Source organism: Ambystoma mexicanum, chromosome 11 (assembly GCF_040938575.1).
Source record: "Ambystoma mexicanum isolate Mex_15411 chromosome 11, UKY_AmexF1_1, whole genome shotgun sequence".
In the NCBI taxonomy this organism is placed as follows: domain Eukaryota; kingdom Metazoa; phylum Chordata; class Amphibia; order Caudata; family Ambystomatidae; genus Ambystoma; species Ambystoma mexicanum.
Genome location: NC_090934.1, coordinates 362424055 through 362496143, shown reverse-complemented (window position 1 = coordinate 362496143; position 72089 = coordinate 362424055).

Here is a 72089-nt window from a genome sequence, read left to right as displayed (position 1 = left end):
CTCCTGCCATAAACCATCTGCCTGGGTGAAGGGGGTTACATTGTTCAGAGCTCCTGTATTCTGTAGGGGGCTCCCCTTAATTCAATTATCAGAGAGATGGTATATCCTTAGTGTGGCCAGCAAAAGGCAGATAGGCCTGGGAACACAGTTGTGACTCAAGTTTCACTCCTGATGGGGGTAGCTGTCAAGCAAAATCAAGTTCCTTAAGCCAGACTTTCAGCTAACTGTCATGTTTTTTTGTTGCTTTTTAAATTAACTTGCAATTTTACACATGCAGCTAGAATGCTGATTCTAAGTGCAAAACTATGACATTTCAACAGTTACAAAGGCATGTGACACCAAACATAGGTCACTCATTTAATCTAAACATTTTCGATTTTAGTGTCTTTAAATCCAGTGCAACTTAAACTGCTGACTCCATAGCAGTTTTGTTATAAGCATTGTTTTGGGCTCTTCATTTCCCAGATTTTGTAGGCACACACACTCCATTCTACCAAATGTCTGCTGGTGTCCAGTGAGTTTTTAGATGTGTTGCAATGTTTAAAATAGACATTTTGAGCCTGCCTTCAGAGAAACACAGGGTGGTTTTAAAGCGCTTTGAAGCTAACCGGCGCTACTGTTTTTCCTTTGGCAACCCATTTCCCTCATGGCAACCCGGCCTATCATTCTCGCACTGGTGGGTGGCAAGTGAGGCAACCATTTTGGTGTGCGCACAAACTGCGCAGCTTTCCTGGATTTCGGCGCACATGTGGGTTTTCCGCCATCTTGAATTTTCTAAGCCCACAGCACCAAATGTTGCAGCATGATAGCTTAAACGTGGGTCAGGACACCCAACATTGGTCATTAGCTTTTAACACATTATAGGTGCCCTACAGCAAGGAACTCCATCCAAATACACAAACAGCAAAACTATACTGTGAAACCAACTCCAGCATGCGTTATTAGCCTATGAAAAGTTAAAACACCTTTGGTGATTATTAATGTCTGAAAGTAAGGTAAATCTCTTTATTTTTATTACAATTTTGAATTTAAACTAAAAATACACAGAGGGATATTTGATTAACACTGTAATATTTCTTTCATGTACATTATGGCCAATTTATGGATGTGAGACGTAGGTACTGTTGGTGCAATTCTTCATGTAGGATAACAGAACATGCTAAAAAGAAGGTTTACACATGTCAAACTAACCGGGCAAGTCACTGTTTTTTTCCCCTTGAGTACAGGATTTGAGGATAGTTATTTTTGAAATGTGATGACAAAAATATTGTATATCTATTGGAAGTCAGGGAAACGGGATCCTGAAGAAGGGTCAAAAAGATCCAAACCATGTAAAAAAAGAGTGACCACTGTCCCTGACAAGTTTGAACACAGTTTATAGTTTATTAAGTATTACATCTCTGATTTATTTATCTTGCATGGATTTAAACAAATAATCATTGTAAAGTACACACTTGCTGTAATTAAGTGTGAATTCATTGGAGGTTCTTTTTTGGTATGTTCATAGTAAATGTACAATATATCATTGCCCACTTTGCTTAAATGCAGGTCATTTAGTAGAATGTATTTTGAATATTATTGGTGAATATTCTTTGATATGAACTTGAGATTTGAGCATTCCCTTGGAGAGTGTGATGCATTGCCCAACTCAGTGCTGGAGTTGATTTGTCAGGAATAGTTCAAATATAAAAATAGCACAAAATGTAAATTGTAACTTCAAATCTGAGCGTTTAATCATGGACCCAGCAAAGGTCATTTGTAACCACCTGGGAATTGTCACAGCAGAATGGCCTATATTACACACATACAGAGAATTGAAATCATTGTTTCCAGCATTAGCGGTGGTGGCTTTCAAAACTCAGAAAAAAACCTTAAAGACAAGTATGTATACAGACAATGTTTTCTTTTAGGCTGTGTCTTTATCCCTTCACAGAGAATAATAGTTCCCTGGACGTTGCTTGAACTTTCATTGGATATTTCAGCTCTTACAAGATGAGGTTTATTTGGTGCACGGCATGTCTCCTAAGTCCCTTTTATCCTACGCCAGAATAAAAACTTAATGTACATTTAAAAAATATTGTAGAGCACTGACAGAGAGTTTCAAACCCCACTCACAAGGATGCTCCCATTTCACAAAGTCGACCAGTCTGAGAATCTGGTTGAAAGCACTATCACATATTTTAAACAAGCAGTGTGTTTCAATTTAGGCAATTTTAATCCATTGCCCCTGATAGTTTACATTTAAATAAAAAATAAGCAGAGCTGTTGTGGAAGCATTCTAACCCTGTTCTCATGGCTGCTTTTTTCCAAGAATAATGTTCAAACTTGTACACTATGTACTGAATGCCATCTTGGGAATGGCATTAAGTGCCTACACTACAGGACAGCAGATATAGCAACATGCTGGAGATAGCTAAACCTCACTTTGATAGGCAAATATGAAGGTGAGACTGAGGTACTGTTGGTGCAGTTCTTCACTTAGGATGACAGAGCAGGTTAAAACGGTTTAAGAATTTCTAACGCGGCAAGTTAGCTGTTTATTGACTTGAATGTCGGTTTTCAGGCTACTTATTCTTAATATTTAGTAACAAGAATATTTTATATGCATGGGAAGTCAGGGAAATGGTCCACTAAATAAGGGCCTAAAAATAGATCTAAAACACACAGAAGATGTGTGTGTTTTAGATCTAGATGTGTGTGCCCCTCTCAAAGATGAGCCGGACCACCGAAAGTAGCTGAAGACCTTCCTTTTCTCCTCTGCTTCCTCTCTCTCTCTTCCCTGCTTACCTACCTGTCTCCTGCACCGACTGCTTGCTTGGCTGCTCTCAGAGTCTACTGGGTGCCAGGTTCCTTCATGATCAGTCTCTCCTGCACTGCCTCCGGGTCTACCACGGACTTAGAGGCTGTAACTGTTACGGCAGCCCCTGCCTCCTTGCACTTACCCAGAGCCGAGCTGACCAGGCTACACCTACTCAGAGCTTTGCGGCCCTGTTTGCACTTCCCCCTTCCTAGGCACAACCGCTCTCCCTTCCCCTTGCACTTTATGTGGTTACACTTGCACGATCTGAATGACAACAGGCCTAATAAGATTGTTTGTCTTATCATCCCTCTGTCTTGCTTCCCTTGTCTTGTTGCGCCTAGAAACACCTGTGTACAGGCGCGTGATAAATGAGATATATCATAACACTGTTCCTGACATGTTTCAACACTGTTTGGAATATGTTTATAGTTTATTAAGTACTATCTCTCTCTCTTTGATTAATGTATCTTGAATGAATTTAAACAAATACGAATTCTAAAGTACATGTTTATCGTAATTAATTATAGTATACCAAGTGGAGATAGTGAAGAGATGCAATTATCTTTCTTTCAGGCATTTCGAAGGTGGGGAAGATATGCATACATGTGTGGGAGGTAGCTTGTCAAGATGCATGGTATACTATTATGGTCAAGGACATGTCTGATAGAAATGCTGTGATAAGTACTGTAGCGCATTACACCCCTTAGATTATATTATGTTATCTATATGCTGTCCTACATTCTAAATGCGTAACCTGCTATGAAGAGTAATGTCTGCTCTAATGTCAGATAACAATTCACTGATGATAAGTGCATTGACAATTCTATTCAAAATGCTTAACTTTCATATTTTAATTACCTTATAACAAATTACACCTCCTTACAATCAAAAAATAAGACTTTGACTGTGCCATGGATCTGTAAAGTGCTTATCGGTGCAGTGATGTAGTATTCTTTCTTTGTTTTGGTAATGTAAATAGTAATAGTCTGTTGACTATACTGCAAACATGGCTCAATATCCCTGAGGTAGTCCATTGCCAGATTCCATTTGTTGCTGTGTGGAAGAATGGATGTCTCAGGAAGTCTCAGGTAACTGAGGGATGTTTTATGTTTGTCCTCCTAAGGACAACGCCGGTAGATGATAAATCACATTTCTCTCCTGGTTAGTGTTTATCGTTAAACGCATGATGAAAAATTAGCATTAGTTACAGCAAATACAGTACAGCACAACATCCTAAAATGCACAGTGCGAAGTACGCTTGACGCCTGTGGGAATACCACACGCCACACAGTGTCTGCTTTGCTCTGCCTGCTCTTCACCTGTGAGGCACAGGAGGCCCTCATGGGTTGAAGACCGAGCACCTTCCTTCTTCTGAACTCTCTCTGCAGCACCTTCTTTTAACTCAGTGATAAATGGTGGTCCAGCATATTACAGTGCACAGGGATCAGAATGAATACTGCACTACTGTGAGTATACTGAACCCAGCGTAGAAGGAAGTTAGCCCGGTTGAGAGAATATTTTATGGCAATGACCAATGTAGACAAAGAGGGCAGACATTCTAGCTGTTGGTGCATCTGGATGTGCTGAATTAGTTTGTGAGCAGTATATTGTAAGCCTGGCTTTGAACACTGTCAATGTCTGCTGTAAGGAGACATGGCATTACACAGACTTTTAGTGGAGCTAAGGGTAACGTAGCATTAACCCTAAAGAAGCACTAGTGGCTGCAAAACACAAGCGATTTTGTGCGATCTTTTTCTGCAGAAAACACCAAACCATTCCCTCAACACTGTTATGCTGGGTTTATTAATGCCAAAACATTGTGGAATGTGCACTTTTCTACTGCAAACTACACTTTGAACGACCGACGCCATTTCACTGAGTGGGAAGCCAATTGGTTTGGCCACAGAAGGAGTGGAAGTGAGGAAAGCTAACCAGGGAGATTAACAGGCAAAGGCACAGGACAGAGAAGAGCAACATGCCATCTGCTGGCTGAGATGCTTATGCAATGGCAAATGCAGCACTGTATGCCAAAATGTGATGCTAGGATTGCAGGTGTTTCACTCCGGTGTACTGTCCCTTGATTGCAAATCAGCATCACATATGTTTCATTGATCACCTGCTGTTTTTTCTTCTTCATTTCAATAGAGTTTTTCCGCTTTTTAATTACGTGAAGCCCAGGTGTCAGTCTGCAGTTATTCATCTTAGAGTAGCCCACACATCCGGTGCGGTGAGGGCAAACAGAATGATTTCTCTCATGTGTAGCCAGATCCCAAATACCTTTGACAGAGCAGATTGCTAAAGCGCGGCATAACCCTCTAATTATGGTGTGCACGTGCGGAACATCATTCTAATTCACGAGGAACAGCTTTTCCGTGTGAAATTCACACGCAAGTCAGTTGCTAGCATTCTCCCAGGCCCCATTACATGTTTCCACCACTGTAGCGGCAGCCGCACGTGGTTTACACTGGAAGCTGAGAGGAGCTGTGAATGTAAGATGAACCTCTCTTCGCCGAATCTGTATTTGTCTCAGACATAATTCTGAAAGTGGGAGAAGCATGACAAGTTGCCAGCGCGTCTTACTCGCAATACAGTTATCAAACAACTTTAAATGCAGGTTTTTACAGCATTCTTCTCCTGTATATCCTTGTGACTATGTGAGACTGACAGGAAGCTCGTGACACAGAAAATATAGTTTAACAACTTTATTAAACCACACGTTGCGTTAAGTGAACACCGATAGGTGCAGGGGATTGTATAGGAAACAAAAGAGGGTGACCCTTTGTTGGCGTGTGCTAAACAGACAGTGAAAAGGATGAGACTAATCAAAACGGTGAGGGTTATTTTGTGTTTCTCCTGGGTTTTTCAGTAACACCGTGACAGAGGTACAAGCTTCTGAGTCAGTTACAGTCTCCCATGTTCTTGCTGGTATGGGAGGTTGGAGGGCGTCTACACTACACGCATGCTTTAGTGCCAAAGGGGACAGCTATACTTAAGGTTCCTGGATGAAGAACGAAAGCAAGGTGCATAGGCGTCCCCTAAACAAACATTAGCAAAGCCAACCTTTCGGCATTTTTATAGGCATGAGATGGGCGTTTGTCAAGCACTGCCATAATGCTACTACCTAGCCATAAGATGGAAAGAGCTGGAAAAAGGTGCGATCACCTAGGCATTGGATAGCAGTGCCTGGCACATGCCTATCTAATATTTATTCACAAGCCTAAACTATTGCCTTTGTCAAGGCTTGATTTGAACAGGACTTCAGTGTAACTAACATATACATCAAGATATAATTCAAGTGGCTGAAGGTACTCTAGCTCATAGAGATCCCAGGAAGATGTGTTTTAGGTGGGGTGGAGCAGTTACTGGGTGGGAAAGGCCACCGGGTTTATCATGACCATGGACAGACAATGGATGGGAAAATAACCAAGCAACACAAGCAAGCTATGATCCCACCTTACTTGACATCTCCCTCCTAGATGAATGTAATAACGTTGGCTTTTAGATGGCGCTTAAGCACCACATGATAGCCAAAACTAAAGAAAAAAAGTAGAAATCTCGTGCGGATTCCCCTAGAATAAGGTGGAGAGTCTCTGGTAACCACTGCCCAGCTCACTTCCTTGGCTCAATCCCAGTCACAGGGATATGGCGCCCAGAATGCACACATCATGCTCCGAAATTCATTCAGAGTCCCAGGGATGTTGCACCCAGCATGTTTCTTGGTACATCTTCTTTCTTCTTTATGCAAAATCTGTCAACCTCTGGACCACAGGGTGCCTTTCTGTGCTCGTTTGTGTCACTGACATCTACCAGCAGGTATTCATCACTTTACCTATCTTAGAAGATACCTTCGTATCTTTCCCTTTGCCAGGTATAACCCTTAGCTTACCATAAAGTATTCCATCACCGAATCAGTTATCAGGCCGAAGCTACTCCTTTGCACAAGCCTGGTTTCTCCCGCCTGGGCCCACACTTTCATCTTCACAGGTACGTGGTACCCTCACGTAGTGTCTGGCCTATTTAGAGTCTGAGCTGTAGCACTCAGTAGTCGGTAGGTTTTCTCTCTCCCATCAGATCTGGTACCTGCACTTATATGGGCCATAGCTCTCAGCAGGCTTTCATTTCTCTCAGACCTTGGTCTAGACTTTGCCACTGTCAGGCATGGATTCCCCAGTGAGTTCTCATATCCCCTTCATCCTATCTAAGTATGGCATCATACGGTGCTTGGGCTACTGCCTCCCAGCATGCTCGCAGTTATCTGCTGGTCGCTGTCAGTGTCTGGGTAATTATAGCCCTATCAGGCTTTTGGGTTTCACTCTAGGACTCTGAGCGCCCCCCATTTGAGGTTTTCCCAGGGTCTGTGTCTCATCCAAACCCCTCAGTCTCTCAGCGGCTGTCTATCTCCCAGGTTCAGGCTCTCCCCCACTTCTTCAGTAAAGTATGCAGAACTGTTTTCAACATATGAGGGGTCTGGTGCCCTGGTCCATGCAATCTCTTTAGACCCCACTGCCTCTACTGGCCTCACCTCTGGTTCTGTGTTCACAGCTCTATCACATGTGTCGGCACTCTTGCTCGCCTTTGCCCAGAGTGAGGAGACAGAACCCCGTGTACACTGCCTGGTCCAGGCGTCTGCTCCCTGATTGTCTGGTGTCACATGGTGTTCTGTATATAGCAAGCCTTTTAGTTCACAACTCAGTGGGTTGGGCATTAACAAGGGTGATGGCCTTTAAAATGCATGTAATGGCTTTTTTAGAGAGTTAGTTTGGCGAAGGAGTTTAAGACCAGGGCATTTCAAATTACTGGGGCTTGCTTTTTTACCTTTTGCTTTGGAATTTCAAATTGGGGTTTCCAGCATGGTTTGAAGTCACGCATAACTCTAAAAAGAGCTATTATGGCTCAGCAGAGGGAACCTAGACTTGGTTCCTATGCAGACGTGCTGTCTGTCGTTCTTTAATGACATCTACATTGATAAAGGCGTGCACCGGCCCACTCATACTCATGGGTTTGATTTGTTAACACAACAAACAAAAAAAGCCCATAGGAAGGAACTGAGAGGTACCTTGAAACTACCCCAAATACATTGTTTATCAGCCCGTAGAGCCTTGAAGTGCAAATATCGGAATTGGACACGGGCAAGAAAAGTGCATTTATTTCAAGGGGACAGTGAGGCTTTTATGACTGCGATTCAGAATAAAAATTCAGTGCAGATATGGGCCTTGCTTACCAAAACATCAACTCACACACAATCAAGTAGTCAACTGAATGGGGTACCAGAAGCACAATGGATGGCCCATTTTGCTCACTTATTATACGCAGATGAAAACTTCAGGGACTACAGATACGAAAGACAGTCTGGGAAAGGGTGGCACCTAGAGCGCTCAACAGAATTAATTGAGGAGCTTATATGTAAATCCTCAGCCTCTCGTGCAGCAAGGCCTGATGGGTTGTCTAATTTCATGTTTAAGGAAAATCCAAAACAATGGGCCTGCATCCTCAACAATGTATTCCAACAAATTCTTTTGTCTAGACAGCTGCCGGACTCATGGCGTACTTCCTGATAGTGGCGATCTTTAAAAAGGCCATCGCGGGGCCCCTAATAGCTATCGTCCGATTGCGTTATTGGACGCCCCGGGCAAGATCTTCTTAAGGCTAGTCCTGAGAGATTTTTCCTTGTGGACACGCTCATGTGAACATAGAGATCCAAACCCGACAGGTTTTGTTGCTGTTCTCGGAAGGCAGTTAACCTTATGACACTGAATGCTCTTAAAGATCATTCACAAACTGTTAAACAGCCTCTATATTTTCCTTCGTCGATTTGCATTCAGCATTCGACTCAGTGTCTAGAGTGAAGCTCATGTCGAAATTGTTGAAAGCCAGGTGCCCTGCAACCCTGTGTGACATTATTCAAGCCTTACACTCGGACACAACTATAAAAATTAGGCTTTCATTGGCAGGCCTGTTGTCAGCGGCTATTGCAACATTTAGAGGGCTGAAGCAGGGATGTGTCCTTGCTTCCGCCCTCTTTAATTTCTTTATTCACGATGTAATGCGTGCCTTCTCTCAGGCCTGTTCAGACTCATCAAAGCTCAATGGTTTGGTTGTCAGAGCATTGTGGTATGCTAACGACCTAGTTCTGGTTTCCAAGACTCCCATGGGCCTTCAGTCCTTACCCTCTGTTCTAAGCACCTACCAGCAGGAGAATGAACTAGTCAGTAACTTGAAAAAAAACGGTGTCAGTTGAGATTGTTCCAAATTACATATATTTAGGTCTCGTTTTTGATGGACAGCCTCATGCTGACTCTCAGCTGAAAAACATTGTGCATAAATTGGATTTTTTATTTATTTATTTAATTTGGCGGGCATTGAGGTGCTGTTACAGGAATGAATTGGTTTTAGTTATGTAATTGTTATTTTTTTTTTGTCTTAGTTGCGTATTTATAACGCACTTAAACACCCAGAGGTTTCTAAGCACGGACCCGGGGATAGAACCTGAGTTGCTCTGTGTCGTCTTGCTTCCAAGGCGCGCACATTGCCGCTGAGCTATCCTCCCAGGAATCAGCTATATCGCAAACACGGCTCATTCTATCTAAATTTGGCAAATTTTCCATCTACCCAGTGGTAACATATTGGCGGCAGAAAGTCATGCCTACCATTTTATATGGTTTAGAGACCAAAAATATTATACGGGCATCCTTTCTGAACAAATTAGAGGTGAAATGTTGGATGGGTGTCCTCCATATTCCACAATGTGTACCCGGGCCCTGGTTGCGTCATGAGCTGGGTCTCACTTCTCTGCTAGCTAGTGTATCAGTGGCGTCTCTGTGCCCTGTATCGAAAATGTATAGTGAACATCGGAAACGTCACCATTCTAGCTTGCCTCTTGAAGTATATGCTTTCCTCTTTCCATGTTTTTGTGCGTACTTGGTCCGTTGTTGAAGCGTTGGCTAAGGCTGACGTCACAGTTGACACCCTGGTGAATAATCCAGATAGAGCAAAAGATAAAGTTTACAGGTGGGATTGGATTGAGACTAGATCTAAATGCCTTACATTTAAGGTTTTCAAGTCTCATGGATTTCATCCGAAAAGTCTTAATGAAGTGGGAGCGTATTTGTGCAGAGCACCGTCTCCACAATTTAGAACTGTAATTCAGCGTCGTCGCTTTAATCTCTATTCCACATGAGACATTCTTGCTAGAAGAAAACTCATTGAGTCTAAAAAGAACTATTGCAGATTTTGCTGTGATGTAAATATAAGGGAAACGTTGAAACACATCATTGTGGACTGTCCTGCTCACATAGACTTGCAAAGAAGTTCTTTTAATCAGCGTTTGACTTACTTTGGCCTAATGTCTCCTGAAAATCGCTGGCCAACAATATTGGAAACCAAAGTAATGAGTATTCGAATTGCAACTTTTAATTTCCTAAATGTATTGAACTTGGACAGGGTCAATGATTCAGAGTTTGAATAATGACTTACTGTACTGTATTGTTATTGTAGCATATTACTATAGGTTTCAATCGGAAGGTGTCATCGGGGCCCTTCTGGCCAAATTTATTTATTTAATCAAATTGTTTCAGTCGAATGGTAATATATGTTTTGGTTTATTAAGTTGATCTATTTTCTTTTTATGTTATTAATCTTCCTGAATGTAATTATGCTATTTTCTGTGTGATTGTATTACTTATGTTTGTGTATGTGTAACTTAAGCATTCGATTTCTTTACTATTTTTATCCACTTAATAATTTTCTCACAAATGTTGTCTTTTCTCATATATGTTCCATTGACCCTGTTGTTTTTGTAAAAATGTTGTAAATTTGTAAATTTTAAAGAATGTAATGTAAAACTGTTTTGAAAAAGTTGAGTTTTCTCAGCTAAATAAAAAAAAAAGAATTGTATGTCAGTGCTTTGTTTATACAAGACCTGCAAATGAATATTGAAGGGGGCAGGGTTTCACATGTGCAGTTCTGGCTGAGTGAAGGGGAGATATTAACAGTAGATAAGGAAATCATGGGGTTGTCTTTTCCTTTCCCACTGTCTGGTGTACCTTGTCATTGGCCTCCTAAGATTGGAGCCAGTTGTTGCATTTAAAGCAGTGGCAAGGTGCCCTGCTGGACGTCGGAGTTGTAGCGAGGTCACCTAATGTCGACCCCTGGCAAAGGGTAATGGGATCTCTGGCACTCTAGCTGTGCTGGAGATTAGGTGAATGTAAATCCTCTTGATGTCTTAGTGGTGAGTTCCAACCTTTTACCCTGGCTCATCCCATCTGGGCTATCAGCAAGGAGGCACAATGGTATGACCTGGTGAAGGGGATCAGGCAAATTCTCGAACTACAACGTTCAGCGGTATCACTCTTAGAAGGTTGATTTCTGTAGACAGGATTCATTTTCTATAATCAGCCCAAAGCAGCACCATCAATTGTGAGGGATTATGGAAGTAAAAAAATAAAACATCTGGATAGAAACAGGTTACACCCTGTGTTCAATGATAATCTACACAACACGCATCACCAATCAATCTGGGTTCTGTAGGCACCACTCACTCCTCTCCTACATGGCCAAGGGTTGTCTAAACATGGACATCTACTGTGTTCACCCTCACTAAGAACCCTGGGAAGTTAATAGCAATTTAAGATCTGGGCAAGGGAATGAAAGGTATAGGTTATAAAATGTGCTCCATTGGCATCATCCCTTGCCTGCTGGTGGCATCCTACCCCGCACCTTTGCCGCATCGGTTCATCAAAGGATTTTGTTATAGAAGCAATGCACAAATAGATGGTGCCTTTCACATTTGGGAGAGCCCACCTGGAAACGTCAAGGATCCCAAGCAAATGCCACTTTAAAGATGAATTTACCTACTAACGGTAGAGATCCCTTGATGATTTGTAATTGTGCACAGCATTTTCACTGGAAAAAATTACCTGGTGCCCATGTAGATTGATCCAATGCATTTGTGTACCACAGCAGCATTTGACACAGTACATATTCTGTGTAAAATATTTGTGATCAGAAGCCTAGTGTTGTTGTTACTTGGATTCCTGAGGAATATCTGCCTTGGGCTTTGTGCTGCTGATATCAGGATGTAATGCTGGTGCACCAGTTTACCTATTGGTATATTGTGCCTTTGCTTCATTATGGGGTGTTGCCTTAATCTAGGGTTTGAATCTGGACATGCGTTTTATTGTGTAGATGGTCTAGCGGCAATGATACTAATTCAGTTATCATGATAATGTATAATGAATTAAGGCAGCCAATGCCTCTCCAGAAACCCAAGGTCAGTCTTCATTTTTGAATTACAATTCCTATGATCCCACATCATTGACTATGCTGGCTAGGGCTGATGGGAGTTGTAGTCCAAAACATCAGTCAGAAGAGGCAAAGGTTGCAGACCCATGATTTAAGGTCTTGCAAAGGGTGCCTAACTATTGTGGCTGAGTTGTTTGCAAACTGCTGGTGTAAGCCTAGGGAGATTTTGGCCAAGGAACACAAGAAAATCCTTGTCCCATCTGAGCAATGGCCATAGGTTTTCAGCCGAACAAGGATATGGTTCAGGTATATGCTGTTGGCCACCCATAGGTTGCAAAGGACTTTGAAGCTAGGTAATTTGGCCAAAGCTTCAAAATCGTCTATTATTGTATGGGGCAAGTGTGAAGTGAATGTTCATAGATGTTCATTTTCAAGAATTGGAAGTACCCTCAACTGGGCTGCCTGGGTATTGTCCAGGAGGTACCAGTGCAACAGCAGCAGCTTCTAAACAAGAATGTGTGAGGGCGATAAGGAATTAAAGGGGCTTGGGTCATCCACCTCCAAGTATTGCATTGGCGCGAGCACTGCATTCAGAAAGGCTGTAGGAAGTTAAGTATATCTTAATTGGTTGGAGGGCACAAGTAGAGTGCATATTAGAAGCCATTTACACCTGTGTGATTCAGTAGAGTAAATTGGGGAAACAGGCGAAACCGACTCTGTGGAGTGGTCAGGCTAGAAAGCAGGTTGGAGAGGGGGGAGAAGAGAGTGAACGTGCAGGAAGGAAGATGTCTGAGTGTATTCAACACTCTCAAGAGGTTTAGATAGAAAAGGGAGAAGGGAGATAGGTTGGAAGTTGTATGGCAACGATGAATCAAGGGCAGACTTTCTGAGTATAGGAATGATGACAACATGCTTGTAGGAAGAGGGAACAATAGTGGAGGCTAGAGAGAGATTGATAAGTGATGTGGGGTAAAGGACCAGAAATGAATAGATAGAAGGAATCAGCGAAGAAGGGATAGGATAAAGAGGGGAAGCAGTAGGATGAGTCTGAGACAAACATTTTTAAACATCAAAGTCAGGTAGGAGAGTGAAAGAAGACAAAGAAGGATAAGTAGGACATGTCGGGCAGATGAAAGAGAAGGAGAAGTAAGAGAAAGAAGGGCAAAACAAGTAGATGGAGAGAGGGGACAAGAAAAAGGTGGCAGGATAGGGGCAGATAAAACAAACCGCAAAGATGAGACTTTAGAAGTAAATAAGTCAGCAAAATTTGTGGACAAAAGAGAAGAGAAAAGAGCGAAGTCAGGAGTGTGAGGATAAGAAATAGTGTTGAGTAGTTGGAAAAGATGAAATATATAGAGGCCGATTCATGGAATTATTGTGCGCCGCGTAAGTGTGCGAAAGCGCGCGAATCCAGCGCGAAAATCACAGCACAAGCGTGCAAAAGCTGCACACATCGATTCATGGAAGTCCGTGCGCGTGTAAATCCTGGGATGTGCATTAAAGTCCTGCGTGGCGCACGCGGGCGCACACGTCATCAAACAGCGTGCGCTACGCACACAGCAAAAGCGCACATAGTGCGGCGCACACAACAAAAGAAGGTGGAACACGGGGCGTAACACACAGAATGGGGAACAACGCATGAAAATGTGGGCGTTACGGGGGAAGTACAGGAGGTAAATGAGCGGAACGCCCACACGCACGCCTACAACACGTATTCATGGAATCGAACTGGGGAAACGCATGCGCCAAAAAAGATGCGCTAATCTGGAAACACGTACGCCAGCAGGAAGCAGGCGTACGCGGAACCGCACAGCAGAAAAGTGCACGCAAACAACAAACAAGCTCAGATGCTATGATGAATATACTATTCCTCGCAGCAGTGGTCGTGGGACACCGCAGGAGGAGGAGGATAGCCAGGCCCAGAATTTTTACACCCAGGACCAGTCTTTTTGGGATGCCTGATGACCAGGTGTATGGGAGGTACAGGTTCCCACCACACATAATTCTTGACCTGGTGAGTGAGTGGGAGGATGACCTCACATCACCCACCCTGTGCTCCCAAGCACTGAGCCCCTTGGAAAAGGTGCTCAATGTACTGCACTTCTTGGCCACTGGTTCATTTCAGCGGACAAGTGCCGTAGTGGGGGGGGGTGTCACAGGCCACGCAGTCACGCTGCCTACACCAGGTGCTGGCCATCATGACTGCACGCTCGTCAGTCCGCAGGCACATATACATGCCCAGAACAACTGCAGAAAGGCAGGCTGCCCTCCAGGACTTTTATGGGGTGGCACACTTCCCCAAAGTGCTAGGTGCCATTGATTGCACCCATGTGGCTCTACGTCCTCCCGGGCAACTGAGCACATCTATATAAACTGCAAGCACTGGCTTCCCATCAACATGCAGGTAGTATGTGATGCCAAGGGAATCATCACCTCAGTATATGCCAACTATCCAGGGTCCACCCATGACAGTTTCATTTTCAGAATGTCACCCCTAAACCGGGACCTAGAAGCTGGGCGGCATGGTGATACATGGCTTCTTGGTGAGTATAAATGCCTCTGCACATGCATGCATGTCAGATACTGAGTAATGTCACAACCCCACTAATGATACCCATCATCACCTCCCCAAGGGGACAGTGCCTACCTTCTGAGCACCCACATGATGACGCCAATTCAGAACCCCACCACACCACCCGAGGTAAAATACAACACAGCCCATATTGCAACCGGGGCACAGCGGAGCGCACATTCAGAGTGCTCAAGTCACGCTTTCGCTCCCTTGTCCGCTCTGGTGGGCAGCTGCTATATGCACCCCCAGTAGTGTGCAGGATCATAGTGGCAGCATGTGTCCAGCACAACGTTGCAACACGCCGGAGCCTGCGGGTGGACATGGTGGTGCCCCCACATCCCCAACCACATGCATGGCCGCTACGCATGGGAGGGGAAAGGGCACGTGGTGAGGCAGCCCGTACGCAGCTGGTGGCTAATTACTTCACCTAAAATCACACCCCTGTGGAGTGCACACAGCCCTGGCACATACCAGCTGACAATCAATGATGATGACAAAAGGGACAGTCAACTGTCACAACCATCCCAGCCTGAGATTGGTAACCTGGAAGTGTCACATTGTGTGCATCCCTACCTACTGAAAGACAACCAATGCTGTGTCGCAAAAAGGCACACATTTATGCTGCATGAATGACTACCCCCTTGCAAATTACAACATGAAAATAGTGCCATGTCACCCAACCCCTCCACATCTCAGCTACCCAACACACCATGGCATGTCATGCAATGGGAAACCAAACAAATGAATGCACAACACATGACACAAGTTTCACAAAGTGAACTGTCCCAAATGGAAACAGGTCACAGACAATATGCTCCCAGTAATCAATAACCAACAGCACACATGAACAAATACTTACCAGCAACACAATACCGCAACACAGGATGAAACAGGGCCAAAATATGACAGTACAAAATCAAAGTAGTGCAAGTCTTACAACCTGAATAAGCCAGCACATCGACCCCTTCCAACTGCAGAGGGTTGCTGTCAGGCAAATGTGTCAGCGTACTGCATACAACATGAACTGCATCTGCAAAGGAAACAGCCTTGTGAAGACTTGAAGAAGGTACCTGTGAATAAGGAGGAAGACATGGATGCACAAGCACATATCAATACACCATGCAGTGTTCAATACAACAACAATCCCCACTAGGGATGTCCACACAGTTTTGACCACAGACTGCCCACACAGCTCATGGGAGCCCAATGTCACTGTGTAAGTCACTGTCACTTGGTCACACCCTTGGCAAGCCCATGGAAAGGGGAAGCAGGAGGGGTTTGTGTGTCAGGAACCCAAGCATCTAACCCAAACACAGGACAAGCCTGCATGTACCCAGCTGGAATACACAGTGGATGCCCACAGGAGCCACACAAGGCAACACACTGTACACTGTAAAAAAAAACAAAAGAAAAAAACAAATCAAAAATGGCCATGTGTGGGCCAAGGGGGGGAGGCCACCCAGGAGGTTCGAGGACAGGATGCACACCAACACCCACCTGCGTGGATGTTGCGAGAAAAAAAAATACCACCATGGGCTCGTGGCCTGCACCGCTACGACAATGTGGGAGAATGTCTGTCGCTCTCTTCACCCTCTGCTGCTACATCAGGAGGTGGCGGTGCTATGGGAGGCAGCCCATGCAAAACCCTGGTATGGTCCTCCATGGCAGCAAGCATGTGGGTGTGGAAGGTCTTGTTCTGGAGGATGATAGTATGGAGATCCACATGCAGCACCTCACGGTTTGCCTGCATTTCTGCACGCATGGCCTCGCATGATGCCCGGCTCTCCTCACGAGTTGCCTGCAGCTCAGCTGAGAGCGAACGTGTGAGCTGCTCCAGCTGCTGTTCTGCCCTAAAATTTCAGGAAGCCTCAAGTTCTACCAGATTCTCCCTGAGGAAATGGAGTTCTAACCTCAGGCGTTCCCTGTGGCCCTGTGACTCTACAGGTATGGCTTCGTGCAGAGTCTCCAGTGCCGCCCGTAGGTCCCTGTTGGATGCCAACATGTCCTCCCTGTGTGATTGGCAAATGGACTCTGTTGCCTGCTGTTGGAGCTCTATCTGCCTTTCAGGGTGGAGAATGGAAGTTGCCACCCTCTCCATTGCCTGAGCCATCATTTCAACCGATGCTCCCTGTTGTGCTGCTATACCGCACATGGAGTTTTCCCATACAGTATTGCCTGGTGGCGCACAGCCACTGTGTCGGCGGGCACCACACCTGGTTGGGGCAAGGCGATCTGCACCTTGCTGTGCTTGCACTGCCTGAGGCTGCAGGACTGCATTCCCCCTCTGATCTGCTGGCCCAGGAACAGGATCAGATGTTGTGGAGTGTGACCCTGCATCCGTAACTGCCAAAGGCGGAGTTACCAACACTGACATCCCCATAGAGGGGTCTACCCCTGGTGCAGGTGGGTTGGACAGGACAGAATCCCTGCCAGAAACACTCTCCTGCGACAGCACATAAGTCTCATCATCCGATTCAGCACCTGAATCATAGAGGTCTGGGGAGGTGCACCCAGAGACACCCCTGGACAGTATGGTTGCAGGAGGATTGGGTTTTCACCCACCACCACACCACGTCCTCCACTGGTGCCCGTTCGTGCCTGAGATTCCTCCTGGGTCTGCACCATCTCCTCCACCTCTACAGCATCAAGTGCGTCATCACCTGCAAAAACATGAAAGAAAACAAATGAAAACAGGCATGAGCACCATAGCACACACATAGGCCTGACAAGCCAGAGATCCAGTACATGAACAGAACATGTCCCACATGACCATAACCTTGGCATGCATGCACTCTCAATGATTTGGAAGGGGAGGCCAAAAGCAGACACTGAGGACTCCAAGATGGAAAATGAACACATGTGCTGCATGCTGGATAGCACTGTCATCACATATTAGCTTGTGAGTGGCATGGTCAATCCACATACATGGCACATGCCAGCACATAGATGGCACGTAGCATAGCCATGGTACATTTGACAAGTACAGCCATATGTGAGTGAATGAGTACTGTCACCCATCCATGTGAGATGTACATGATTAGATGAAAAATGCAAAATAGTGTGACAAAATATGCATGTTGCACACAATGCAACACATCCAGTGTGCAATAATACATTGATGGCAGGCAGATGGATACATCAATGGTTGGTCACTTCAACATGACAGAACACAACAGTCATGTTCAACATTCAAACAGGGCCCAAAAAGTAATGTGAGCAGGCCCTTACTCAATCAGCCTGAATGGTCAAATCATTCCCATAACAAGGTAATAAATGTGGGCCAATGTGGGTTGTAATCTATGACAGAAGCATGTCACATATGTGGCATTAGGGCAGAAAAATGTGTTGCAAAAATGGGAGGATTGAAACAATCAGGCTGAATGAACACTGAAAAATCAGAACAATGTTGTTGCAAGATGACAGTTCAAGGGCAACTGCAGTAATGTGGCGCTAATTGGCTACTGTGGTCAGAAGGGATACTGTCATACCCAAACCCAAGGCTGGTGAATGGTTTGGAGGAAGCATATGGGTGACCCATACCACTCAGGAGAACACACCCTCACCTGGCACTCAATCATTACACATCACCCAAGAAACATACACATGGATTACACACACTTGCATGGGCACTCACCGGACAATGCATCATAATCTGGTAGGTCTCCCACGCCTTGGATCTGTTCCTCTGTGATGAAGGTTCCAGCAGCAGACTCATGTTCAGTGAGTTGGTCGTCCTCTGGTGGAGACCCACTGCCAGTCATCAGAGTAGAGGCATGATTGGAAGCCAGCTTGTGCTTTGCTCTGCGTTTCAGGTCATTCCACCGCTTGTAGCAATCATCAGCTGTGCGCCTCACAAATCCAAGGGCACTAATGTGGTCCGCGATGGTCTGCCAGTGGGCCCTACGTTGAGCAGGAGTAGTCTTACAGCCTGCAGTCACCAACATTTTGTGGCTATGTGCTGACACATAGGCCACAAGTGCATCAAGTTTGGCGTCATTGAAGCTAGGCTTCCTTGACGTGCCGGAGTGTGTAGCCGTATCTGGGGTTTCAGCCTGTAGTGCAAGAGCACCCTTCTTCTTCTTCTTGTAAGGTGGTGCGGATCCTGAGTGGTTTACACCGCTCAGGTCAGTAGGGGCAGAAGCGCAGGTGAACTGGGTACTAGACGCCTGTAAAGGCACAATGACCATAGGTCTTGGTGCAGGCATTGGCTGCAGGGTGATGTCAGCAGATGGACCTGGACCGATACTGTCCCAGCTGGGAGACTCGGAGCTGGGGTGGATTGAGCTGCAGCTGCCCCTGCCCTGCCTACTTGGTGCAGCAGATGACATTGCTGCCCCAGATCCACGTGGCCTGGTGACAGCAACTTTCACCGGCACACGTGGATTAGACTTGCTGACCTGGAAGTCAGCCTGGGAGTCATCCTGTGCCGGTTCAGGTGACAAAATGGGCCGGTCCAACAAGAGCTGAGCTGGGATGGTGTCAGCTACGTTTCCCACAACCATTGGGGGGTGGCATAGGTGTCCCCGATTGATCCTCCACACACGGGGCTCTAGGGGCACCCTGCAAATCCTGGCCAAGTCCCCTACCGCGCCCACCATGCCCACCTTTTGGAGGTCGGCCACCTTTGCCTCCCTTACTGCTTGGTCGCCTCCCAACCATGGAACTGATGTTGTGGTGCGTATGGGAGTTGGAGTAAACAATTGTCCTGGGCAATTGAGGTGAAAGGGGTAGGTTACTAGATGGAATTCATACCCTAGTGCTCTAGCAAGGCTGGATGTGTCCCCTGGGGGAAGATGACCGGTCATGCAACGCACAGGCACCCCAAAAACAAAAGTACACATGCACGCAACCCCTGGTAGACCTTGTGCGTGGAAAAATGAACCCGCACTACGCTGTGGCACCCAGAAACACAAAAATAAGCATACGCGTGTTACACGCAGCCTGGGGTACGCGACAGATGGGGGCAACCACAGTTGGAAAATACGTGCGCGACTCACCGTCTGCCTTGAAAAAGAACATGAAAAAGACGCGCAAAGTCACTTACGCGCTTATGCGCTAAGGCCCTTTCCTCCAATAGCACGGGTGACATGCAGTTTTCTCACGTGCTGAATCACAATGCACCCGTGTTGTGGGGAACGCCCGCGCGCATAATGTCACTTACACGCTTACACGCTAAGGGCCTTTCCTTGGATTTCACGCTGACGTGCACTTTTTTCACGTGCCAAATCACTCCGTATCAAACGTGCCACGCAAAAACACACGGAAGACCACGCTCCTGCCAAAAAGGCCATTTTCCTACCCCCAAGAGCCCCGAGCAGGCTCCCACCAGCCATCCCCTGCTGCCTTCCTGCTGCCCACCTGCCCTGCTATTTGGTGCCTGCACGTCAGCCATCTGCAGGGGTCCAGTTGCTGTGTCCACCCCTGCTGGAACAGGAGACTCCTGATTGGGATATCATCGCTCCACAGCCCAGCCTCAGGACCCAGTTGCCCACCCACACCTGCCTCGGGGGTCGCCATGTCAGGGCAAACACCATCTGAGACCACTGGCGACCCCCAGCCAGAGAGGCAGAAGGCCACCAGCTTCAGTGAGAAGGAAGTTGGTGTCCTGGTGGAGCATGTCCTGGAGCATTATGATGCCCTCTTCGGAATATCACGCGCCAACAAGGAAGGACGGGAGAGGATCTGGGAGGACACAGTGGTTTCCATCAACACGGAGGGGGTGGCAACCCGCGACATCAAGCACGTCCGGAAGCGCTGGGAGTACTTCAGGTCCAGGACCCTCTACAAGGCCCGGTACCTCGCGGAGGGGGGCCGGGTCAGCATGAGCAACATCCAGATGAGGGTCCTAGAACGCGTAGGTCCAGCGCTCCATGCCCAGATCCTTCGGAGGCAGACCCGTCTGGAGTTGAGCGGTAAGTGGCCAAGCATTTCTGTGTGAGACAGGGCATGTTGCAATGTGCTGGTAGTCTGATACTTGCCTGTATGTGTGACATAGGCCATGTATGGATGTGTGTGTTCAGGGACATCATGGTCATGCATGTGAGACCAGTAATGTGTGAACCACATGGATGGTGCATGTGTTCCAATGCAACATGGGGAGCTGTATGTGGAATGCACACATGAATGCATGCCAGTCTCTGTTCTTGGACATGGAGGGGGAGGTGAGGGATGGGTGCTGCTCTCATGTACATGTATGGTGCACATGTGTGTGTCTGAGAAGTGTGTGTGTGACTTTGAAACGCCATGGATGCATGACACATGTCCGTGATGATGTGAAGATTTACTCAGGCAGTGCGGTCACTGTTGTATCCACTGTGTCTATCCACTGTGTCTGTGGTGTACAAGCCATGATGCATGACCCTCCAGTGATGTGTGTGCATGGGATCAGTGTGAGCCATGATGCATGTGAGTTTGAAGGCAACATTTGGTTAAAAGAGGCCCTTGTACATAGATGCTGATGTTGATTGTAGGCGCCATGCCTGTTTCTGCATGTGTGTTGCGTGCATTCACCCATGTATTGTGGAGGGACAGGATGGAAGATACAATTGACAGAGCCACTCATGTGTTATTGCTTCCTGCCTGGGGGAATATTGTACTGTACCCTGATGCTTGTGTTCTATGTCTCCCTCTACGGAGCGTCAAGTGAAGAAGAGGGCGGAGACGGCGCTGTGGAGCCTAGCGGCGGGGATGCCTCCACCGGGCGGCGATGCAAGGCTCAGCCACCCTCCCAGGAATTACCATAATCCGGGAGCGAGGGGCCTGGTGCCGCGTCTGCCACTACGGCTGCAGTGGAAGGGCCGGGTGAGCCCCCACAGGGGCTTGCAATGGCGGAAGACGGTGTGGAGACATCCAGGTTGGTGGTGTCCACAGAGGAGGAGGAACCCTCTACAGAGCCGCACATGGGGCCTGGTGGGGGTAGTACCACTGGTGCAAGTGGTGCAGTCCAGGGCCAGGGTCAGGAGGGAGCACAGGTCACCGCAGAGGGGCCTGTGCATGTTGCTGTCCTTGACCCTGTGACTGCACCACCATGCACCAGCAGGGATGCCCTGTCCCAGGCCCGTCCGCAGGTAGGGGGAAGTACCACGTCATCTGCCTTTCCACTACCTGTGGACGAGGGGTTCCACAACCGTATCTGCTCCGTCCTGGTTGGTGTCACGTTGCGCACGTGTGACATTCGTGATTACGTGCATGCTTCCTGGGCGGAGCATGCACGTTATCACAAACAGCAGCGTCGCAACATGGCACTATGGGAGGGGCCCTGGTCGGTGGGTTCCTACATGTGTCGCGCACTTTGGCGGACCTCTCCTCCTCTGTGGAGACTATGCGCCAGTCGTTCTCCCTGGATGTCTTCCGGCCCAGATTCCACCAGTGCCCCCTGTGGACCTGGCCTGACCAACACAGCCAGCTTGGTGGAGATCCCATCCCTGCCACAGTCGGGAGTCGGCGGTCCAGCAGGGGTGGACACCCCAACAACTGGAGACCAGCAGATGGAGGATGTGAAGGCATCATCGGACAGGGCACATGGATAGCAGCAACAGCAGCAGGCTCTAGGTAGGAGCAATGATGGCTCGGGGCCATCACCATCAGAGGGGCAGGCATCAGCCAGAGGGCAGGAAGACCCTGGAATGGGTGTGTCTTCCGTGTGGCTGCGGTTGGGCCAGCGTATAGATGCGGAGCGGCGGCGGGTGGAAGAGGCGCGGCTCACCATGGTCATGGCAGAGTATCCATGCGTCGGGCGTTGAGGCGGGCAGAGTGCCTCGAGGCAACTCGCAGGGAGTTGGAACAGGCCATGAGTGCATCCCTGCGAGACCTCGGGGCCAAGGCAGAGTCCCGCCTCTGGGACATGGACATGGAGTTCGATGATGCCCTTGCCCGGGACATCACAGAGTGAGCCACAGGACTTGCCTGCCGCCATTGTATATAGTTAGATAGTGTTAGGTTTCATTTCTGTTATAATTTATTTTGAGGCGCTTGGACAATGCCCCACGTTTTTGTATATAGTTCTTCATTAGGTAGGGGTTTTTCTAGTTTTCTGCTGAAAGGTTGGGCTCATGGACCCTGGATTTGTACTTTGTAAATAGTTCAACACTGGATTTCACTTTTTATTTTGAATTTCTTTTCCCATGGATCAATGGTTTTGTCTTGGTTTATCACTTTGGATTTGTTTTGCCGGACAGTCACTTTGGACCATTGTGCATTTGGATTGATTTCGATTCTCTGTTCACTCATTTTCTTTTTATATTTTGGACATGCAGCTTTTTCTTCATCATTTCCATTCTTGTGTGTTTCATTTCATTCCCTTGCTTTTGTTTTGAATACATTTTCATTTCCTACTTCAATGTGTGGTATTTTCTCTTTGGTTACATGCATGTCAGGATGTGTGTTTCCTCAATCTCATGCACGCATTGTGTGGGTGTAACAGAACTGTGTTGATGTGCATACTTGCCATTTGTGATGTGTCATGTGATAGGGATTAAATTGTGGGATGGATGTGATACCTGGTTGTGTGTTTGGACTGAGGTGGCGTGGGGTGTGATGTGGGTGGCCATAAGGCCCATGATTGAGGATCGTCATGACGTGGGGGCGGGGGGACATGAGTCGGGCCCTGCTGGCAGGTGAGCCTCACTGATGGGGGGTGGGGATCCTGGGGGACATGAGTCGGGCCCTGACCCTCACTGATGGGGGGTGGGGGTGCTGGGGACATGAGTCGGGCCCTGACCCTCACTGATCGGGGGTGGGGGTGCTGGGGGACATGAGTCGGGCCCTGCCCCTCACTGATGGGGGGTGGGGGTGCTGGGGACATGAGTCGGGCCCTGCTGGCAGGTGACCCTCACTGATGGGGGGTGGGGGTTCTGGGGGACATGGGTTGGTGATCACTAGTGCAAGGTAACATGTGGGCTGGCTGGGGGGCATGCCCATGGTGGATGGGCTGCCTGCAGGACATGACCAGGGGTGGAGGGTAGTCCCCTGTGGTGTGGGCTGCCTGCAGGGGCTGTGGAGGGGGCATGGGGCACACCTGGGAGGACCCACACTGCCAATTCACGTGTAAAACTTCCCGCACACCCCAGTAATACACGTACCCCGCTCGCACAGTGCCAATCCGGTGTGAAACTTCCCGCGTACCCCCGAAATCCACATACCCTGCTCGCACAGGGCCAGTCGCATGTGAAACTTCCTGCGCACCCCAGTAATACACGTACCCCGCTCGCACAGGGACAATCGCGTGTGAAACTTCCCACGCACCCCAGTAATCATGTACCCCGCTCGCACAGGGCCAATCGCATGTGAAACTTCCTGCGTACCCCCAAAATCCACGTACCCCGCTCGCACAGGGCCAATCGCGTGTGAAACTTCCTGTGTACCCCCAAAATCCACGTACCCCACCCGCACAGGGCCAATCGCGTGTGAAACTTCCCGTGCACCCAGTAATACACGTACCCCGCTCGCACAGGGACAATCGCGTGTGAAACTTCCCGCGCACCCCAGTAATACACGTACCGCACTCGCACAGGGACAATCGCATGTGAAACTTCCCACGAACCCCAGTAATACACGTACCCCGCTCGCACAGGGACAATCGCGTGTGAAACTTCCCGCGCATCCCAGTAATACACGTACCCCATTCGCACAGGCCAAATCGCGTGTGAAACTTCCCGCGTACCCCCGAAATCCACGTACCCCACTCGCACAGGGACAATTGCATGTGAAACTCCATGCGCAGGGGTGTACGTGTATTCGGAGGGGTGTGCAGGGAATTTTACAGGCGTTTTTGTGGTTGGGGGCCTGTATGCTGGTCCACTGGCCTGTACGCTGTGTACGGGATTTGTGCGCTGTGCATGTCGCAAGGGGAGGGGTTGGGGGCGTAACTGGCGCTGCTGCAGGGTCACTGCGCCCCTCTGCACTACGGCTGGTAATGGATGTTAAAATCCATGAATACGCTGTGCGTGGAAATGGATTTTGGCGCAGGCGGCTGGCGCAGACTGTCGCATTCGCACACTGTGCGTCAGCCGTGTGCGCCACTTGTGTGCTGAATTCTATGAATTACCCCCATAGTTGTTTGGCTATGAACAGGAGAGAGAGCCATAGGAAGAATGAAGAGTAGATAAAACGCAGAGGTCGTCTAGAGCATTGAACTTCATTTAATTATCCACACTTGGTATTCTCTGGAATGCTAATTCTGGCACTGCTAATTCTAGAATACATTTCTGGCCCAGTCAAGAAGAGAATGTGTGAACGGTGAACATAGTTGTAGAACAAAAGTGTGGGACTAGCCTGTATGGGCCAACTGACACATTCCAGCACAAAAAAGCCTGACCCCCTTAAATATGAGAACCTCTCATGATTAGATTGAGTCAAAGTTCCTGCCACAAAAGATTTCCTCGCAAGATATAACAAAATTATTGTCATTCCAAATTGTGTTATGATTGTTCCCTATAAATACTAATGGAAGAAGTAGTCTGCACATGTAAGTGCCCGAGTGCGTGTCCACCGGTGTTTCAATGCCTTGTAATATAACTTGTAGGTAGGAGAACTATTCTAAACATGTTCTAAAAAATAGAATACCATCAAATAAATAATAAAGATTACATTACGATGTGGCCAGGACATCAATGACAGTGGTGCTTCCCTGCAGAAAATGGTTCTTGTATGATGATAGATGTTCCCTTCATGTGTGGGTTTACCTACAGCAGGAAACCCAAGGTCCGTCTGCTAACCTGCAAGACTTGCAGGGCGGCATTTAAGAAATCGAATCTGCATAATGCAAGTATCTTATGATATTGACCGAAGGAGGCCAAGAACCGTGAGGATGCGAGCGTTGAAGAAGGGAGACACTAGCCCTGCTGTGAACTGGTCATGGCTGGCGGGATCTCTTGGCCAAAGAAATAATCTCTAACTCCCGGGTGTGGTGGCATCCTGTGCACCAAGCATATCCTTATGGAACACCAGAGGCTTCACTCATTTGTGTAGGAATGGAGAACTAGATTTGCACACATTTGATCTCATATGCCTTCAGGAGACTTGGTTGGTAACAAAACCTCTTTCTGAACGATATGAGATATGCTTTAACCTGGCAATAATAAGGAAGGTGGGGAGACCGTCAGCGGGTTTAATGACCATGAAGAAAATGGGGCAATGTTTCAAAATATTGGATTTTAGAAACCCAAGTTCGTATGTCTTATGGTTAAATTGGAGAGGGAAGTATCTCTGGATGAGGTTCCGATGCTGTTGGTTTTATTCAATGTGCATTGGAATCCGGCAGGGATTGTTGTTGATGTCTTTATTGGTCCGAATACTGGCCTGATGGACGAATTATGGGTGGACTCAGAAGCTCCCCTCCAATTCTTTATTTGTGGAAATTTCAATGTAAGGTTCTTGGGTGATTCAGGGAAAACTATTCAGCGGGGCCAAATGCACAAAAGAGCAGCTCACTGAATGTCTGAGATGAAGGAACAGGGAATTTGGATGATAAATGGTGCGCTTGGAGGTGACATTCCGGGAAGAGCAACTTGGGCACAGGGCACTCAAAAGGCCCATTTCAATTATTTTTTTGCATCTTTTAGTTTGATCTGTCATTTGCACTCTTTGAATGTCACGCCCACAAATGTAAGTGATCATGCTCTTCTACAGCTCTGTTTTAAGGGACAGCATAGGGAGCTGACGAGCTTAAAGGGGATGCGACACAAACAAATCAGACAAGAAGTCGTTAACAAATTCCCCCTGGGCAAATCCCAGAAATTAATATAAGCTACAAGGAAGTTTTGGCTGTTAACCCTTTGGTTGTGAACTACTTGGGCCTTCGCCTAAGGTTTCAAATGAAAGTAAGGCATGGGAACAATCGGAGGATCGCTAGATTGCATTGCCCTGACAAAAAAGCTAAAAATAAAAAAAGACGATTGAGAGCCGATTTGCCGCTAATAGAGCACTGTGAAAGGGACACTAAAGTGCATTTGAGAAAAAACAGCAGTATAGAAATTGGCTGCTTTCCACCTAGGTCAAGAGTCTTCAAGTGACGCTGAGGCCATGATGAAAATCATAGCAAAGAAAAATGCCTGTTAATTGTGGGCCCTGCTAAATATTAATTCCACCTTACAATTGTCAACTATGATTTCAGATGTTACGGAAAGGGCTTGGATCCAATTTGTTGGTGCCCTTTTCTCAAGCAGTTCTGAAACATCCATACCAAGGTTGGAGCTGTCTGGGCGACTGTGGTCGATTGCCTTTACGCAAGAGGATATTGTTAATAAAATAAAAAACGGAATCCATCTAGAGCGGCAGGCCGGATGGTCTGCATAATGAAATGCTAAAACGAAATCCTGAGGAGTGGGCAGATTTCTGCCGGATGTTATTTAACCAGATACTGGCAACTAGCAAAGTCCCAGCTTCCTGAAGATGACAATAATAGTGCCAGTGTATAAGAAAGGGGAAAGAGGTAACCTGAAAAATTATAGGCCTATTGCCCTTTTAGAGACGGTGGGAAATATCTTTGCGTCAATCCTGTTGGGACATTTTAAGGAGTGGGCTATAAATGCAGGCCGTCGTGATAAACGACAGACTGGTTTTGTCTCTGGGGTTGGTACCAGCCTTAACCTACTTAATATCTTAAAATTGAAATCGAAATCGAAAGCTTGCAGATCAGCCCAGAAGATCTATCAAGCCTTTATAGACTTCAATTCAATCAGTCAGGAAAAGCTGTGGGAAAAAACTCACAGGTTGGTCTTGCCTGCTGTAACTTCTGGAGGCAAAAAAAGACCTTTATTTCTCAACCTCTATTAAAATCAGGTTGTCGAGTGCAGGGATACTAACGGAGTCAATATAGATTACAAGAGGACTTAAACAAGGCTGCCCTTTGGTGCCAGAATTGTTTAACCTGTTTCTATCTGATGTGAAAAAGACCCAGAAAGAAGTGGCTTTTCCTAACAATTTGGTCTTGATTGACTACACACCAATAGGCTTACAAAGGAGCTTAAAACAACCGGAGATCTACCTGGCTGAAAACAGCTTGAGGGTGAACACTAAAAAAACTAAGTTCATAATAATAATAATTTGGCATTTATATAGCACTACGAACCCTCAGGTATCTGAGCGCTGCTTATTATTACCCACGGTGTGTGGTGCTCATTTATTGACCTCGGAAGGATGAAAGGCTGAGTTTGGCCCCGCCGGGATTCGAACCAAGCGAGCGCTCTACTCGCTGTGCCACTTGGCCAGCATGAATCTACCCAAGCCAGGATCTATGAAACAATTACAATTCAGCTGGGTAATAAACGCTGAGAAAATAGGTTGAGGTTATGACCAATATGGGGGTTGTGTTCAATGGTAGTTTAATTGAAAAGCCTTTGGTGGACGCCCTAAGATTAAAATGTTTAAGACTGACAGCACAGACAAAGAAGATCAATAATAAGTTTGGGAAATTTACTATTGAATCCCTGATTGCTTTCTCCAAATTGAAGGTGGTGCCAACCCTGATATATGGTATTTGTATTTGTATTTGTATTTAGGTATATATAACGCGCACCAAACGAAATCAACCGTATGTCGGCGCAGATGTAACCAGCAGTGGTAGAAGGTAAAGATGGATCCAAACCGGGCCCCCAGAGGGCCATCTACCTAAACAGGAACGTCTTACAGCTCCGCAAAATTGAAAAAGTGAGCTCATTGTCCTTAGTTCAAGTGGCAAAAAATTCTACAATCTAGGACCAAAGACAGAGAATCTTCTGTCACCTCGACATTTGTCGACTGACTGAGGAATGACCAGAAAATTACTATCACTGTAACATAGCTGTCTCACAGGATGATATGACTGAATTAGCTCTCTCAGGTACAAAGGGGCAATGCCATTTACACATCTGAAAACAATACAGGCTGGCCCTCATTACGACCCTGGCGGAAAGTGACTGACCGGAGCGCCACAGCGTAAATAGCGTTTCCGCCATTGCACGAAGGAGCAAAGTGCGGCCCATTCCGACCCATCGGGCACGAGCACCACGCCACGGCGGAAGTGCAAAGTCCGCGATGGCGGAAATGACCCCAAAATGGCCCACACCGCCGCCGTACGGCGCCCTAGGTGCCATACCGCCACCCCTCTTAGCGGTCACCGCAGTGTGCGCCTACCGGAAAGTACGGTGACCGGAAATATACGGAAACGGAAGTAAAAACATGGGCCCGGAACGGGAAACATCCCGCCGTACACCTATAAAACCACTAAAACCACACAACCACTAAAATCACTACCCTGAAACACACCCCAACCCGTCACCCACCCTAGCGAAACCAAGAAAAATGGGAAAAGTAGCGAAGAAAGCGTGCGACTGCAAGCGGCAGGTCCACTTCTCCCGTGAGGAACTCACCGTGCTAACAGAGACCCTCCAGGAGAATGCTGCCGTCGTCTTCTCCACGCAAATGACCAGAACGGCACTTGCAAACAAGAAGGCCATATGGGCTCTGGTGGCACAGCGGGTAAGTGCGGTGGGGACCGCACCCCGCAACCCACAGCAATGCCGAAAGCGATGGGACGACCTGCGGATACGCGTCCGCAGCATACTCTCTGCCAACCGCAACATTGCCACAGCCACCGGGGGAGGTCCTGAATCACCCATCAAGTTGACCCACTGGGAAGAAATCTGTGCCTCCACCATCGGAATGGAGAGCATAGAGGGAGTCGGAGGGATGGAGAAAGGAGTGCAGACATCCGAAGATACAGGTAGGTGGGCCCGATAAAACAATGCCAAATCCACACAGTCCATCCATGTGAAGTACCATGCGTCCACATAGTGCAACAGAAACACATGTCCAGGAGAACGTCCACACACATCGGCCTGATAGCGCACGTTAAAACCCACAATAAATACATAAATAATTAAAAACCCCTAATACACACACTACACGTGCAGCAGGCACACCCTAACTGCAGGCTGCCAAACAACTGCACCCTCACTCCACACACAAATTAAAGCACCTCCAAGGCCCCGACCCAAATCACCCTCAGGTACCACCCCAAAGCATGTGATACAATGCCATTCCAATTCCCACAGACCCATCAATAACCCTCGCCCTCCTTTACTCCACCACAGGGTCCGATCCAAACGACGAGCTACAGGACACCCCTACCAGCACACCTGCAAAGAGGGCCAAGACCAACGGCCAGAGACCCTCCACCTCAGCTGCACGCATCAAGACACGGCAGCAGCACAAATCAGGTGGCAGCACAGAGGAGGGAACATCAACAGGCACCCCAGCAGCCAGCATGCCCACAACACCACCACCACAGGTCCCCCCAATGGATGCCACAGAAGGCACTGCCTCTGGTGGCAGCAGCACCATAGGTGACACCCCATTGATGGCAGCATGCTCGGACACAGAAAACGGGGATGTCGAAGTCAGATCCATCCATGACCTGTCCCAATCCCCCTGTCTGTCCCATCCCGTACAACATGAGGATACCACGCAGGGGCACCCACAAGACGACGACTGGCCATCCCCCACAAGCCCTGTGGCAAGGCAACATGAGGACAACAGCCCATCTGTGGCACCCCCGCAAATGGCCATGGCCCAGCAGAGGCAACAGTCCCTCGACCAGTTAATCGTACAACAGCAGCAACTGGCCACACTCCTCAAGGACCATGCCGATGAATGTGGGGGCACTAAGGCAGACATAGAAACATCAACTGAGACACTTAGGGCAGAAATGGAGAGAGGTACAGAGACGCTAAGGGCACAAATGGAGAGTAGCACCGAGAGCCTGAGAGTCCAAATGGAGAGTAGCACCGAGAGCCTGAGAGTCCAAATGGAGAGTAGCACCGAGAGCCTGAGAGTCCAAATGGAGAGAAGCACCGAGAGCCTGAGGGGGGAACTGCATGCGACGTCCAAAGACGTATGTGCTGAACTTGCCGCAGTGCGCCGTGTGCTCACTGAGCTCTCGCAAACCCTTAGGGACATGCATGGACGTGAGCAGGCAGACACATCATCCGTTGCAAGTTCCGTCCAGGGCAGCCCCCAACGTAGATCTGGAAGGAACCTGCGCTCCACAGGCAGGGGTGCCCCTGATACCCGCAGAGGGGGCTTGCAATAGCGACAGCCCACTGACAATGAGCATCTTTGGACACTGGTGTTCGGGGGGGAGGTAGGAGGGTGGAGGGGGTGTGTTGGGCTCACTTGGGTGGCGGGTCGATAGGGTGTTCAACATGACATCACATATGCCATAAAAAGTGCACGATCAACCAATGAGATGTGTGGACATTGATCTGTGTGTACTAGGCCATCATAGGCGTACAGTCCATATTGTGCATGTCCCAGACACACGCAGTGCCACGAGTCCCGTGTCCATGTATCAGCCACCAGGCGTGAGTGCTAGAAGCATACATCAATGAGATGCTGACGAATGTCACGGGCCTCCGGTGCCTCGCAGACTCCATGAGGTGCTGCCACATCCCCACCCTCATCATGACCATCATCAGGTGCTTGCAGTTCTGCGTCAGGGGGCATGGGCACATTTCTACGTACGCACATGTTGTGGAGCATGACACATGCCATGACCATCCTTGCAACCTTCTCATGGCGGTACAGGAGTGCCCCGCCAGACCTGCTGAGGCAGCGGAAACGAGTCTTCAGTAGGCCGAATGCCTGTTCAATGACTACACGGGTACGTGAGTGGGCATGGTTGTAGTCCTCCTCATGCTGGTCCCGTGGGTTCCGGACTGGTGTGAGGAGCCATCTCTTCAGTGGATATCCAGCATCACCTGTATGTGGACGAGAAACGTATGATGTGGAATGCCATTGATACGTACGCACACCCCCCCCCTTCCTGCCAGGTCATTGCCAATTCACATACCCCACATAATCATGCATGTAATGAGACTCACCGAGTAGCCAGGATCTGTTCCCTGCGTGTCGCTCCATGTAGCGTGGTATTGTAGAGTTCCTCAAGACCATAGAATCATGGGTTGATCCATGGAATCAGGCACAACAATGTGTAATGATCCTGTTGGAGTCACACACCATTTGAACATTCAGGGAATGAAATTGTTTTCGGTTGCGGTACTGGGCCTCCATGGCATGTGGGACGACCAATTCCACATGGGTGCAGTCGATGGCACCAATGCAACCCGGTATGCTGGCAAGTGCATGGAATCCCACTTTTGTGTTGGTAATTTCCTGCTCCGAGCGTGGTAGAGAGATGTAGTCGTCTGCGTGCTGCAGGAGGGCATCGAGCACTTGAAATAGTGTCCGTGAGAACAGTGGCTGAGAAATGCCATGCAACTGTCCGACTGTGTGCTGGTAGGTGCCTGTGGCCAGGAAGTGGAGTACAGACACCACCTTCAGTAGGGGTGGGATGGCGGTTGGGCTATCTATCATGCTGACAAGGTCAGCCTGTGTCATGTCCACAATGGCGGCTATGGTGTCCCGGTCCAGACGGTAGAGGGTGTGGATCTGCTCATCAGTGAGGTTGAACGGATGTGCTCGGAGGCGTGGGATTGCGGGCTGCCTGCGTGGTGGTAGTGGCTGTGCTGGTGGGCCTTGCTGGCCCTGCCTTGGCCTCCTCCTCCTCCTGCGTCTCCTCCGTGCGGCTGGTTGTAGTTGGTGTTCGTCTTCTTCTTGGAGTTGGAGCACTTGCAGTGCTATCAGGTCCCCCAGGGCCAACATCGCGAGTCCTGCCGGTAGCATTTCGGTGTGGTTGTGGGAGGAGACTGGCTGTGCAATTTATGTGTTTTCAGGCTGTATGGCCTCCACCTGTGGTGATTAATTCCACCTGTGCAAACTGCTCTCCCCTTTGGCCGAGCACGTCCCGCGCACAACGCTGCAATTCGGGGAATGGCATCTTGCTATTGCAATCATGTATTTGTACCCGATGGCCGTGTAAGATTGGTTGATATGTTCATTCTGCTGTGGTCCCATTGTTTCACATACTATCTGTGCAGTCGCGAACAGACTTGTGAAGGGTCAGTGGAACGTAGTACTCGAGTAACGGTGGGCCCTCATGCATCACTGTACCGAGTTGCAACGACGGGCGGGGCGTCCCATTTGTGGGTGAAGGCAGTTGCCATTTTCACACACAGCCGCACTCGATGGAATAATTAGTGATTTCAAACGGCCACAGATGCCTTTTCGACGTGATGTTGCAAATGAGGAATTCGAAGGGCGGCGCTTTCGGTTTCCAGCTAGCGGCGAGGAGATGCCCACAGGTCTGACTGCAAATATAACGTTCTATTGTTCAATGTCCTTGAGACAGGGCCCATGGCGAGGAAGCAATGATTGATATGAATAGTTTGGGATGCGCAATAGCTACGTGGGCGATGAGGCCGGCCATTCCCAAATACATGTTACTTCACAACACTGGAATTACGGGCTGGGGCACTGTGGATTTTGCAGGCTGCATAACGCACAGACTCAATGGATGTTTCTAATGTTATGTGAGTAATTATTCAGGCGTTTTGATCCCGGGATGAGGGAATGATGAATGGATGCATGGGCAGGTGATTTGATACAGAGTTTGCCATGTACAGGGCTTCTTGGGATCTATCCGCCTCCCCTACGCTATGTGATGCAGGGCTGCCATAGTGGGACCATCGTCTATCTGGCCTTGTTGAGCCCTCCCTGTCTCGACGCGCCCTCAGACACTTGTGTCCATGCACGTTAACATTCCCATCTGATGGATTCTGTTTTGACAGACGCATGCACAGGTACACTCGTTTGTGATGGTGTTTGCACCTCGATATAGATGGTTATGAGTCGCAAGTGGTTTTGGGGTGGTGATGATCCTTTGGAGTGGGCTAGCATGCATATGGCTGTGGATTTCGTGTGATCATTGAAGTGAGTTGTTGGAATGTAGTTCTGATGGCCATTCTGTTCTTTTTCTTTTCTTTTGGTTGACAGGTATCTCCTCCCCTTTTGCCACTGCCATCTGTATGCCACTCCTGCAGATGGGTTTTACTCCCGACACCTGCTGCTTCGTGTTAATCAGTGGAGCAGCATTACGATCTTATGGGACGATCGCCAATGGCCCACATGCCCTTACGCAGTACTGGTGGCTCGGAGCAACATTTCGGCTTTTCAGCTGGACTAGTGCCTCCCCATTGGGACGGCCCTGCGGTTCTGTGCGCTTCCATGTTGCCTTTTCGTACGTGAATGTGGCTCTGTGTACCATGGGGGAACAGGGCGACACACAAGTAGTGGCTGGTCATTTCTTGCGGATGCAGCCCACAATGGTGATTAGTGTTTTGGAGTTCATGGCCTGATGGCTGTATGGGCTTGGTGACTTTGATGTGCATAAAATTTCTATTCTGATTTGGCCCGTGTAGCGTTTTTCTTTGCAAGTGATGTGGCATATGCCTATTTGGGGGGCGATGTATTGTGAGGAGATCTGCATTGGGTTCCAGCTTCGGAGTTTAGTTGCGTGGTACTGTACTGGGCGCGTTTGCCTACTAAGCCCGTGAGGTCAGGGATGGGGGCTGCCAATATGACAGTTTGAATGTTGTCATGCTCAGGGGCGGGGGATTGGGTTTTGTGTAACAGATGCCCGTCAGCCAGGTGGACTGGTGGAATGATGTGATTCTAGGAATATTGCTGGTCACAGGTGCCTGTGTTTGCGTGCGTTTCTTGGTAGGGGACTGTGGTCATGTCCATTGGGATGGCTTCTGTATTCGTGCCATCTGTGCCCTGCAGCTCCCATTGGCCCCTCTTGTGTTTCTTTTGTTCGTTGCCATGCATGGGTGACTTGTACATTTCAATGGTTGCATTGTGACTTCATTGCACCTACGGGGAGTTGTACTTTGTGGGCAGGGAGCGGTGTACAGGCACTCAGTGGGGCCGTTTACGGTTGATTCGCGATGCCGTACTTCTCACCATGGCGGAATGGTACATTACGCCATGCCTGATGGCGTTAGGTACATGTCCGCTAGGGTCGGAATTGGCGTACCCTTGCGCCATGGTGGTGTTTGCGGTTTCGCATGGCGCGCGCGCGCGTGCTTGGTGCAGTTAGCGTTGGCGTTCACTACGGTGTCGCTAATGGCTTCGTACTTTGCGGTGACGGGTCATAGTCGCACCGAGCGCTATTCGATGGCGGTATTGCATTTCCGCCATCGTTTTCCGATTTCCGCAAGGGTCGTAATGAGGGCCGCTGTCTTAAACTTAATACAGTCTTCAAATGAGAGCCAGTGTAACTTACGGTGAAATGAAGACACATGGGTGGTTTCTTTTAACTTGAATATTAATTTGACAGCTGAGTTTTGCGCTTTCTGAAGCCGCTGAAGTTGTTTAGCAGGGACTCCCAACAATTGACTATTACAATAATTTAGGTGGGCACTAGTTAGTACCACCACGGATTCATGATCCTCTTTAGATTCATAGGGAAGCACTTGACATAGCAGTCTCAGGACGATTTGTACTGCTTTGATCTTAGCTCCCACCTGGGCTTCGCTACCAAGGTCTTATTGCCATACACAACCCAGTTTTTTTTTAATTTTAGATACAAATTTTAAACTTTTGCCCAAAAGTGTGGGAGTGGGAAACTTCTTGGCTGCCCTCAGCAGGTGGTTGGGTCCGAACAGTATATGTTCGGGTTTAGCAGCATTAAGCTGCAAATAGTTATTTGACATTCAACCACTTACTTCTTCCAGACATTGTCCTAGTCTGCTGAATGCTTCCTCGAAGTTAACAATTCGTACAAAAATCTGGGTATCATCAGCATATGAGTTGAAGTCCAACCCATAGCATCTCAGAATTTCTAGAAGAGGCTGAATGTACATATTAAACAGCAGTTCAAATTAATGAGGTCCGACAGGAACTCCCCCAGTCTCCCACGTTGTTGATGGTTGGTCAATAATGACCTAAATCAGTATAATGATGAATCAGAGACTCTTCCTACCTCGTGTAATCGTTTCAGGAGGATTTCATGGTTTACTGTGTCAAAGGCGCAGACAAATCCGGCATTACCAGGAGTGTGAGCTCCCCTTGGTCAGCAGCCTTTAACAGTTCATTCTGTACTACCAGGAGGGCCGTCTCGGTTCCATATTTTGGTCAGAATCCGGATTGGAACTTATCTAATAGTAGTTAGTGTCTAACAAAACCCTGGAGCTGATTGGTAACAACCTTTTCAAGAATTTTGGCTGGCCATGGTAGACCCGCAATAGGGCGATAGTTTTTTAGAATCTCCCCATCTAATGATGGCTTTTTCAGTAGAGGCGAGACAATAGAAAGCTTTAAACTCTCCGGAGCAGTCCCACTCAATAGTGACTTATTAACAAAAGTGGTAATGAATTTAGTACGTTCCAGTGCCAATTTCTTAGCTGCATAGACTGGCAGAGGGGAGAGAGAATCAATCATAGGTTTAAGAGCCCTAATGAGTTGAGAAATGTCTTCTTCAGTAACTGGGAGAAAATCAAAGGCAGGCGGTGAAGTCTGATTTTGAAAGTTATCTTACTCGGCTGCTGATTGATTACTTTCATAGACAGATGCATTTATGGAAGCTGTCTGCTCAATATCTGCCTTTATCCATTCAATCTTATCTAAAAAAATTAATTAAAAAGGTTGGCTCGTGCCACAGAAAAATAAGGTACTGCATTTTTGCAGTTTGGGTTCCAGAACCTATATATAATAGAGAACAATTCCCTTGGTTGGTTGCTGGCAGTTTGCAATGGTGTGCAACGTGCTCCCCTACTTTAAGAGGCAATTTGGGATCAATTGGAGGGTCTCTTTTAGAGGAAGATGTTGGTGCTTCCACAATCCCTGCCAATTTCCTTTGTCCGATTTGAATTGGGTTTACAATCAATCAGATTGATTATATGCTCGTGTTCCGTGACTCTATACTCTAAGTAATTGACTATAGAAAAGATCTCTCTGTTTGAAATTTTAAACAAAGGAGTGTTTATGGGCTTGGTTTATATAGTGGATGGGTGGAAAGATGGCTGTAGAGATCTGCTGGGTGAACTAGACTTAACGGAGGAGGTCTTATTATGCAATCCAGACAAAGTGAAGCTTCAGCTCAAGAGGCTATATTGGATTAACACACTCCATCAGAGACGTTTATATGAATTGGCCCTGCATTTGGAACATGAAGGTAGACCTCTTAATAGCCTCCCTAAATATCCCTAAATTTCCTAGCAAACACTATAGGAGACTCTTAATGAGATTAAGAATGAATATCATCCCTACCAGGGAGGTGTTGAGTCATAGGCGGCAGATCCCTCTAACTGACTCATCCAGTACATATTGCAATGATCGAATGACAATAGAGTCAGCAATGCATCTACTGACAGAATGTCAAGTGCTAAAGGTTGAAAGAAGGCTCTATATGAGCAAATCAAGTGAAGGCTGTAAATCTTTAACATCTCAAGAGTGGTGTGAAGTGTTTATTTTGGGAGAAAACACTTCTATGATGCTTGCTGCAATGAAGTTTCTGGAATGAGTGCTAGAACCTTTTAAGGACGAGTGAGAGGCCTAGAGGGGCCGTGGATCAGGAATAACTAAATGAATGGATTGTATGCGGGCACCGGGATATGAATATTTTCGATTGGATTTGGCTGGACTGTATGCTTAATTCTCAAAATGGATGCCTTGTTTTTAAGCTTGGGGTGGCCCCTGTTTATGATCTATGTATTTTTTTATTTGTTTATTTTCTCTGTTTGCTGTATGCTTGTTTCAAAGGAGGGAAGGGAATTAGTAGTGGACCTGATGAAGAATTTTAAGGTGTTTTCTTTTTGTAAGGTTTGAAATAAACCAATAAAAATAAAAATACAAGAATTAAAAAAATCGAATCTTGCACTGCTTCTATGCCTTTCTGGTGTGTGGATGTATTGGTAGCCGGTATTCAGAGGTGGTGTCTTTGGTCTGATATCCAACTAATAGAAGGAGCAGGACCAAGGCAAGAAGCCACGTTCCTGGGGGATGATGGTCAGGATGTGGCTGTCCCTGATTCATAATGCAACTCAGCAGAATGCCCAAGAGCCTAACACTCCCAACCAAGATTTTTCCAGTCCAGACTAGAACCTATTATATGTGGCTTTCTGCACAAAATTGCTTTATTTATGGAGATGGGAATCCTGTAACTTAGTCCTGTGGTGTCTGCCATTTGCGAGGTTGTAAAAGTCAAGGCTTCTGTAATTTGTATTTACATAAAATGATGCAGGTAATTCAATTTCTGAAAGGGAGGCCTACTAATCAGATCCCCTTTCATGAAAGCTCCCTGCTGAATGTATAGTGCACACATGTGTATTGCAGTGACCAGCCTCCTACCATCTACATTGCCACCTCTCCAGTTGCACAGAACAGGTTCAAAAGTCACCTGTGGATCTCTTACAGCTGCTTGGACACCAAGTCCCTGAAGGCAGAGGTGGCATTTCAATTGTCTGCACCTCTAATATAAATTAAAATGATTGTGTAACCTAGACAGTCTGGTGGCACATACATCTGTAAAAATAAGCCATGGCTGGTTTGGCATGGTGTCTGGTGGAATTATTATTAAACAGCCACAGCAATGTGATATCACACCGTATCAGCTCTAGGTCAGCTATCACAGGACTGATGTGAATTGTTGTCTGGGCTAACTGTTTTCACTACAGCTATGTGAAACAATATCCAGGATTCAGGCTCATTTATTCCCCGGCAGGAATAGGAATTTCTCCCAGAGGTTCCCCTGGAAACTATGCATCAAAGATAGGATCTGACATAACATATGCCTCGCTCACAACATGCCTTTTATACCTCTGTTGGGGGCATAGTCCATTATAAAGTACACAGTCATAGAGGTAAAGACAAAAGGCATCCAAAACAAAGTAAAGCTCTGTCCCCTAACCATCCACAGGGAATAGTGGGGGTGACTGTTATTGGACCAAGGACCCGCTGCAGGCTGCACTGACCAGGTCACTTTTCAGTGTAAGTGAAGGATCCCCAGTGGGTTTCAGCCAAGCGCCCTGTAATGGGAGTGCAGAATAGAAGGACTCACCTTGTCACTGGAGACCCTAGATTATGCCTCCCAGCAACACATCAATCACAGAACAGCTCTGGGCCTTGATTCCCACATAGAACTGATTATGCGCTACACTGACTTGAACATTACCTGTCTGCCAAAAGCCTCTTTGTGCCAGGGACCGTTGATGCTTAGACTGCACTGCATGTTGGACTCAGTCAAACACCTGCCCAAACCGACACCGAACCATCACCTCAGGAAGCTCCTAATAGCATAGAGTTAGATTGTCGAGCCCCCAGGGACAAGAATAAGGTATTATGAAGAGGACCTATCCCCATGGGGTGGTTTCTGTTTTGTAAAAATTATGAAGTATGTCATTGTGACTTGTGAAACTTATTGATAATGGTAAAACCTGTGACCTAATCTACCTAGTACTTCCCCAAAACACCCTTTAAAAAGATATTGTAACTTGATTGACCACAGGTATTACCATAAGTGATCCAAGGAAGCTATAGATGGATAGGTGTGAAGCTTATGACATGCAAAATCTTCAGTAGCCACCACACTCTCATGGCTTTGCCCAATGAGCTACATAAAGAAACTGGTTATCTTGAATCGGCCGTGGCGGAATTCTGCATGCAAGTTGTAAAACTAATTTAGAAATATCTGTATCTTTTCACTAAGGGGCCAATCCTAATTTAACTCCCCTTGGTATACACTCCCACCCCACAATTCTGAAACAGGAGAAAAGCTGTTTGATTAAAACCTTGATATATTTAATTAAAAGTAACCAATTGCAATCCCCTTATTCAATTCAGGGGAAGTCACCTTACGACATCAGATATACATTAATGGGCCTATTTACCCACTTAAACTAGGCCTGCATGAGACAATCTCGCTAAATATAATACACGCATTCAGGACACAACAGAACTATTAATAATGTGTTTAACCATTCTAATTCAAAACAACACAAGGCCAACTATAAACAGCACTTCATTCAATGACCATAATGCTGCTTATCGCCAGTATATTAAAGCTCTTTTTGCATTTATACAAAACAACTTAGGTCATTCATTACAAATTCAAAAGCATATCATGTTCTCCATTATCAAGAACAAGTATTGGTACCAGAGAAAAGTTGCATAGAAAAATTAGGCAGATATGTTTGCTTCTCTTCATTCCCCCTTTCTAAGTGTGGTGCTGTTGGTTTCTTGCATGTGCATGCAATTGAATGTAGGTTAGTATGCAGTGCATGTGAGCTGTGCATGTTTGAGTTAGAGAAGAAGTGTTATCAATTTAGAAAGCACAGACTATGGAGAGTGTTTTTTTTTTGTTGATGTTCTAATACAAGGATTAGTACTCATCCTACTTCATTTCTCACCCGGGTCACACAGTACAATGTCAAGAGTGAGGAGAGGGTATTTTATATTAAGAGTATTCATTTGCGAGTGGCATTCGGATTGCTAACATCTTTTCACCTACCCATCCATATAGTTCTACACTATGAGCGCTGGGAATCCTTCCCTATTTTATACAGTGCATACAGCACAGAAAACACCTTTTTGTATTTATTCAAAGGTACTCCCACTCAAACAGGGTATAACTCACATTAACAACTACAATACCCTATTCTCAATCTGTCAATAATGTTTTATCAGCTCCACTCTGTGTGTTGGCAATGCTATGTTTTCTACACTAAGTTACATTTCAATTGGCCTTTATGCATTGAAATGTACTGTGCATTTTCCCACTTTAATATACAGGTATTCTATTTGGAAAGAGTGCCCCCCAGTGACAACCACCACCTGAATTCCCTGGCACGCCAGGGACTGAACAGGATAGTAATTCTATGGGATATATCTTATTAAATGTGGGCGTTTTGTATACTCACGTTTGAATTATTTTCTAAAGGTGCAGAGCCTCCTGGTCCCTTTCTCCCCTTTTCTGGAAAGCAGGTGTGTCTCAGGGTAAGTTCTCTCATCACTCATCCAATAGGACCAGGTGGTCTGTAATCTTGCAGTTTTTATTTTATTCCAGAGTGAACCCAATTCACTGTGTGTTCTTGCTTTTTAAAATGTGAATATTCCCAAGTGCGTGTACAACTAATTGATTGATAAAGTCTTTCCATTTGCTAAGGCTCCCATAGACGACACCACCCTCCCCCTCCAACAGTCTTTACAGGGTAATTATCATTTTTATACCTGTGACAGGAAACACAACTGGGGACCAATTTGCTCTGACCAATTTTTAATGCAAGTTGATTTTTACTCCACAATTCATAGTAGGAACTTGCCATCAGGGGTGTCGAGATATATGGATTTCTGGAAAATTCTGGCCCACACACACAGCTGGATGCTTGACATGAATATGTGGTATATTTATTTCTAAAGTTATGAAAACCCGTAATTTTAGGTAATATTACAAAATAGGCAATTTGATTTTATCATCTGGAAGAAGAGATTCTCAGCTTTGAGAGTTCCAACCTTAGTTGTGTTTCTGCGGATAATGAAACCAATGCTAGAAAGAGATATCAGCCAATAATTATTGTAACACAATAAAGGAGGGCAACACACAACTGAATGTAGTTAAAAATAGGCAGTAGGAAAATCCCATTAGGTATAGGACAAAAGCACTACAAAGGTGTGGCCAAGGAGATACAGGGACAGTTTGGAAGACAGTAGGACAGAAGGAGCAAACTCTCTATCCCTGTCCTAACCCTGAAGTTAGGGGAAACTTTCCCTGGAGGCGCTGGTGTGCCGCTTACAAAAAGGGGGGGACAGTAAAAGAAGTCAAAGAGAATCCATTTTTGAAAAACAATAACAACATGAAGGTTGTTAGACTCCTGTATGTCCTTGGTCACTGTTAAACCTCACAGAGGAATAAAGGCAAAAGGGTGTAAAAGTAAAGTTTGCACCTTGGACTGAAAACACATATAAATAATGACAAATCTGAGCTGTCTATTGTGGGTACATAACACTTTTACTATCCCATAGACAGGTCAAGACTTCCCAGGGTGACTCTACAATTAAAATCTCAGGAGGAGACTCAAACTAATGTTGTTGTACTGCTGTGATGCAAGTTTTTTAATACAGCAAGTACTCCCTGGTGGGGGCGAGCCAATTTCCAAGTGAAAGCACAATGAAGACAAACATGTAGTCCACGTTAACCCTTCCAACAGAGTATATAGATGGTAGGACGGGACGTGAGGCTACACTAAGAGACATATAAAAGGTTGTTCATGGTAAAAGGTAGAATGTGTTTTAGTTCTTCACCATGTAGCAACCGCTGTCTACCGGTTTCAGTGATGTATTTTGGGTGTAACCACTTTCATCAGGACAGTCTTCTAAAACAAGGGGGAAGAATTCTATGGTGGTACTCTATGTTCAGTCACCGTGTTTCTGCCACAGGGTTTTTATACTTTACCCCATTTTCTAGCGCCAATGCAGGGAGATTCGTGAAGAGAGCCTATGGGAAAACAAAGCACTCCCCAGGTACTGCCATGTGCACTGATGCTAGGAGACAGAAGGTGAAATCACTGTGTCTCCTTAAATAGATCAACGAAGACCTAAGCATTCCATTCTGTACTTTTAGAGATACATACACATTTCAATTCGAATAGCATAAAACCAGACAATGAAGTCTAGGGTTATGTTTATTATCACAAGTTGATAAAGCCTTGTAGTTTGTTATTTACAGACACCACTAACACCTGTGTTCAAAAACCAAAACCAGGCCAAACCTCAACCAAATGGAATGGAGTAGTAAAACAGCCATACATTACAGTTAGAAAAATACACGCCGTGTACTGACCTTCCCGGCTGCAATGGGTGTACACCGGATTAGTTGTGCTAGTGGGCAGAAAAACCACAGAAGTAGTCCGTCGGAGCCACTATTCATAGTAATGTGCTGTAAGGATGGAAAGAAAAAACTGGCATCATCACTAAAAATGTCCGTGGTCCCTCTTGCCCTCCATTCATTCATTATGACAGGAGCACGTAAATTAGTGAAAAAAAGCAGAAATATCTTGCAGCCGGCAGGTGTTTTATCATTCGTGGGTCAGAGTAGGTAAAGTAAGTAAAGGAGACCCATGCTGGAGAAGCCGCGCGCGCACCCCTCAGATAAGGAGGGGTTGTGCGCGTGCACCCGTAATGTTAGGGGAGACTATAGTCCCTCATGCCATGGGGTACTGGTTTCTACTTACATCCACTTTCCGACTCGGACCCACTGCTATAACCTCCGAAGATCCGGGGAAGCTGTGGCCGAGTCGGAAGTAAGTAGAGACTACGCAATGTCACGTGGGAGGAGTCACGTGAACGTCTATGCCTTCCCATCAGGTGCACCCGAACCGGAAACGCGAGTCCCAGCACTCAGCAGCCCAAAAGATAAACATGTCAGTCAGGCAAGGACAGGCAGAGCGTTACTGTATGAAGCCATGGCATAGTAGCCACAAACATGAAGGTGCTCACAGCCTTTCTTCTTGGGATCTCATATTGGATAAGTGCACACTCATTTTTGCCACCAAATACCTCCGATTTAAGTTTGTGAGGAGAGAGGTGGGGTAAAAGGCCAAATTCCAGTCTATGATGCCCGTAGAGTTGTTGCTCCCAGGTCAAATGGGGCTAAAACTTTTTACAATGAATGTGATGCCCATAAAAAAGGGGCCATTTGCAGTCTCTACTGCCGATGGTGCTGCTCCTGAATCAGGTAGGGCTAAGACAGATATTTATTGCTAAAACATCCATTGTGGTCAAACAGATACACAGTGATACACAGACACGCAGCAGGCAATAAGGTATTAACGCCAGAATACCAAGCAATGGCTAGAGTATCCAGAATGGAGTGCCTGGCTAGGACCATACAGGTTAGTCATATAATGACAGAGAGAGGTTGCCACGGAATGGATTCATTGAGGCCCCTTGAGTCGGTCTTCAGGCGAAAAATCCAGTTTTGCTCGCGTTCAAGTAGCATACTGGCAATATCGCCTCCTCTTCTGGGGCACTTCACCCTTTCTACTATGTTCCATCTAATGTCCTCTGGTCTGTGATTGAGAGCCAAAAAATGAGATACCAAAGGTGCATTTTCCCGCCTCGTCCTGATACAAGACATATGTTCCTGTATCTGTTTTTTATGGCTCTGCTAGTCATCCCTATATAGACCAGATTACAGGGACTTGTAATCATGTAAATAACATTTGCTGTGTTACTGTTTGTCAGGCTATTCTGTTTCCAGGGGGTTCGGAGACCCAGTTCCAGAGTTTTTGTCCATGTGAACAGGTTACACACGTTACACTTGGTTGTATACTAATTGACCTTTTCACAATTGACCTTGGAAGAATTGTCCTCGTTAGAATAGTCCTAATTTAAAAGGTCAATTAGGACATATATGCGGGGGGAACCCCCTGCGACCCCCATTCAATCCAAAAAACCCTGCAACCCCCCACCCAATCCCCTTATATCATTTATAATCCAAAACCAACCCAATGCATATATAAAATAACTAAACTAGTATAAAGGTCAATTGTGCAGAAGGTCAATTAGGACCACTATAATTAGATCAATTGTGCAAAAGGTCAATTGTAAAAGGTCAATTTGGGTAATACCGTTACACTTGCCACATGGTGTGTGTCCAATAGCCGGTGTGGTATTCCATAAAGTGGTAGATGTATCATTCCCCTGTTCTTTATAGGAATGCACTAAGGTATCCCTAATGATTTTTCTTTTTCTGATGGCAAAACGGGGGGGGGCAAGATCTATTGACCCCACATTAAGGATTGTCCAATGTTTAAGGATTTCCCTTTTTATTTGATTAATTTTGGAAGAATACCCAAAGATCGCTGTTATCGTTTGTTGTCCCTCTGGGCGTTTGGTCTGTTGTAATGTAACTTCCCGAGGGATATTTCTCGCCCGTTTTCTGGCTTGCCTGATGATTTTATTCGGGTATCCTCTTTTCAGAAGACGTTCTTTCAGGATAAGGGATTGGGTGACATATTCCTGTAGGCTGGAGCAATTTCTCCTATACCTGAGAAACTGCCCGAAGGGCAAATTGTCCCGCAAGCTTTTCGGATGGAAGCTGGAGTATTGTAACAAGGTGTTACAGTCTGTAGGTTTTCTAAAGATCGTCGTAGTCAAGATACCGGAGTTGGCACTTACCTCCACATCAAGAAATTGTGTGGTCTTTTTAGCCGCACTATGGGTGAATTTTAGATATCTGTTTCTAGAATTTATCCAAAGGATGATTTCATTCAATGTGGCTTCATCCCCTGTAAAGACTAAGAGGATGTCATCAATGTATCGAGCCCATACTGAGATGTTGTTCAAGTATGGGTTCGTGTGAGGGTATATATGTGTTTCCTCAAAATGGGCCACATACAGGTTAGCCAGGGACGGGGCAAAGGTCGCCCCATGGCAGTTCCCGAGCACTGTTTGAAGAATATTTCCCCATATAGAAAGAAGTTCCTCGTTAATGCTATTTCTGTAAATTGTAAAATGAACTGAGCCGGCATTTCCAAATTCGGCCCCATTTCTTGTAAAGTTGTTTCCACTATGTGTAGGGTCTGCAGCCAATAATTAACCTGGGCCTGTTGTCACAGCAACTCCTTGGTTTGTGTTTCAATTAAGCTGTATCCTGTCGGCATCATTGCCTGTAATAATGTCAAAAGTGACACATTAATGGCAATGAAGTCTGTTTGCAGTTATGGCTTAAGATAAACAGCCCTGAAGACTATCAACCATTAGCCAATAATACATGGATTTGCTGAATCTTATCTGTATTTGTAATAACATCTTCTCCATGTAATCAATTTATAAAGGTGGGGGATGCTTATTAACTCCACAATTTGTTCATAGGGCCTTTTGTCGTGGGACTCTAATGGATTTGTCATGATTAAAGGCAGACACTAGTTAGTCAATGCAAATCTCTTGTGACTCTTAACCTCCCCCACAGGGGAAACTGTATGCAGAAAGAGGTGAATAAGTCAAAACTAAAAAGCATTGCCAAAAGCCAAGTGAGGGCATAATATGTTTCTGTGTGGCTGAAAGGCTTATTCACTTCTATTGTAATGACAAAGAGCAAGCCAATAAAAACACAATGCATTGATGTGTATGTAATAAGGTATTTGCAACTCTGAGTACAACCACATTTAGCAGATTCAATAAAATGTCATTTTGTAAGCATATTCTGTAGAGGAGGAGTCAAGTACCCCCACCTCAATCATTCTGCCCCTTTTACCTGCATGTTGGAAACCAGAGTATGTGACATACACAGAGCAGTTGGAACGACAAAGGCCAAAGGGAACCATTGGGGCAAGGTTCCCATTGAGGAAACCATATCTACAAACAAGGAGATAAGATGGTTGATTAAATAAAATTCCTGAAGAAGCAGAGCAAATAAATGGAAAGGAATAATGGTAACGTCACCAACCATTGGCAGTATACATCACACAGAGCTGAGCTGACGTACATAAAGGAATGCAGAGCCCAGAGAATAAAGTTACTCTATAAGGCACCAAGAGAGTACCAAGGATAAGTGATATCTTGGGATCAAGGTGAAGAAAGTTATGCCACAGATACAGATGAAGATATTAAGTCATTTTACACGTGTACAGATGCAAAAGAAACGCAAGCAGATTGTGGCAAGCACCAATATATACATATATACCTATGGACAAGTAAAGGATGGATGTTTCCACTACACATTATAGCAGTGCTGGACATTAGCAAAAAGGCCTCATTTCTAGTGTATTGCATTTAAAAAGCAAATTGAATTACAAAGTGAATCTCAGCAGACAAGGCTGGGTGAGCCAAGAAGCAAAGGTTTTATCAAAATGGAGAAATCTGACATTGGATACAAATTGTGTGAAAGAACAGAATTTCTGTTCAGAAGGCATGAACATAACAAGAAAGACGTCAGAGGTACATTAAAAAATAGTATAAAAAAACTTGGAAATGACATCTTATTCTTTAATCCAGGGTTCCATGGTACCGAGTTTGAGAGAAATACTGCCAGACAGGAAAATGTGACCTCTGACAGTTTATCTGGCAAGAAGACTGCTAGGCTTCAGGGGGAGGTGAACCTGACATGAATTGGAGGTGGCTTGCTATAAGTCTGCGTGACTCAATCTCTTAACTACAATCACTAAAATCTCCCCTTTAGCCAAATAAACCCTCTCTTGCTGTTATCATGGAACTCAATGGGCTCGTGGCATTTGTGTTATTCTTTGGAACTTTGTAATATTCTTTCCAATTTTTCAATCTTCTTTATCCAAGACACATGGATATCAGATTCTTGTGGATGTGGACATGGATGTGTCTCAACGGTCTTGCTCTCAACACAGGAAAAACTGAGTTGATGCTCATTTGTACAGAGGCAAAAACTCACAAGATGATGTCAGAATATACTCAGTAGCAGATTAAAGGCTGTACAATAAAAATCAAGAACAAGGTTAAGACCCTTGGGGTTTATCTAGATTGCAATCTAAACATAAAGGCCCAAGTGAGTAGCTTGGTGGGGTCCGCGTCTTATTACATTAAGTTGTTAACACACGCACGTCCTTTTATTTCAAAAGATAGTCTGGAAGCTTTAGCAAGAGCTTTGATTGGTGCAAGATTCGACTACTGTAGCAGCCTCAATGTTGGGATGCCTAAGATGGAAGTCAATAAACTTCAGACAGTGCAAAATAATGCAGTTAGATTGATTATGGACCTGAATAAAAGGGACCACATATCGGAGGAGAGAAGGAGCCTACATTGGCTCCCGGCCAAGGAGAGAATCTGTTTTCGGCTGATGCTAATCTCGTTTAAGTGTTTGAGAAGCACAGCGCCAGTGTATCTGAAAGACAAACTGGTCATCAAGTCGAATAGCCATAACTTGATGTCCACCAATGCCACACAACTGAAAATTCCTGCATGCAAACTCGCTCAAGTTAGGAAAGGAGCTTTCTATGCAGCAGCACCAGTGGTTTGGAATAGTCTGCCACTGACGCTGAGGGAGGAATCCTCAATCACCTTTTTCAGGAAGCAACTTAAAACCTTCCTTTTTAATAAGTTGCTCTGTTCAAGTCCTGGTTCTCTTAAGATGTGGTGTTCTCTCTCCAAGCTGGTTGTCCCCTCTGCTTATGTGTTTTTACTGTTTTAACGTTAGCGCCCTTAAGCCTCCGGGTCAGTGGCAGCGCTATACAAATGTAATAAAGTAAAGTAAAGTGCATCAATGGTTTTGTAGACCATACTAAACCTGCAATGAAGCGTACAAGGGGGCGGCCCTTGGAGGCTTGCTAACTGCAATTAAAATAGGTGTTAACTTGATAGTAAGAGAAACCATCACTATGCTGAATTCTTGCTTGGCTCTCTTGCTTGAGTCAAAACAATATTCGTCTTCCTTGACTATTCTGCTTCTTATCATCTACTGGAATCCTCAAATGAATTTAAAAGAGACACTTAAATCATTGAACTCATTTATAGAGGATTGTCAAATGACCATCTCTGTCTTGAAGATAGTCATTGTAGGAGATCTGAATGCAGAAATTATAAGGACAGGGGCTAAAGGGGCTTGAGCATAACAAAAATCATATTGGGGGGTCCCCCCCGGATGTTCCAGAAAGAAACTACACGGTCAGCTTTGGAATGACTTTTTTTCTTAGCTGGGGTCTGTTTCTAGTGAATGACCTTTTCAATCCGGTTACCTGGTCGGATGGTTCCCGGTCCTCAATGATAGATTATATCTTTGTATCGAGGCACTTGATAGACATGGCTACCAGATTTAGCCTGCACAGTATCTCTTGCAGCAACCATCTTATTTTAGAAACCAAGTTCTCGTTGATGCTCGGGAAACGGCAGAAGGAGGTCTATTGTCAGCCCCTGATGGTTAATAATGCCAAAACAAGAATTACCTGGCACATGGGAAATGTAAGGAAATTTAATAATCTGTTCCTTCTTGACTTCAACTCCAGTAAGCTGGATATTAAACTATTTCGATGCTCCCACGATCAATTTTGTGAATATATGGAAATACAGATAATAAAATCCATTAAGGGAGGAACTGTAATTCAAAGCCCAGCCCATCAACCACATTTTTATGACAGCTGTACTCAAGCTCACAAAAGACGGACATGTCCAAAAGTGAGGGATATTTTAAATTCTACAATTATGCCGGAGGTGAAATATCTAGAAGTTAGAAAGGTAAGGAACCAATCTAAAAATTGGGTTAGGGGCCATAGAGATTCTCTATACCAGGCGGACAGTGAGTTTATGTGCCGTGCACTTAAAGATGGGTCATCTAGACAATTTTGGATCTTAATTAACTCTATGGAAATTGCACAAAGCACTATCCAAACAATGGCGATTCCAGAGGAAAAATGGAAGGGCCATTTTTGGTTACGAAATGAAGGTACCCAACAGGAAGTGGGGATTCCTGGAGGGACTTTAGAAGGATTAATTAAGCATCCTTGGGATTTTCAATTCTCCATTTTGGGGATTAAGAATCGTATTAACAAAGCCAGTATGTCTATTTAATTCAACTTCACTTGCCCTTAGCGGCCATAAATTAAGTACTCTCTGGATGGTATCTTTCGCCAACAGAAATTATTTCCTTAGTTCACCTCTCCATTCAAAGTCAGATTTCTTTTATGTCACTTTGTAAAGAGGCACTAAAATCTGCCCCAAATGTGGTATGTGCTATCTCCAGAACCAGAACAACCCTATGAACTGTTGAGCTTGTTTCTTATTCACAGGTGTAGTGAATTCAAGAATCTTTTGGTTGTGCTTTGGCACCATTTCACAATGCCCATTATGCAACTGAATTCTCATAAAAATCACGGTCTCAGCTGGACCCTGGAATTTGGTCTCAATTTCCCATCCTTCCTTTCTCAAACCGTCAATAATGGTAATGTCATAAATGTAGTGCAAAATCTGTATATCAGATTTGCACGGGATCTTATCCAAATGTTCTGCCACCAGTCGGTGACAAATGGTCAGACTATGCACGTACCCCTTGGGCAAACGTTGAAACATATACTGCCTCCTATTCTAGGAAAATGCAAACTGCTCCTGACACTCTTCTGCAATCGGCACAGTGAAAAATGCATTTGACAAATTGATCACTGCATACCAAGCCTCCTCGAACTTTTGCATATTCTCAATCAGGGTAACAGCATCTGGGACTGCGGGTATTAACAGAGGAGTGTACTTGTTTAACTCACGGTAATCTACAGTCATACTATAGCTTCCGCCTGGTTTCTTAACCAGCCAGACCGAATTGCTCCATGCCGTGGCTACAGGATGTAGTATACCTGCTTCTACATATCTCTTGATGGTATCTGAGATCTCCTTCTGCCACCCAGGAATGCAATACTCTTTCATAGATGCCCGTTTTGTGGCCAAAGGAACCTGCATGGGGGGCATCTTCAATTTTCCCACAATGATGGGGGTACACGTTAATGCACTCACCCCGAAAGATATGTCTAACCGCCTAATCCTTAAGTCAATCCCTCCAAAATATCAAAGCCAATAATATATTCAGGGATGGGAACAATCAACAACTGGTATTTATTCTGTTTTAAATTACCAATTTTCATGTCAACTCTTGTTTGGACTGCAGGGGTCTCTTTCCCTCCCAGTCCCATAATGGTAAAATGTCTGCCATTAAATATTGAATGATTCCCATGAATTAATGAGACCTCTGCTCCGGTACCAATCAAAGCTCGAACCGCATGCATATTTCCTGATTGCCAGAATAATTTCACATTCACATGAGGTCATCCGTCTACCTTAATCCGGGCAGATGCTACCGAAGTTTGACCACAAACCTATTTGTATTTCGAATGCGTGTATTTGGACTCTGTCTCCAACATCGGACTCACAACCTTTTGTAAAATCAGCATAGGTCAGCTGATATGGTGAAGGCATCCCCACAGAGCTGTCATCCATCTCCTCCTCAAGCAGCACGGTAGGGAACTTTTCCCCACTTTGCTTGTTCACATCCTGCCTTTTCAATTGTTTATATCGCTCTTTCCCTTCATGTGCTTGCTTTTAATACAACTGATACATTTTGTAAGTTTCAATTTCATCAATATCTTCGCGCAGGCACTCCATCTTTTACTTTTAGCAGCCCCAAAAACATGTCTTGTCTTGATACACACAAATCTCTACTATCAAGCCTCTTTCCAGGGGTCCATTTATCACATCGCCCCTCTCTGTCTCTCGCATTGGGCCTTTCCTCAGCTCTGTCCCATTCCACAAGTCTGATAATTGTCGAATAGCATCCACCACTTAATCCGTTAATTTTCCTGTGTTCCCCAACAGTAAAGTCATAATTACATTTTTATAGGCCGGTGGAGCAGTTGGAATGATTGTATTTTGTGCTGACACCGACAATGCAACCACCCCCAAATGTTCTGGATCCTTGATGTGGATGACTTCTTTCATAGCATGCTCCCTGAGCCTTTGGATGGCCTCTCTGTGTGTACCACCCTTTCTCCTTGATCGGCCAGTCCGATGTAATCGGTTACTTATGATTACATCCTTGAGCAGCTAACTGTAGCAAAGACACTTGCTGATCTCTCATTTGACCATCCGGAGACGGCCCTGCAAGTGATATTTCTTGAATATGGGTTTCATGGGACAATTACAAGAACCTCAGAGAATCGGTCGAATCTACCAAAGACCCCCCGCACCTGTGTCAAATAATCTGACCATAATATTAACAGAGGCTCACCAGCCCTCTGTTTTAATCGATTAATTAAAAGAATAATCCTCCAATGTTGTTAAATCCACTAAACCACCTGCAGGATTATTCGGATGTGGACCAGCTTGTCTACGCGTAATTGGTTTAGCGGTCACCTCCTTCCGGTTAGGCTCTGGTTTTGATGTTATTTCCCTGTCGGGACCACCCTCTGAACTGGTACTGTCGAACACATCCCTGTCCCATTGGTCAGGGTCCCAACCCCTGCATAGGCGATCACCATTGCCACCCTGCAGGTATTCACTCTCCCTCTTCTCTTTCGATATTTGTATTGGGCAATTCTCACAGCAGCTCGATCGGCTACTGCTTGATATTTATCAGCCGTATCATGATACAATTTCATCTGAAGCTGCTGCATTAATGCAATCTGTTTCTCAGCAGACAGCCCCTTTTCCAATTTCAAGACACTCGCCTGTAATTCGACATTCTGCTGATGCAACTTTTGGAAATGCATGCAGCAAAATCCAACCTCGTCTGCCCAAAGCTGAGCACTCCTTCCCCTTTTCCACAATCACCTGTTGCAAACAAGCCTTCACCTCGGTCAGACTCGCCTCTCCTATATTCTTGTCCCAGGTCTCACTCAAACCTCCAACACATGCCTAATCTGTGCAGGTTTGTTATGCAGACTCTTGGTCCACCCTGGAATCATCACTTCGGGACAATCTCTGCCTGCAGAGCTTCCCTTTTACCTAAATAAGGAACTCATCGTATTGATGGATGTTTCACGTCCCTTCCCAAAAATACCTCAAACACAATGGTGCAATTCACAAACATGAAGAAATTGCCTTTCTGTTTCCAAATTTCAGATTTGTTTGGTCTCTGGCATCAATTTCAGCACAAAGAACCTGCTCACAGCACCACTATGTTTTGCTTTCAGACACGTGTAATAACTTCAGAATTACTCAACCTATTACACAGACCAAAAGTTCTTGGACTCAGGAAGGCAATAAAGCACACTTAGACCAAGGGTTGAAATATAATGGGCTTATTAAAGGGCCCTTTGTTCATAACCCATAAGCACACAGCTAACTATGGGATAAATGCAATTGGTTATACATAAGCACACAGACAAGGATAACTGCAGAAGATGTATAGCCACAACAACACTACCCAGTCCCAAGGCAGGTAGGCAGAGAGATCACACAGACTAACGGGGTCTGGACCAGAGCGGCCTCGCTCTCAGTCAGAATTCATCACCCGGGGTTCTAATTCTTTGTCTCCTCATCGGGATATCTCTATTCTTAAGGGGGACAAATCACTGCCCCTCATAAGTTGCAACTGTCCCTGGCCAAAGGACAGACAGCAAGCATGGGAGGCAAAGAGCAGAAATATCCAGCCAGTAGTGGAAAAACCCAGCTCGTGTCTCACGCATTCATTCCCAGCACCCCTTATCTATGCACCTGCACATCTCTGACTCCTCTCTCGGCTCGTCCTTGAGCGAACAATACAACAACTGTTCTTCATAGTAAGTTCATCTGTTTCATAATATAATATTGCAACTATTGCAGAACTCATGTCTGCCTTCTAACTAAGCTCACAGAAACGTAGACTTTCATTGCGATTTGGAAGTGAATGTCCAAAATATCTGCCCACCGGCACCATGTTTTAGCTCATTTTGGCTCACGCATTACACTCTACCACACATGATCCCACCCACCTGACACACTTCCTCTTCAACCCCTGTCCAGACAAATCAACCACGTTACGGGCGCAGTTTACCACCCCTCATACCAGCTTGTACCTCTCACCAACACACATCCCTACATTCCCCTCTACAATTACAACCACCAATCATAGTTCAAAGTTCCTCCCTTTTTATCAAGCAGGAAGCCATACGCACAGAAAACCTAGCAAAGGAACCCCTACTACCCAACACCAGAACACCACTCAAACATTGCTGCAACCAATACAAAACAGCCGTATGCAATGCCAAAGCCACTCATTACCTCCACAATCTTCAAACTGCCACCAATCATATATGCAGGAACTATTCAACATTATAAAATCCCTCTCCAAACCACCACCCACACCTTTCAACCCCATCCACTGCAGTGTGCAACTTCCTCATGGACTATTTTGACTTCAACATACACAATATCTGGCAATCTCTCCCCTCTTCTCTCCCGCTCCCATCCCCTGCTCCCAAACATACCAACAGATGGGACTCCTTCAACCCCATAAAAACAGTCGCTGTCATCACTTTTGCTGACAAAAAACCCTACAGTTTTCCTAGATGATGCATAACCACCTCAATCCACATCCAATTGCATCACCACCCTCACTTCCCACTGGCTCAACATCATCAACTCCTGTCTTTCACATGGCGCTTTCCCCTCTGCACTAAAAACTGGACAAATCTCACCCCTCCTCAAATAACAATCGCTCGACACCACGCTCCATGAAAATTACCCTGTCACTATCATACTATACCTCAGAAAACAATCTCGCTTTCGACCTGGACACAGCGCAGAGACCACTACTCTTCACATATTCTAAGACCTCAACATCATCAATAACAAAGGACACACAGCACTACTTTTACTCCTCAACTTCTCTCCAGCCTTCTACATGGTCCACCACACCATTCTACTCAACATTCTGGTCCATAGGAAAAAACTTTCAGGCACTGCACTTGACTGGTTCATCTCAGTCACAGCAGCAGATGGAGAGTTAGCACGGGGGGAGAGTGAAGGAAGAGGAGAAAAGGAAAGTCTTGAGAAGTTTCTGCAACTTAAGAAGATCCGGTTCAAGTCTGAGGGGGGAGACTGGCCATTTCAGAGGGAGGAGCTAGCTGAGGAAAGGGATACACCTTCCACTCTCTGCTTGGAGAAATGTTTGACCTGCTGAGAGTTTGAGCCAGAAGACTGAAGGACTCAGGGCCAGGAGGTATTTAGGGAGGGAAAGCTGGATATCAAGATGTCCCAGGGCCCAGATAGCCTTGTGGATGATGCAAAGGGTCTTCAATTTGATCCTTGTGGTCACTGGGAGCCGCCAGTGGAGAGATGTTTGGGCTGGAGTGATGCAGCCCCTGGGGTTAAGGCCAAGGATAGGTCTTGCAGTCCTATTTTGTATTAGTTGAAGGTGGCGAAGGGAGCAGGTTGGGAAGAAGCTGTGGCAGTAGTCTAGCCTAGAGAGAACCAGGGCTCTGGTGATATTGGGCTTCTGGGGGAAGTTGAGGAAAGGTAGAATGCCCCTGAGGAGATGCAACTGAAAATTGGACTTCTTGGCAAGGTCCATGATGTTTGAAGAGAAAGAGAGAGAGGAGTTAAAGATGATCCCAAAGTAATATGCCTCACAAGCGGGTGAGAGGAAAGGACCTAGGGAGTCTGGCCAGAGAGTGGGGGGAGGACAAGGAGCAGGCGCCCCAATGAGAAGGATCTCTGTCTTACTGAAATTAAGGCATACACTTGAAGAACATACTTGAACTCATCATACCCACAGTGCCCACCATCTGAGACAGCTCTTCAATACTGTGCAATTGGTTGGACCATCTGGAAAATCCATTTGAGATTGGTCACACCACCCAAGTCAAGCACACCCATCAGAAACTGATCAAACAAGTCTTCTGATCATTCAAGAAATTCCCAGTGGAAGGTCTCATGGAGGACCTTTCCAATCTCCACCTCATGTAAGTTGGTCTACCCTAGGCGAATCATGTCTTCAACTCCCCTTTCCAAGAAATCAACACCACCCTCTAAACCAACATCAACCACCATGCCCACTGACACAACCACCCCAAGCCTAAAGCTTCTGCACCCTGGTACAAATAAAGGGATAATAAGAAAACAAAAAAAGTCTTTGCGACAAGCCTGCAGCGTTTCTGTCCTCACCTTGCTCTAAGAACTACTTGCAAGACGCAGACAACTGATTACCACTGCCAAGGTCAACTATTACCAGAACACAATATCCAATGCCAGCAATAAAATCAGAGTCCTCTTCAAAGCCATCAAGCACTGCATCGAACCTCTGCTCGACCCATCCATGTAGCACTGCATCAAAAAACCCACTGGCATCCACTCCTTATTCATCACCAAAATCAGCATGATCCACCAGCATATAGACACCAACAACCACAACTGGCCACACACCACACATCCAATCTCGCAAAAACTACAATTACCTGGCAGCGTTCAAGAACCTCACCATGGAAGACCTGAGTTCCACACTAGCATCCTTCGTGATCACATTGTATGCAGACGACATCCTTCTTGCATCTGTGCCCAACACGTTTTTCAATGAATCACTTGTCCCTTACCTGAAAATCATCATCAGCGGCCTAACTCAAGGCATGTTCCCCGATGACCTTAGCAACTACATGCCCCATCAACTATCTTCCCTTTGTAGGTAAAAGCTTGAGAAAGCAGTAGCTGCACTTCTCCTCCAACACATTGATTCCAACAACCTCCTTCAGTTCTACCAGCTTTATACGTCGATTCAACATGGAATGGTGACCATCAAGGTGGTCTACGATGGCCTTAACCTCCTTAATGATGGCCATCCTTGGCTCCTGATTCTCCTCAACCACTTATTTATGCTCAACACAGTAGATCACCAGACACTCAACAACATTGTACATTACCACAAGGGGATCAGCGAGAAGGTCTTCACATGGTCCAAATTCTATATCGCTAACCCTCACCAATTCGTCCAAATGAATTCCCCAGATCACCAAATCTACCCATCAGCTCTGGAGACTTGAAAAGATTCATTCTCTCCCCATTGATCTTTGACACTTAAGGGCAAACGCCTGGAACACTCATGGCTCCACACAACATTCACATCCACTAATAAGCAGGAGACATGCAGCTCTACCTCAGGATATCCTCCATTAAAATCATCCACAGGATCAAGGCGTTCCTCACATTGATGCATTCCTGGTTGTCCAAGACCAAATTCCCTCCTCTGACTAACATTCAGACCTGGTTCTATGCTATGAACCTTTACACCACAGCTGGCCATCCACACCAAGTCCTTTAGGTTCTACATCGACAGACACGTCTCCTTCAGCACACATCACCTTCATATCCTGCTGCACCACACATCTACAATGCTGTTGCCCTCAAGTCTCCAAACTACCTCTCTGAGAATCTCAGCATTACTGAAAGACTACGATCCACCAGAAATATGGACATGTGCAGATTTGAACTCCTCCAGTGCAGGAAGGAATGACCCGGAAGACAGGCCTTTTCTTTTGATGCCCCCCATATTCTGGTACCTCTTCCACATCAACTTAAGACTCACCCCATTGCTTCTTCATTTCAGGAAGGAGATCAATGACTCCTCCCTAACACCTAGATCCACACAGCCTCCACTCACCACCTAGCCTTAGACTGGTGGTGGGTCTGCTCACTCCCTGGTTCCCTATAGTTCTCTTGCTGCCCTCCCTGTCCACATGGTTTTATCCCTGCTCCCTGGTATCTTTGCTTCACTCAATGTGCAGGTGGTTGGGTAAGAATCAAATTTACTACTGCTTTGAGAGAAGGGGTATTGAGATGGTCCAGCAATCCAGGTAATGAATATGTTAAAGAATGCTGTTGAGCAAGAGGATGATAGAATTTGCAATTTGGAAACCGTGATCACATGCAGAAGTTGCCCAGTGAGTGGTATGAATGATAGGGGAAACGAATGTAGCAAACAAATTCCTTAGCTGGGAATCCTCATGGAGGAAGCCGCAGTGAGATAAAGAGGATGAGTGGCAGCAGCAACGAGAAGGAGCTGAGGAGGAGATTATCAAAATATGGAATTCCTCCAGCATAAGCCCACTGGCATCAAAGCGCAAACATAAACATGATAAACACCAAGGAAATCACGGGACAAAATTCAGAGAAGAGCATGGAATATGTTTTATAGAATTCTGTTGTAAATTAGGGAGGTGTGTAGTGTCATGGTGACACATTGCTGAGAGCTCAACACTGAGTACACTGAGAGGAACGAGGATTGGCATAGAGCGAGCGAAAGAAGGAGTATGGAGCCTTACCATACTACATAATCATTAAATAAATAATTAATCAATTACTGCCTCTCCTACATGTTTACACAAAACACTTTTGCAATCATTGTAAGTTTGCACAGCCCAGCAACCCTAAGAATTAACATTTTTTTCTATGCCCCATAACTTAATTTTGCTAAACATCTTTAGCAATTCTGGAAAATACCTCTATACCCTTTAAAAGGTTACTCTTGTACTGAATACAACACCAGTAATTGTCTGTTCCACAGGCAGTACAACATTACACTGTGCATGAGTGGTGTCCCTGGGATTCTATCATGTAGAGATTGCACTCTTTGCTCATAGGCAAGTCTCTGGGCATCATTGCTACCTTATAGCACTTTGACATGGCCACAGTTAACTCCCAGTCACCCTCAATTGCCAGCCTCTTGGTACATCTGTGGCCCGAGCTGCAATCTCCATTTCCTCTTTCAGTGTGGGTTACTCCTGTTTCTGCAATGGTGCTCAGGAGCAATTCCTGATTCCCACCATTGTGTGGAGTCATGATGGCAAGCGCTGACTCTACCTTAGCTGACTCTCCTGTTGCATGTATGTCTTCTTCATCCCAACCAGAGTGGCAGCACACATCACTCATGTAGACAGCTATGACTCTCACTGTGCTACCTAGTCTTCTTTGCTCTATGACTTTTTGTTAGGGAGAATTCTCCAGAATGGCTAATTTCTCTTACCTACTGAGTCCCTCAGCAGCTTTGCTGAATTTATAGGATTGATTTTTTCACCTGGGAAGAGTGTGAGCCTTTTTTTCCCACTCTTACATGTGTTTTTGGCTATGTGCTGTACATTTTTTATGTGTTCATAGACTGTCGAGCCTCACCTACTCAATAGTCATCATCTTTTTATTGTGTGTCACACAGCACCTTTAGTGCAGTGACACAGGGTTGTCTGTTTCAGGCTTCCCACTCTCAACTCCATTTTCTGGGACTGACTACTGTCTCCCAGAACATGTAAAGTTGCCATTGACTTTATTAGTTTTTTTAAATTCACATACCCAGTACAAACTATCTTCCATGGAGTACTGGAAAGGGTTAATAGTTATCCCTTTTTGTCTGTCTCTCATGGATCATTGTTTTGTTTCCCTTTCTTTAAGATTTGGCAGGTGGCAGTGGTATCTATCATTTTTTCTCTACCGCAGACTATGAAAATAGCCCAGGTACTGTTTTAGGCTAAGTTAGTAGCCTCGAACTATTAACCTGCTGGACTCCTTTTATTTGATTTTGGTTCCGGCTGGGTTTATTCACCATTTCTTTTTGTAAAGGCCTTTCTCATTTTTTACTCTGCTCGCCAACCCAGAATTGGTTCCTTAGTTCACCGTCCTTTGGAGGGCTTCTGCACAGGATCCCTCCTTAGGCACCTGAATGTCTGAGGGGGACAGGATATGAGGGAGGGGTTTCAGACTCCCTGCACAGGTTCTCCTTGGAGACCCATGTCACATTCTGTATGATTGGCTGTGGTGACTGTCCCACCAGGACAGCCACCCTGCTGTATGATTGACAGCAAGGCTGTGTGAATGGGGGAAAACTGCATAAAAAGCAGTTCTCTGGGATTTGGAAGGCAGAGTCACCACTGGATCAAGATAACCGGAAAGAAGCTGAAAGATGAGGACCACTACCACGACTGAACCTCCTGGTGAAGCCCTGCTGTGGGTCTGAATATCCAAACTTCGATGACAGGGAAGATCTGCAAAGAATCTTCTCCCCTTGAGCTGGTGGGACCAACCAGTTCACCAAACTCCACACAAGGCCTCCCTCCTCTGGTCGAATTTGTTGTACACAGGTACAGTGAACCTGATAGCCCGGAGGACCGGACCCTGCTTGGGTTTTAAGGAGCACACCTTTTATTTGTCGCTTTGCTCCGCTGCTGGTTTCTTCCCTGGGCAGTGCAGGACCCTCCAGTCTTCCTCCTTCGTGTCAGTCCGACAGTAGTTTCAGGAACCGTGATCCTGCAGGATCTGCCAGGACCGTCTGCCTCAGCTACGGCATTCATCTGCTCTAAAGGTACTGTGCTAATCTGGTTGTTCGTTCCATCCAACCACAGTGAAAGTGTTTGAAATCTTTCACCAATCAGAGGGATTGTCCTTCTCTACTCTTTTAAGTAACTTTTCTTCCGACCAACTTCGTTTCTAACTCTTGCAACTACTCTGAACTGTGTGATCCTCTTCAAAGACTCTGGTCCAATTACTTTGGATCAGGACCCTTGATTTGATTTCCTCACCGTAGTTGCCTTTTCTAGATTGCCATGCTTACTTACTTGTTGGTGCTGCTTAATTTTTGCCTAACCTTGTCTTTTCCTCCCTTTTAAATTGCTGGAGTGCCATTTTGCTCACACTTTATTTTGAGCTTAACCTGTCCAGAATCTATTGGGTGGTGTGTAGTATATTAAGAGAGTGATTTTCTGATACTTTACTTTAGTGAATTGTTTTAAATATTATGTGTAAATAAATGTATATTATTTTAATCAGAAACCTTGAGTCAGTGTTTGCTTTAACCATAGTAAATTGCTGTCCTTTGTTTAACTTCTGATACTGCTCACTTTACTCTTGAGATAGGTCTGGCTGCTCAACCATCGCTACCACTTTACTGTGTAGTACAGGCTTGTACCAAAGGTAAAATTGTACTGTCACTTGTCTTAATTGTGTGTGGTGTTCTCAAAGTGTACTGCATATGATTTTGCCTAAAACTTTGAAAGCACCCCATTGATTCCCAAAGCAAAGTCAGCACTCAATAAATGCCCTATTAGGAATAGTCATAAGACAGGAAACAATCCATTGGCAGGCACGAGCTGTAAACGATTCAATGGCTTACATAAATATGTTCTGGTGTATGCCTCAAGCCTGTCGACAAATGCACTCCTACAAACTCCCACTTGCAACTATGCTCCGGCATTTCTGGAGAGAGCTAAACACTCACATTTATTCCAGGGAGAACTGTGATATTGCACTTATGGACTCCCTTCTGTATCCTTTACACTCCCCATAACACACTGCTCCCCTCTTTCTTACACCCTGCCACCACCATTTCCTAAAATGCAAACCATGTTGTTCATAGCCCTACGCAGAGCACTTTCTGTGCTTTATAGCTACAACCAAGAAACAGACAGATTGACAGTGGGCTGTAGGGACCGAATGTTAGGGACACTTTACCCTTCACATTGTTCACCTGAGACTTCTGCAAGTCCCCTGAAGTCATAAAGGGGACTTAGCTGCAGTCGGAGGGACTAGGTGCAGGTTAGGTCACCAATCAACAGACCCTCTATGCATATATATGTGCTGAGGGCATTGCTGATACCAGGGGAGTTGCTAGGTCTGGAAAGGACCAGTGGCTAAGCTGATGTTGGAACTGTTGGGACTGGGGGCTAGCTAGTCTTTTGGCTGCAGCTTCTGAGATTCTATCAGGGGTTACAACCAAAAGATCAGGGGCTATAGCCCCCTTAGCCCCCCCTAGCAACGCCCCTGGCTGATACCATGAGTATCCCTTTCGAATGAAACATTATCTTGGGGATGCCACAGGCGCACCTTTGGCATGCCCCGACCCTTACATTTTGTGAGTGACTGAAATCTGGCTTTGTAAAGCTATATGCCCTGTTTTCAGAATGAGCTCACCTGCTGATTGAGGTTGATTTTATCCTCAAGTGCAATTGACAGTCGCAAGTCACTTTTATTCGGATTGGTTTGATTGCTTGCTTTGCTAAACAACATACATGTCACCTTTCGGTCAAGTCACAGTATCGGGGATTTCAGTTGAGGGGGTCGCCGTGGTGGATTGTTCTAAATGGTACATGTGGACGTTTTGAGGGGACGGTTAACCCGTTCCCTCTTAGGACGTAGGACAGGGGTTGGTCAGATTAATACAGACGTCAGCTGAATGCTTCTTTGGATAGGGCAGTTTTCACAGCTGTCTTCAAGGTGGATAGGTGAATATTGCAGGGATGTGAGCCTTTTACTCTGATGGTTTCCATACTTTGTGTATAAATTTGGGGCCGCAGAATGATTTCGTTTTGTTGGACCTGGGATTCCTAGATGGTGTGGACGTTGCACATAGAACTTTTGATGTGATTTGCTACACACTATGTAATCAATGCAGACCTTCAAAGCCCTTGCGATAAGGTGCACGTTTCTGAGATTTAGACAAAGCCTGGGTGCCTGATGCTGAATCGGTTGGATCTTTGTTTTATGAGTTGATCAGCGATAATGTGACTGTACAAGATTCTCTCACATTATATTTCACTAAATCAAACCGCAAGTGAATCAGTGATGATTCAGTTATAATATTAAAAGCTCATGAATAAACAATTTAAAATGTTATTCTTTAGTTTTCATAATGAAGCATAGTTAGCACACTCCAATACAAAGAACACAATTTGAATCATGTATTGCACTGTTGCCAGGAAAGACATTAATCAATTTTTCATCTTCTGCTTATATCCTCAAAGAAGGTCTTGCCAGAATGAGATGATGTGCAAGCTGTCAAATCAGTATTAATTATAGGACTTCAACGTAACATTGTATGCAAGTGCATTGTTAGCTGGACCATTGAGTTGTGAAATTATCAGTTCTACAACTTCCAAAGACGATTGTGATAGTCAGTAGTACTTTGGGAAAGTTTAACAGTTTTGCAACGCAATCTCTTGCTCTTGGCACCATGTGCTGGTATCAGGTAATAAAATCGTGGCAAAAATGTTGCTGCTAAAAAAAACATTGCGGCAAAAATGCTGTGGTTTGACCCGGTAAAGGTGTACCCCATTATACCATTGAAGGGGAGCAGGGGTTGCAGGGGTGCCCCCTGCTCCTCTTAAATGGTATAATGGGTCTGGGGGTTGTGGGGATGTCCCCCACATCCTTTACATGAATGTGGCGCAAAAACCACACCATTTCTGCCGTGATATTTTGTATTCTCGATTTTAAGACATGGAACCCACGTGCTGTAGTGTAGAGAGCACAATGTGCCCCAATACCTGCCAGGTCTTAAGGTGGAACCCTTTCACTGCCCTTACTGTATCATGTGATAGGAGAACTTTTAAGATATTTCTCATAGATCCCTGCAAGGGACCTAGTATTTTTACCATTACAATATTATGGCTTGGGGACATGTTTTATTTATTTATTTATTGGTCATTTGTAATGCACACTAATCAGCAACAATGTGTTCCAATGCGAATCTAGACGGGGGAGGAGGAATGAGGTATACAACAATAACACAAACGTTCGTAAAAGGTCTTGAAACATTTCGGAACGTGCAGGAGCTATCTGTCATTTCACTATTCTGGCAAACATAAGCTTGTCCCCAGGTGTCAGTGAATGCCATGACTTCGCTATTGCTAATGTTCAGGTGTTCCCTTGATTATATCTCTGACTGGTCATTAGGTACTGGGTAGTCATACACAGGTCCACGTTTATACAGTGCATCAGGCAGAGAAATCAAACTCACAAAGTTAGTTATTGTGCGTCTTTTATGTTATGATGGTACTGCAATATCTGGAGTTACTCACCAATGTGACAGCAGCTCATTATGTCTGTGAGAGGGTGTTTCCTGTGTGGCTGACTCAGCCATACATTGAGTGACTCAGTAGCAATGTGATGGATCTGCAAAATCATCAATGACTTAGTGATAATATGAGTTGCCTATTAATGTCATGATTACTTTATCTATAGTCTGAGTAACTCCAAATTATCACGATTTCTTGAGATAAAATGTGAGTGGTTCGCCAATATCGTGACTCATTCCTTGATACTGTGAATGGCTCAGAGGTAACATGAATGTTATGATTCAGAATAATAACATTATGATTGAGTCAATAAAATATGATGCCTCAATAGTATCATGACAGTTTTGGTGGGTCAATAATGTATTTGAATATTATTTGTATGCTTTTAATAAAAAATAAACTTTCTCTGGGTGCAAGACTGCATACAAAATATGTCAATTTACAAGTATATATCCAAGGTGACAGGGTGGGGAAAGAGGTTCCTCAAAGAGGTGGGGTGTGGGGGGTTGGGAGTGTCCCAGTTTCTAGCCCCCTACCGTTTGTGCAATGTTGCATGCACCAATTTCTAATGTCTGTCACCCAATGCCTGATGTACCCCATTATGGCCAGAGTTCCACTTCTGTCTTTACAGGACTACCAGTCGCAGAAGGCCATGCGGAGAAGGGAGGTCAGCAACCACCAGTCTGCTGAAAAAAGATGGCCCTGTACAATGGTCCAGCTAAACAATTACCATCAAATACAGACCCGCTGCATCGCCATGTTCGTAGCAGGCATTCAGAAGCCTACATCAAAGAGACAGCATTATGCTCCATGTGCAAAAAGGTAATGGGGCTGCTAAGGGTTGTTAAACCCTGCTGCTGCTTTGCCCCAAACCCTGAGGAAACCACAGAGGTAGATTGGGCCCGAGAAACATGTGAACAAGGTAGATTGGGCCCGAGAAACATGTGAACAAGGAACCTAATAGGGAGGGAAAGACCAAGGAGACAAGAAATGGAAGGGGTATAAAATGCTGTGAAGAATCAAAAATGGCGAGCAGAGTACAGGTGAGGTCAGTGCGGAGTGGAGGCGGGCCGAGAGACCAGGCAGAAGGAGGACTCTGGAGTAGAGAGATTAAGAGAATGCTGTGCGGATTATTTCAGTGAGGTGTTGGTTGAAAGAATTTGGCTGTGAATGAGTGTATGGTTGTTGGGACGTGTGAATGGTGGTAGTTAGTGTAGTAGAATAAGTGAGTGTGAGGAAGGAGACTGATTGTGAGAGTGAAAGAAGTGTTTGAAAAAGGCAGGAGAGTAGAGTGGAGAGAGAGGGCCAGAGTGGATTGAGGAGAGTAGAGTGTAGAGGAGAGACCAGAGCATAGTGGAAGGCAAGGAGTGGAGTGGAGAGGAGAGATGAGGTTAGAGTCGAGTGAGTAGAGGAGAGGGAAGAGTAGAGGCTAAAGAGGAGATGCGAGTAGATGGGATACACAGGAGTAGAGCTGAGTAGAGACAAGAGAGAGGGGAGTAGAGCGTATCAGGAAGAGCAGAGCGAGTGGACTTCCAGGGGGCAGAGGAGAGAGAGAGGGCAAATACAATCTGAGGGAGTGAGACAGAACGGGAGAGGGAGAAGGATAGTAAGAGTTGAAAGGAGAGGATAGTAACATCAAGGAAAGGAGGGAAAGGGACCGATTAAGTACAGCCAGGGAGTTTTATATTTGGCACATAAACCAGACCTTCCTATTTTGAGACACTTGGGGAAAGTTGAAGGTCAGAGAGGACCTATGAAAGGCCAAGGGGTGAGTCAGACATATAAGGGATTTGCCTTTTGTACCTCACCATAGCTAGAACCTTAGACAGTAGGGGTTACCAGTCCCTAGCTTCCAGTCTGGAGTAGAGGGTCGCCTGGCTTAGGGAGGCAAGTCACCCACAGAGGAGCGAGGGTTCGCCATTAGTGTGCCACAGTTCAGCCTGCTGCCACTACATCCTTGTACCATTATTGACTACAATGAAAATTATCACCCTTGAACTCTGCCTTGGTGTTTTAGTAGTATTGAGGCCATCTCTGACAACCAAAATAAAAACAATATACAAATTATATAATGATCTACAATAAGAACGCATAGAAGATAATAATATTGTCAACCCAGTATTAACATGATTGTCTCAGTTATATTATCGAGTCAATAGTGACTCAATAATGATGTGAGGACTCGCTGCCAGAATCCGTGGCTGCTGCCAGTTAATGCTGGGCGAACCTGATTATGCAGCTCAGTATTCAGAGTCCGATGGGATCCTACTGGACTTTTCATGTGGCAATAATGGTAGCAGATATTGTTTTATGTGTTTGGTGGACTAGGTGCAGTGTGGTAAAGTAATGTGAGTCGCTGAATTACACAGCGAGATGTGTTGTGCTCTGGGAGGCGGAGAAGCCCTGTAACATGATAACATGACTTTCATATGCTCTTTCTGGGTTTTGTTAATCTGTAGGAGCAGGAGCATACGGGTATTGCTTTTGTTTCAGAAAAGTAGATTTTGGAGGAGTTTGATGACCTTTCTCACCAGTGCATTCGATTTTTTTGGTCTTTATGCGCTACCTTGTGTATCGTGTGTTTATAACACCAGTGTTGTAGTTCCTTTTTACCCTGACTTTCCATAATAACCCACCCCACAGGATTTCCCTGGAAAGCCAAAGAAAAGACTTTCCATTGTGCATGCCTAATCCCATTTGGCGGTGGGTTTGTCCTAAAAGGCGTTGTGTTAAATGTTGAATTTATTTCACTTACCTTGCCTTTAACATTAAAAATTTTAAAAAACCAAATAAATGCACTCTTTTGTAAACCTGCTTGTTTATGAAACCTAAACATTCTTCTAATGTTTGCCTGAACCATTTGTTCCCCTTCCTTTATCTGACAGTCTTATTATGTGACGCCCCAGACACGTGTTTCAGCTTAGTTAACTGGGGGAACCCAGACGTGGACCCCTTGCTCACTGTGCTCAGAGAGATACAGCTTCACCTCACTGAGGAGGCCCAACAAGGCTGAAAAACGTGTCTGGGGTTGCTGTTGGTACTCTTGTACAAAGGAGGTTTGCCTGGCATTTCAGTGCTGGACTGCCCTTGTGGGCAGGACAAAGGCTGATATGCAAATGGATATACATCCCTTGTGAAAGGTACAGTGAGCTAAAAGTGATGGCTGCAGTCTCTCAAAGTTGGAAAAAACCACAGAACTGGTTATCATGCCATGTTCTTTCTAGATGGGGGCGTCTGCTACCTTTTTTGTATGTGTACATTCAGTTGAACTGATCATTTTGGGGAATGAGGCCAGATTGTAGATGCCTTCCTTCATTTTATTCAACTCAGCATATGGCCTTATAAAGAAATTGTAGTCCTTCCCATTATTCTTCATACATTGTATTGTCTGCAGACTGTAACTAGTATGCCATGGAAAGTTTTGTTGCCTCCCCCTGTTTTTAAATGTTCCCCCCTCTATCTTCCCTTTCTTAGATGCTCAAAGCACAGATACATGTATTCCAGGGACGCCCCCCACAAGGCTTGTCCCCATGTTTCGCAGCAGTATGGCCTTACCTAGATATAGGTTGGGCTGGTGGTGCATTCCTGCCAGGAAGGCTGTATTCATTTCCATGGCAAATAGGGGAACTTCACTTGCTCTCAATCCCCAAAATGTACATATGTATACAGCCATGGGCTTCTCCATTCTTTGTGTACAGTCTTTGTGGCAGTGTAATCCTATCTAAGGCAGTCTGTGGAGACGATGGGGCCATCCCAGTTTGGAAGACATTGATCACCAATGCAACACTTGCTGTGATCCTCCGGTATTAGAAATGGATCATATACTGTGTGGTACTCCATTGCACATGCATCTGAGGCTCTTGGTAAATTCGATACTGGAACTGCAGCAAGAATTATTTTTTTAATCAGATAGATATCAGAGCACTGACTACTTTAGGATCATTTAATTAATTATCTTTTCTAAATCTACTCTCAGTTTCCAGTATCACCTAAAGGAATTTGGGAAAACAAGCAGCATAAGGGAAGTACTGTAAAACTAGCCAGTTCATCTGCTAACGATGAGGGATCTGTGTTTAGCCATTTCTTCAGGATCACTGAGAATCAGGAATGAACTTCAGACCATTTGGAAGGCTAAATGGGAGCTGTTTGTATATCTGAAATGGGAGCCTTTGGATACGGCTAATAAGGAAGAATGAACACTATTTATAAGAGTCACTTCTTTCACTTTCTATCCCTTCCTTAGTTCTGTTCTTTGTCCTTGTGACCATCTCCGGAATTAGGGGTATACTAATCTGTAAGGCAGATACCCCCTTGTCTTGTCCTAGCTCAGAACTAATATAGGTCTCCCTTTTAAAGACAGCCCAGTGCTAGTATTGCACCCTTCAAACAGTTTAAACACAATTCCAATACCAAACTCTCGATCAACACCGGTGTTGCTTGCAATCCACATAAAAGGCCAGCAGAACCTCCATTCTTTGCATCTCAACACACCTGGTAGCCTCGGTTGCCGGTCCCTCACGCTGGCCTTCTAGCTCTTCTTGTCTTTTTCCTTGACCTTCCTTGTTTCCCTGTCTCCTTTGGTTCACCCATTTTCTTGCTCCATTTGTGGTTGCCTCCTTGGCTTTATTCCACCTGGTTTACTCTAGGGGTGGTTCCCTATGAGTATCGATTTCTGCAGCTCTAACACCTCCCAGTTCAGTGGACACCACTGCCCTTGCATCATGTTAATCCCGGGAGGTGAGCCAGTGGTGTAAGAGAGCTGGTCCCCGACCTGGCTCAAGTACCCATTCGCTTGTGACGGAAGGGGGATCAAACTCCTACCGACACTACCACAGGACACCCTGGACAGCACGCGAGTTGGTGCCCCTTAGAAGATACATCAGACAACAAGGTGACAGCCACCAGACCACTGGTAAGTCACTCCCCAGTGATCAGGCACTTAACAATTTTCCACATAATTTGGTGATAGATCCCGTGTTGCCGACTATCCTTATGGTGAAGGCTTAGTAGCCTTAGAGTCCCTGATTCCCACAGACTTGGGAGACAGCAAGGTCGATCCCACCCTATAAAAGTCCCATTTAGATTTGAACTTAGCTATTTGTGCTGGGACTAATGCAGTCCATTCCTCCTAGTGCCTGGTTCAAGATTTCCAATCTGTAGTGATGAACTTAAAGGGGTGTAGGAAAGAAGGCTAGATTTGTTTTGAATACTGTCTTTGATGGCCTAAAGGCAGTCATTTTTGTGATGTGAAACTCGGAGGCAGTGGGTAGGTATGTTCACCAAATTATCTGGAAAGTACAAGCTTTACAGAAAATCAGGGTCTTCAGTATTCCCCTTTTAGGTCAAGATGTTTTTGAAACCCTGTTGGACGATATTGTACATACATCAAGGAAGGATATAATACACAAACAACTATTTAGGGGAAATCATGAAAGCCCTTCAAAATATCACCCACAGCCTGCTCATCCCTGGAGCCAAGAAGATATCTTCAGCATCACACATTTAATAGAAAAAGGTTGTAGGCTTGTTCAAAGGGTGCACAGGTAGATCGCCCTCCTTTCTTCCAAAGGGCTGTATTAATCCTGACTACACATGTACGTACATTCAAACAGATTTTTGTCAGCGAGAAGCTGGCAAACTGGTTTTAACAATCAGTGGAAAGATTCAATTTTAGAATTGTTGAAACTGCAGGAACTTTGCCTTAAAAACTCAATAGAATTTGTATCCATTCGTCATGATAGAGGTCTCATCTCGACGCCCCTACACCCCGTCTTTAGACACCATCAGGTGCATGGATTTCTGTAAGGAGATTTGGCACACAAGTAGGTAGAGAGGTATAGATCTCCTGAACAGCTAATGGAAGATGTGATAAAGGGAATTCATTATTCAGGTGGAGTGCAGATTATCATTAACCAGAAGGGTATCTACTCGTTTGTCTTAATGAAAAGATTGCAGCTGGAGGCACTTCATAGCATTCTTCCACTGATCTGCCAGAGAAACTTCTAAACTTCCATAAATCTCAGTTAATGCAAATTTTTTTTCTTTTTTGTATTAGCTCGAATTGTACAGCATACAAAAACAGCTTCATAACGATACACACATAACACGTATTAGCCCAGTCCGTAGCATAACAGCATAATACACTTGAGGTGTCAGAGAACAAATTGGTAGACCACAGACAAAGAGTTCTCCAACATGAAAGCCACCTTCTTTCAAAAATAGTAAAAAACACAATACAAGGTTCATGATTCCCCCCCATAAAAAAACTCCCATAGTGCTTGGCCAAGAAGTAAGGGGTCCAAGCATGCTGCTATTTGGGCCACAAGTTGGAGTGTATCCCGCATCTCACAGTAGATTAACAGATGTTTAGCAGTCTCAAGAGAAGCAGTGCCACATAGGGCACACGTGCGCATGAGTTTAGGAACATTAACCCAGGCACCCGTCACTTCCAAGGTTTTAACAGAGTTGGTTTTTACCTTAAGGTAATCCCAAAACAGGGTGTTGCTCACAAATTGGTCAACATACTTCGGGAGGCTATCCCAGCTAAGGATGAATTCTGTGAATACACTGCTGTTCATCTTGGTGGCTAGATGTGCAACATACTGCTCACGATAGGTAGCATACACAACCACACACGCAGCAGCCTTGAACCTGGGGTAAGACCAGCTCTCACAGGCAGCTGTCGAAAGAATGTGATACAAAGCACGGTGGTGCATATAAGCAACCTTAGACAGAGCAGCATTGTAGATAATGGAGCCCAGTGGACCAGCTTTGGCGTTAGCCAATCACCACTATATGCCCAAGAGAGAGAGCTCTAATCTTGCCATGCAAGAAAAGATACCAAACTCCAAAAGAATGTATTCGGCTGGAGCATGCATTGGTAATCTGAGTAACCTCTTGAGACTGAGGGATTCTAGTCTTGCCACTCCCGACTCATTACCGGGGTTCCAGTCTATGGCGCCATACATAAAGAATATGACTGATCTTGACCAGGTATAGCTGCAGCAAAATACAAACAGAATAGCCACAACCGCTACTCGCAATTTTTCCCAGGGTTCCGACCACCTGCAAACACTTAAGTTTAACGTGAGCTAAGTGCAAATCATCACAAAGGCTCTCATCAAAGTGAATACCAAGGTATTTGTATACCTTTACCACCTCAAGTCTAACGCCTTCGAGATGCCAAGGCTGTGTGATCTTTTGGCGACCCGGAGGGTGAAATACCATGATCTTGGTTTAATATTAGCCACCAGGTCCAGAGATGCCTGAAGGCCCGTGGGAGTGAGGGCCAGTAGGATAACTTCATCCGCACAGCCCAGTCATTGGAGAGGAAATTCTGACAATTTAGGGGGTATAGATGCAGAATTTACTAAGGCTGGGCCCATGTCTGCTAGGTATAGAATAAACAGAAGGGGGCAAGGATGCAACCCTGCTTTTTTTTTGTTGTTTTTATTATTGTAAATTGCACAGTCGCACGAAGGCATCATGGCGCTGCAGAGGGAGGATTGACCAATAACAGAGACACATAGAGTAAGTACTAGAAAAGAGTGGTCTTAAGTGCTCTTCTAATAGCAAGATGATTGGGAGTTTTTCTCATTGCGGAGGGGAGACCATTCCATAGGGTGGACCAGGCTATGGAGAAGGCCCTGCCTCCGACCCTAGCACGATGATAGCTTGGGACAACATGAAGGTCTGCAGTGAATGAGCGTAGGTCCTCCGGGAGGTAATGGGAGAAATTGTCCTGCAAAAACTCGGCCCCTTGACTGTGGATGGCCCGATGGACTATACACAGGGCCTTGAAGCAAACACAATGGCAGATTGGCAGCCAATGAAGTGAGCGCAATACCGGGATAATATGGGCTCCATACGGGGTGCCCATTGCCAGCCTAGCCACCAGATTCTGTACACGCTGTAGCCATTGTGTCAAGCCAATAGGCTGCAACAGATACAGCGAATTACAATAATCTAAGCGGGAAAGTGCTAGTGCTGCTTCAAACGGTGGACCGTCAGAATCCAGATGGAAGTGGAACCAGACTGATCCAACCGGACCTTTACTCTAAATTTGGTGTGTAATAAAATAATCATGGACAAAGGGCCAAATGGAATATTCCAAGATTAAAGCTTCCGTCAAAGCTTTTGACGGTTGACAGAGTCGGAAGATGCACTGTAGTCTATAAATACGGTGTATAAAGTACACTGTCCAAGGAGCCAGGCCTGTTGGATGACAGACTGCAGGACGGGACAGTTGGTTGACGTGCTCAGACCCTGTTGGTAGCCAGTCTGGTTAAGTGGGGTGAGCTTAGCTTCCATAGCCCAGGTCCAAATGTCAGAAAGAAGCATGCGAGTAAATATTTTTGAGGAAGCATTCAACATTGCAAGAAGGTGTTCGTTTCCCAGCACGGATTGGTCACCCTTTTCCAGGTGGGACAATAATGCTGTTTCTCCGCGAATGTGGGGTCATCTGGGGCTCGATAATCCAGTGGAATAGGAAGTTAAGTGCTGAACTCCAGCTCTACACTTTTTTTTTAGCACATCACTGCAAATGTAATCAGGACCGGGAGCTTGCGCTGACTTGCTACTAGAAATGATCCTGATTATGTAAGTGGTGGAGTGCATACAAGACCATCTGCTTCGGGAGGAGCCACAGTCGCTGGAAGTAGCAGTGTTTCCTCCCAGCATTTTGGACACGCACTCAACCCTTGATGCTTCAGTGGCGCCCAGCAAATCGTGCTCATGGTGGCCCCAGAAACCAGGTTCCAAAATGGGCATGCTTCATTTACGAAGGCAGCATTAACCAGCGTGCGCCATTGTGAGCATTCCTGGGTGTACAGGTAATGTTTGATCCATTTCCGGTAGGAATGTTTTGCCCTGTTCCATCAAAAATTCACCCCGTCAGAGGGCACAGTGAGCCCAGCCATTACGATATTGGACGAGCTGGTTGGTAGTTCCACAATCCTTAGGAAGTTCTTGGTATCCAAAAGCAACCCACCCCTGTGGCACCCCCCAGGGACCCTGGATAGCTAACTTGTAGGTAATGTGCCACCTGTCCACCTCCACATCCCAATCTTGACAGCTCAACAGAGAGTGCTTTTTTGATTCAGGTGATTCATTTCCAGTAGAGTGCCTTGCAATTTGGCCTAAAATATGCTAAAGAACTGGTGTCATTGGAGGATTTTGCACAGGTGTGGTAAAAGTTTTCACCCCTATCTAGATGTCTTGCTGGTCCATTTCCCTTCTACTCATGAAACAGTGAAAGATATGTACTTGTTTTGCAGCCATCTCATAGTATGTGTACAGGCATTCCATTGAGAGCTGACTCATAATCTTCTGTTCATCAGGGCCTTTTACAGAA